General features: G+C 47.1%; 2 protein-coding genes across 12 annotated transcripts; one reads left to right on the forward strand and one right to left on the reverse strand.

The window, feature by feature from the left end:
* The first annotated feature begins 12,362 nt into the window (after positions 1 to 12,362).
* On the forward strand, positions 12,363 to 41,633 carry LOC309520504 (hepatocyte nuclear factor 6-like). Its single transcript, XM_082202383.1, has 3 exons — positions 12,363 to 12,427; positions 13,934 to 15,057; positions 41,220 to 41,633. Exons 2-3 carry the CDS (start codon positions 14,115 to 14,117, stop codon positions 41,525 to 41,527), a joined length of 1,251 nt encoding a protein of 416 aa, XP_082058509.1. The 5' UTR covers positions 12,363 to 12,427; positions 13,934 to 14,114; the 3' UTR covers positions 41,528 to 41,633.
* Positions 41,634 to 51,085: 9,452 nt separating this feature from the next.
* On the reverse strand, positions 51,086 to 70,686 carry GOLPH3L (golgi phosphoprotein 3 like). 11 transcript variants are annotated; one of them, XM_082203670.1, is made up of 6 exons: positions 64,225 to 64,974; positions 62,692 to 62,753; positions 61,995 to 62,193; positions 53,701 to 53,832; positions 53,470 to 53,584; positions 51,086 to 52,122 (listed from the first exon to the last, which is right to left on the reverse strand). In XM_082203670.1, exons 2-6 carry the CDS (start codon positions 62,712 to 62,714, stop codon positions 51,695 to 51,697), a joined length of 897 nt encoding a protein of 298 aa, XP_082059796.1. In that variant the 5' UTR covers positions 62,715 to 62,753; positions 64,225 to 64,974; the 3' UTR covers positions 51,086 to 51,694. The 11 variants fall into 11 exon arrangements, with proteins under 11 accessions (XP_082059796.1, XP_082059789.1, XP_082059791.1 ...); XM_082203663.1 differs by lacking the exons at positions 62,692 to 62,753; positions 64,225 to 64,974 and adding an exon at positions 70,466 to 70,686; XM_082203665.1 differs by lacking the exons at positions 62,692 to 62,753; positions 64,225 to 64,974 and adding an exon at positions 69,056 to 69,080.
* Between the last annotated feature and the right edge of the window lie 408 nt (positions 70,687 to 71,094).

A 71,094-nucleotide genomic window follows, 5' to 3' on the forward strand; every position in this document is an offset into this window, starting at 1 on the left:
GCTGGATTTATTTCGGAGTAAAAACATGCACGGGTGGATCGGGGGCCTCTCTCCGTAATAAAACCGAGGCTTTTATCGATCCCTGCTTTTATTGACTAGTCAGGATTGGAGGGTGTTCAAGTAACTGATGTGTTTAAACTGCCGTATATAATGCAGAGATAAGCAAATCTCGACCACGCGTCTTGTAAATAAAGCAGACCCGCGTGGACTCCCTTGGGAGGAATATTAAGATTGTAAGCGGCTAGAGGCAGAGACCTACTTGTATCTGATAGATAGAGCAGATCCTTTGAAATGAATGGACTCCAGCTAGTCACGTCCGCTCATTTTAATGTCTTGGGGTGTGTGTTTTTTTTGTCAACCACGTTCCAGAGTAGCACTTCTGAAATCAACCAAGTTACCTAAATCCATTTATTACAGTGGGTTTACTCTGAGTAGGACTAACATACCGTGAAAGCGAACGGGGAGCTATAGTAATGAATGAATCAGAAGAGTTATATCTGGGTCCCTAAAATCGGGACCTCGAAATAACCTTAAAATATCTTTTTTAAAAAGAAATTCCAAAAACTAGATAGGTTCAAAAGCAGAACGCTTATGAACAATTAACTCTCTTTAAAGGGCGGGGGGCTTCTAAAAATTAAAATAAATAGATTTTGGACTCTACAGCTGGGGTCAAAAATAGCCCCGGAAATCTGATTTAGAATGACTGCGTTGTGTCCACTCTGTGCGTCTCGTAAATTCAACAGGTGAGCATCCCCGCCCAGAAGGGGAATGAGGGCAGCTGCCACCTGTTGGATTTCTGCCTGCTAAGCAGATGGGAAAGGCACGGGAATCCGCTGCTGCCATGAAATAATAATAATAATAATAATAATAATAATAATAATAATAATAATAATAATAATACCTCTAATAGCAAGATGGTGATCCTATTCCCCGTTGCCTCGTGAGTAGGAGCTACCGTCCAGGCGATGGGAGTGCGCTTGAAAAATAGGGTTCTCCCCCTGAATATGACGCCTGGACTGCCTTCAAGGTTGCCAACTGACCAGGGCAAAACGCCCTGGCCGGCTCTTGTGTTCCTTTATAACTGGCAGCTCGGCCTGTAGCAAGGAAGCCTCTCCACAGGGAGGAAAGTCCGACACGAACTGCTGCGGATCGAGGCCCTGCGAAAAGGGCATGGGAGCGGAGAGGCCTGCGAGAAGGGGGGAAATTGGCAACCGCGGCTCCAACGCCGTTTCCGGGCCCCTCCAGCTGCGAGCCTAAAGCAGGATTACTCTGGAGTAAACTCCACCGACTCTCCCCCACCTCCAGTGTCTTATGAATCTGAGACTGTTTAGGGACTGATCCAGCAAGGACCTTTGGGGGGAATTTTCATTGCCATTTATTTTTTTTAATAGGGCATAGTTCCTCGGCAAGTTATTGGCAGGGGAAAGTCGTGGGTTCAAATCCTCCTTTCGTGGCCTCGATCAACTCTGAAATACAACAACAGCGTGTAAGGATGGTTGTATATACATGCACACAAACACTTTAAGCCTGTAAACACCCATTAAGCCCGTCTGAATAACCGTGTGTGGCTTTTCCCCAGTCTTGGTCGCTTCTATTAATGTAAGAATAGTAATAAGAATAAGAATCACGACACCCATTCCTGGCCATTAACAGACATGGCTGACCATTCACTTCCATGAATAAACTCCCTCGGATACAATCCCATTAGAACAAAGCTATGGCTTTAAATTCAGTATCCCCCCATCCAGGTGCGACAGAATCCTCTGCAGGGGACCCTCATTACTCAGAAGTAACCCTACTGAATTCAGTGGAAGGGAGGCAAAGGGGCCTGGGATCTGAGCCCTAAGAGGGCAATTCTTTAGCTCGCCTACTCAGGAGTAAAAAGATCCATTGCGGTCCAAAGGGAGGCTTACTCCCAAGGTAAGAGCGCAGATCAGGACCGCAGCCTTTTTAAAAAGCAGGCTCCCGATCCTGGGCGTGGAGCCACCGGATGGCGCGGCTTCCTCTCGAGTAAGCCCGTATTGACCGGCTGTTTTTGTGTAAGCTGATGGATCCTGAATTTGGAGGGGAGGCGTATTAGTGAGGAGTTGCTTTTTAATCGACCTGGTGCTTATAAACTTGTATCTCTCTATACCTTGAAAATGTAAACTGTTTTTTTTCTTTATTTTCTTTTTTTGGAGTGGGGGGGGCGGGCGGAGAGGAAGATCTCCATTAAATAGATTTTGCATACATTTAGAGAGCGAGAGAGAGAGAGACCGCAGTTCTCCTATAAAAAGAGCACTTAGGGACGAAAATTGCCAGCGTGGGCAGATTTTTCTTGGGGAGAAATATCACCGATGTTCTCCTCTGATACCTCCTGCATTAATCATATTTTCTTCTTCTTTTCATCCCAAAGTTCAAACACAGATATATAGATATAGATTCTGAGAGACTTGGATTTCTTGATTGGAAAAGAAAAAAGAAAAAACACCAAGAATTATATATATATAGAAAACAACCTCCACCCCAGCTCATTCTGCCCAGATTATTTACAATGTTTTGTGATTCGAGACCAAACGATTGGTGCAAAAGAATTTCGTGGCAAATTCAAACTATCGTGGAATAAAAAAATAAATGCGTCTGTCTGACACGCTCACATTTCTAATGATCTCTTCATTTCTTAAAATATATATTCTGTTAAACAGAGCCTCCGAAGACGTCTGGGACATCGATGTGGGGTGTGTGTTTATATATGAGATATTTTAAATATAGCAATTCGCCCATTAGTCGAGGGCGGGTATATTTTATTTATTTTGAAACCTCACTCCTCTTCCGATTAGTTGGGGGGGGGGGGAGAAATATGGTGTCCGCCTGGAGTCTGAGGGGGAAGAGAAATTTTAAATAGCAGGAGGTTTTATTGTCCTTAAAAACAATCAGTGCCGCCCCCCCCCAATCTGGTCCAGTGAAATTTAGGATGGATAAATAATTCTCCCCCTTTATAAGTCACTTGATTTGCACGTCAGGTGTTTTTTTTTTAAGCCTCTCAGTAAATTTGACTTGCATTTCATTAAAAACAGGCAAGTGATTTGTCTGAAGCCCTGGTAAGGAGGAGAAGGGGGAAAAGACTAAATTGATATAATGCAATTTTCCTGCTGTTAAAAGGGTCTCCTATTGCATTATAGGCGTCTTCATTTCCGCAGAGTGAACGATGGGGCTGTATATATATTTCTTGCTCAGTTTTTCTTGAAACGAGAGGCGGGGATCAAACAGTATATGCGTGTGTGTGTATCTATACAGTATGTGTGTGTGTGTATATGTATATATATTTTAAGGAATCAAGAGTATTTGGTGTCTCCTAATGACTGGGAAATGTATTGAAATCTATGCAGCGAACAGTGTCCCTCTGCCAAATAGCAGATTGATCAATAAAAGACAATTAATCAACCAAATGGTGTTTTAAACTCTATCCAAGGGAGTTTAAAAAAAAATTCAAATTGATGTGACAACTCCATTTAAAGAGTTATGTAGGAGCCGCCTCGGATTCCCTGGGAGGGCTTTCAGAGTTGCAAAGCGTCTGCTGTTGTTTCATAATTAGGTTAAATTGGAATATGAACTATATGCCCACATTTTCTTCTGTCCTCTTATCCATTGATTGCTGAATTTGCATCCACTTATAATAGGAGAACTGCGTTGTCTTCTCTTAAAACACACACACACAGAGATCTCTGGAGAAGCTCAGGCATCTAAAATCAAATCTGTAAAATCTATGCCTTTTTAAAGCCATATTTATAACAATAGTTTTCTTTTAGATGGGGGGGGGCATATCAATTTCTTATCATGCGCTCCAGGAAACGCAGTTTTCATTCTCTCTCTCTCTCTCTCTCTCTCTCTCTCTCTCTCTCTCACACACACACACACACAGAGTCAGAGAAAGAATAAGAATAAGAGGCCACTGATATTTCTGTGCAAAAACAACAACAACAAACACCTATATTTTAAAATCCTTTCCCAGTCTAGACCTAAGATTTAGGGGGGAAGCATGGAAGTGTACCCGGTAATTTTGTTGTTTGGGGACTTTTTTTAAAAAAATATAATCGTGCATTTTCCCCCTCACTGAATTCCAGAAGAGGAGATTTTGGTATAATCTGGGATGGAGCCATCCCCGTGCCGTTTGGTCCTAGCTGAAGTCTTTCTCAATCTTGCTGGAAAAGTATTGTTGCATGCTATAAAACTGTAACCGCAGCGCATTATTCTGGAATGTGCTGCTACTTACAAGAAAATCTCCTATCCAAACACAATTCGAGTAGAATAAAGGTCTGGGAAGACAGATTGCTGAAGTTAAACGACAAAAACAAACAAATTATAATAATATTTTGGAGAAAGAGACTCGCACTCAGTATCTCTGCGACGAAGATTTCTAAGGACTTTATAACCCGAGCAAATCCGGTCCCTTTCAGCACCGAATGAGCTGGACAGCTCCTTAGAAACGCCTCTTCCTTCCTCCACAAAAGACACGGAAACCGCTCAAATATCGTACGTATTATGGGAATATCTTTTGTTAGGCCAACCAACATATCCTAGCTTTGCATGCAAGTTTGTGAGTTCGGCAGAGCGCTTCATCAAGTCAGGAGGAAAACAACGCAGACAGTGCTTGAACTAGACGAAAAGGCCCTGCCATAATAGTTTGCCTTCCACAGTGAGTCCACAATACTTAGGATTGAATTGGCCCTTCCCTAACCCCTTACTTCCACCGGTTTGATTAAAATAAAAAAAATTAATGGTGGGGATCCTGCTACTGACATCAGTCACTGCTGGGTGGAGAATTGTTTTAGAGCCGAGAGAAACCTCTGGGATTCTGCACGGAGCCATGGTCAAGAGAAAGGGTTGGGCATGCAAGGCTAGATTGCTACAGGTCTCTGCATCCATAGAGCTTACAGTTTAAGTGTTAGGACATAACACTTAAGGGGAGAGGGCCTGGGACCCGGGGGTCATGTCCCCAAAATCTGTTTATAAACTGTAGGCAGCGCATAACATTTGGACTTCCAGATGAGTAGAATCACAGAACTGTAGAGTTGGAAGGGACCCAAAGGCTTGTGTAGTCCATCCCACGGCAGTAATAATAATAATAATAATAATAATAATAATTTATTATTTGTACTCCACCCATCTGGCTGGGCTACCCCAGCCCCTCTGGGCGGCTTCCAACACAATATTAAAAGACAGTAATGCATCAAACATTAAAAGCTTCCATAAACAGGGCTGCCTTCATATGTCTTCTAAAAGTCTGATAGTTGTTCTCTTTGACATCTGGTGGGAGGGCATTCCACAGGGCGGGCGCCACCACCGAGAAGGCCCTCTGCCTGGTTCCCGGTAACCTCACTTCTCGCAGGGAGGGAACCGCCAGAAGTCCCTCGGCGCTGGACCTCAGTGTCCGGGCTGAACGATGGGGGTGGAGACGCTCCTTCAGGTATACTGGACCAAGGCCATTTAGGGCTTTCAAGGTCAGCACCAGCACTTTGCACAACAATGCACTGACATGATGTGTTTTTAAAGTCCTGCACCACAAGTGTGCACGGCAACATAATCCGTCAGCTGCTAAAGCGCTTAGCCTGAAAGAAAAGTAGAGAGTTCAGGGCATCAAAGATCACTGGCATGATCTACTAAGCCCCTCTGAAATCACCAGAAGGGTGGGGGTATATATAATAGAGTTGGAAGGGATCCTCCAAAGGTCCTCTAGTCCAACCCCCTGCAATGCAGAAATTTCAACTTTTAAAGCATCCATGACAGATGGCCACCCATCTGCCTTTAAAAAGCAAATAACCTGTACAACACACTCATTTGTTAATAAATAAACCACAGGCACAATGCAGACCTACCCATAAAGCAGGTGTGGCGATTTAGGATGAACAATTGTGGCTTGAATAAATTTACATGGCTGGTCTGAGGCTTAGGCAGGATTCAAATCACAATTGTTTATTTGGTGCTTGCAGCCGGAGTCATGGATTTGCAGTGGGTTGCATCCATCTCTTAAAACGAGGAAAGATGTCACAAGGTATGGGGACCAATGAGCACGGACGCTTAAGCAAGCAAGACAGTTGTCATGTTATGCTGTGTCGCACCTGCTCATGTTGCTAGCCCTCAATTTACTCACCTAGATCATAGGCACCATGATCTCAAGAAAGCTGGAATGAAGAATCAGCATACCTGTTGCATCCATCTATCTATCTAGCTTTTATTTTATTTATTTCATGAAATCATTTCATATTTCATTATTTCATACACTGCTTGATTGTAAACACAGCCACCCACCCCTCAGAGCAGTTTATAAAAATATAAAGCAATGGAATTGAGGAAACAAAAAACACAGTTATACTTTGAAACATACAGAAGTTAAAATACTAAAACAGATTAAAATTGCCTCAACTTTCTAAGCATCTGGGTAAGCTTGTCTAAACAGGAATGTTTTTTTAGCAGGCACCTGTATGCAGGAGGGAGGAAATCAGATAAATGTCGCGCAGGGGGTGGATATCCCCCCCCAGGATCAAATTAGCAGAATTTAGCAGGGAAAGTCCCCCCCCAACCCAAATAACCAGCCCTCTTCATAAAAGTTAGAGAGGGGTTGTTCCTGTTGCATTTGAAACCTGATGTGATTATTTCTTAAAGCACCTATGTCGACATCATCCCTTAAAAAAAATAAAATCTCATTATTGTTTTGGTATAATTTGTTTCAGTCTTTTATTGTATTAAGCTGCCCCGAGAATATTTATCCTAAAGGGGGCATTGCTTTAATAAAATAAAGGATCTCAGGGCAGCTCATTGGTCGAACTCAAATGTGCTGCAGCCCTGAAGATACTTCTCTCTGTGTGTGTAATGATAGAATCACAGAATGCTAGAATTGGAAGGGGTCCTAGGGGTCATCTAGTCCAACCCCCTGCTTTGCAGGATCCTCAACTAGATCATTCATGGCAGATGTTCCTCCAAACTCTGCTTAAAAACCTCCAAGGAAGGAGAGTCCACCCCCCACCCCCCAACAATGCTGCTAATATACACTAGGGGGGTAGTAATGAAATAGCTAAGAAATCTAAAAACTGGTGGACTGTATACGATGCCAAGGTCCATTGAAATCAATCAACACAACTAACTTAGACCCAGTCATTTCAGTGGGCCGAAACTGAGTTTCCTACTTGTTGGTGGTCTCCTCTCTCGGCAGAGGCGAGGCATCAGCAAAACATTCTGTAAGCGATCAAAATTGCATGTCCAAAACAAGTTGTGTTTAGGGAAGCTTTTAATGTTTGGTGCATTACTGTATTTTAATATTTTGTCGGAAGCCGCCCAGAGTGGCTGGGGAAGCCCAGCCAGATGGGCGGGGTATAAATAATAAATTATTATTATTATTATTATTAATTTCCCAATTCCCAGAGCAGTCAGAGGGGGCACTGTGAGGATGTCCAATCTGACCCCGATGCAGACTTGGACAACCCACATACCAACCCCTTACAGTTGGAAGCCATGCACCCCCGCACTATGGGGTGCCCCATAGCAGAGCGGAAGGGCTCGTGGAGGGAATCTATCGCCCTCGACTATCACAGAGGGTAGGTCTCCTGTATACAGGAGTGCTCAGCCTCCAAGGAGCCACTGCTAAGGACAAAGCAACAGAGGGGAAGACTGAAACTTTTGTGGCCTGGACTTGCTGCCATTTCAGAAGCACCTGACCGAACCAGATGGACCTTTAGTCTGGTCCAGCAAAGGCGTTCTCAAATCTAGACCATGACATAGGTGAAATAGTTTGGGAGCCACAGCTCTCCTGGGGCTTTGATTACTGTATTTTTCGCTCTATAAGACGCACCAGACCATAAGACGCAACTAGTTTTTGGAGGAGGAAAAACAAGGAAAAAAAATATTTTGAATCTCAGAAGCCAGAACAACAAGAGGGATCGTTGCGCAGCGAAAGCAGCGATCCTTCTTGCTGCTCTGGCTTCTGGGATAGCTGCGCAGCCTGCATTCGCTCCATAAGATGCACACACATTCCCCCTTTCTTTTTAGGAGGGAAAAAGGGAGTCTTATAGAGCAAAAAAACGGTATTTTTTTTAGTTGCAGACGCCATGCCATTGATCCTGGAAAAACAAATGAGCCGTACAAAAATTGCAAGACGTTTTGAGCGATGTTAAGACATTGTTTGTGCAAACCCGTTTGGAATGAAGAGCGATTCCTGCGGTGGGCACACCCCCAAACCCCACAGCTGTCAACTTTTCCCTTTTCTTGTGAGGAATCCTATTCGGAATAAGGGAATTTCCCTTTTTAAAAAAGGGAAACGTTGAAAGCTATGCCTAACCCACATATTTCAGCCCTGAGATTAAGAAAAAGTCTCTTGAGTAGACGCTTATGATCCTACCCATCTAGAGTTCTGTGTCATCAGAAAGCTTGCAGACTGCTCCCTCCCATGGAAAGGTAGAGGTTTTTAAAATGGAGTTGTTTATTATTATTATTATTATTATTATTATTATTAGAAAGCTGGTCTCAGATTTTAGCTGTTTGAGCAGAGGACATCTTCTGCTTTAAGCAGGAGGTTCCCACTGGACTAGAGGATAGCTCTAGTGGATCTGTTCACAGAATCATAGCATTGAAAGGGACCCCGAGGGTCATCTAGTCCAACCCGCTTCAGTGTAGGAATCTCAGCTCCAGCATCCCTGACCGATGGCCATCCAACCTCTCTTTAAAGACCTCCATGGAGGGAGAGTCCAGTACCTCTCACGGGAATCTTTTCCGCAGGCAAACATCTCTTACTGCCCGAAAGTTCTTCCTAATGTTTAGTCGGACTCTCTTGTAATTTGAATCCATTGGTTCAGGATTCGGCCTGTTGGGATCGGCTCTTGAAAGTGTTGCTGCTCCTCTGGCGTGTGTGTCTTCTAAATCACCCTGAGGATGTTTTTGGAGGGCAGAGGCTTTGAGATATATATTGATAGAGGAGGGTGTGTACATTTAAAAGCCGCCAAGATGAGCCACAGCTTTGCATGTTTCTAAGAGTGCACTGGGCACGTCTTCCTGTTTGGCAATCCGCCCAACCCAGGCTTCCAAAATGTGGGGATGTGGTCTTGTTCACTGCTACTTTATGGCTTATTATATATTTTTTAAAAGCCTGGGTTTTTAATCTCCTTTTTATATTTTTTTTTTTTTTAAATCATAATTGCAAAATGAACAGAATATTAACTCCCTAAGCTTACCTGCTTTGTGGAGAAGGTAGCACAGATGTTTCAAAAATAGTACCATTTTTAAAAAGTTTCTCCCCCACTGCCCACACCCAGCCTAGGGGTCTGAGCTCCTAGCACTGGAGAAAGGCCTGCAGGCTTGATTGTTGCTGAGGAAACAGCAGGGTTTTGTTTGTTTTTTTGTAAACAGATGCAGGCCTGCCTATGATTCGGCTTAGTCTAGTGACTCGCCTAGGAGGAGCAGAATCCTGCCCTAGGAGAATAGCCCCGTGTGTCATTGCAGAACTGTTTATTTCTTTAAACGGCACCTTAATATGCGCTAACCCGCAATTAAATCCGCATAAAGAAACAGGAAGGTGGAAAAATATCAAGTAACCCCCAGGACGCTTTGAATATTGCACCGACTGTGTCGATATTATCAGTCCATTTTTAAATATAGGATGCACAGATTAATAGAGCTACTGTTCTCTTTGATGACAGATTTGGATGGAGAGCAAGTTGCATATATGCGTACATTCATTCATTTTTAAAAAATGGAAATCACATGTGCACCCAGTTTCAAAATGTGGCTATTAACAAAATGCGCTCGGGAACCATGCTTATAAAAGTCATCTGTAAATTTGGGATTAGCTGTAGCCTTTAACTGACGTGAGATGTTATCCACAGCCAGGATTTCCCAGATCTTAGGCGGAGGATTTTAATCCCCGGTGCCCCACATTTTGTTACAGTTTGAGCCCTCTATGAAAAGAGAGTCAATCAGCCCTTTCTAATTAGTAATATTCCTTCCTTGTGCATTAAAACCACCAAGACCATCATGGAATTTAAGACCAATAAATACTCTGCCTCCCACTTAGTCCTACACAGAGTAGACCCACCAGAATTAATTGATGTAAATCAGGCGTGCACATGAATTTCAATGAGTCTACTCTGGGGACCACTGCCATTTGGTCATAACCTGCTGTAAGTTTCTTAATACAAGCAAACCTCACTCCCACTAAGTATGAATATCAACGTATGAGCTTGTCTGGATACATTAATCTGCATTTTCTTTCTTCAATTCTGATGTATTTCTGTTCTGTTATTCTATTAGAAATCACACTGATATATATATATAGATATATGGATATAGATATATTACAAATCTAACAAAAAAACCTACCCCTATAATATCTATTATCTATAAGCTATCTACAGTATATATGTTATCGGGTGGGCTGTATGAATACAGTCAATAAATTCTATAATTGATCCCAGAATGCCCAGCCAATTTAAAACAGCATCTTAAAACACACACACACACACACACTGCCCGGTGTTCAGAATGCCTTCTGCATTTTGTGTTCCTGTCATTCGACTACAGAAAGTCACTTGGTTTGGACATGCTTCCATCCAGCTGCTCACTCTTTCCTCATGACCAATATCCGCATAAACAGATAAGAAGAAGGCCCGTGTTTTGTTCGTTTCATGGGTGGAAAAGGACTATGGAAAGATTTTGCCACAGGGAGGAAAAAAAATTGAATAAATTCTTCTGTGCGCTTGTGAAAGGGGAGATCAAGAGCACTCAGCCAACGCCGATTTATAATAACAGTGATCTGAATTCCTACGTAGCTTAGTATAGCCGGGAAAGTGAAGCTCTGTATAATATCCAGAGGAGGGATATATTTAAGGAAAACCTCGTTTTTATTTTGTTTACTGATTGTTCCCAAAGACACCCCAAATGCAACATAAAGGAGATGTTAAAGAGAGGTATTTTCTTTGCTCTCGCAGAATTTGGCAAGCCGTCAGTTCAGGACAGACAGACAGACAGACAGACAGGGAAATAGATCTGTCACCTGCTGTGCAGGGTTCGTTGTTGCAATATGAGACGATGGTGACAGGGTTAAATAGGGGGATGAACACAAATGCACAAAAGTGGAACATCCAGGCTCAGGGACAGTCTACCTCCAACGACGAGATCCCAGAAGCAAGCAGACAATGGGGCGGTGGTTTGTTTCCTGGTGGCCTTACCAATAATTATCCGGCTGTCCACCATTGGCAACAGGAAGCCGGGCCTTTGCTTTGATCTGGCCAGGCCTCTTCCTGGGTTTCTGAGGGCTGGTTTTAGATGGTGAACCCCGGGTGCTAGTTTTAAAAGTCACCAGGCCAGGGGAGGGAGCCGAGTCCCTGGAGAAAGGCCCTTCCCGAAGTTCACCTAGTCGAAATGGACAGGCGCCAAACTCAGACCAAGATGGGCACCTGATATCTCTCTCCGCACATCATGCAAATCTATCGGGATGCAATGTTTTTCCTTTTAAATGGCAGAGGATTTTGACCCTAAGCCGCCTGCAAAACGGCAGGGTCAATAGTGGCACTGATGAGCACCAGCGAACATCTCTTTCCTCCCCTTTTCCCTTCCACAGCAGCCTCAGTTTTCAATCTCTTTCTTTTTCTCTTTTTCATTCTCTCTCTCTCTTTTCCTTTCTGGGTCCAGGGCTGACTGGGTTAAATCAGGTTGGCTCCTGATTGCGATCTGTCAGTTTTTTAGGCTGGTGACGTGGGGAGAGAGCAGGCAGGCAGAGGGTTTGGGTTGTGGAATCGATACCAGTGGCTTTGGGCTGAAAAGCAGCAAGCAGGGCAGAGCTCTCTGGAGGAAGACAGAGGGATGAGAGAGAGAGAGAGAGAACGAGACAAAGGAAGAGGTTAGTTGAAGCTGGACTGATTCTAAAACAAACTGAAAATTAAATGGACACCGGCCTTAAAAAAAACAACAAACAAAAAAACAGATTTCCACGCATCTGATGAGGGATTTTCCTGGACATCCTCAGCAATTCCTGCAGCCAGTCAGTTTGACAGATCTGAAGAGAGTGGGACTTTAAAAAAAAGAAGAAGAAAAGGAGGGGGGGGGACTAAGAGGAGTGTGAAATGCAGATGGGTTTTTAATTTCTGACCAAAAGAGGGAGTTCGAATCTCTTTGCGTTCAGGAAGTGCCTTTCCCCCCTCTTTTATTTTTATTATATTTTTTAAGCACCAGCAAAAGGTGGAGGAAGAGAGGGAGGGGGGAGGCAAGCAGCTCTGGGGGGGAGGAAATGCCTTTGAAGAAGCAGAATTGGTCAAGATGCTTTTTCTTTCTTTGAAAAACGCTCAGGTTTGAAAATAATTTCTCTTTTTCTTCTCCTCTTTCACTCTTGCTCTGCTTCCCCCCCGATCTTCTTACAGCCCTGCGTGCTTCCAAAATGCTCAGAAAATACAACGCTCGACACTAGGTAAGGCACATAAATTATGACCCCTGTTATTAATTAATTGTTATTATTAATTATAAAAATTAGGAGGGGAGGGCCGTTCAGACTTTTGCACAGGGATGGAGAAGATGGGTGTGTGATTTCTTTGCTACAATTCGTAATCTGCCTCTTGATCTCAAAATCTGCCTTGAACTGGACGGGGCAGAGTGGGCAGGTCTCCCTCGCTTTGTGTGCAGGAAGTGGGGAGTGCCAAGACCACTTTACTTGTGGGGCAAGGAGCTTGTGGGGTCCTCTACATTCGGAAGCCGTGAGCATCTCTGAACAGTCTCTCCCCCACCCACCCCAATTTCTGATGAGGGTCTACCTGTTTCGAGAGTGCAAAAAGGGGGGAACAAATGAGCTTTGAAGTTTGACCGGTGCATCCTTAATTTGGCATCCTTGATGAATGCATTTTCTTCTTTAAAAATCGGCTGCATTCTCCCATGTGTCCCCCATCAGCCACTTCCCAGCACATAGCGAAATTGCAGAATTCGTGCCCACAAAATGTAGTGGCGGCGGCCACTGGCTTGCATGGCTTTCCAAGAGGACCAGGCAAACTCATAGAGGAGGCAGCTATCCATGGCTACCACTCGCCCCAATGGCTGTGTCCTCCTGTTGGAGGAAGGATGCCTCTGAATGCCAGTGTTGGGGGTCGCAGGTGGGGAGAGATGCTGTAGCCCTCAGATCCTGCAGCAGGTGGGCTCCCCATTGAGGAACCTGGTTGACCAAGGTGAAGATGGGATGAGGGACTCGGTGGGCTTCCTTCGACTTGATCCAGGAAGGCTCCCACGGGGAAGACGGCCCTGGGATGAATCAGACCAGCAGTTCACCTGTCTCACGATTGCCTCTCAATGCCCGATGATGGTAGTGTTGCTGTTGTCCTTGGGTCTTGATTGTGGGCATCTGCCCAGCCCCAGTGAGACCGTGATGCTGGAGTAGATGATCCAGCCACAGGACTCTACCAATATCCCAATGAAACCTCCAGATCTAAAAGCAGTCTATCCACATTCCTAGGTCCTATGGGGCATTCGTCCACTGATAGGCTGGGCGAGATGGGCTTTGCTTTGGCCCCGATCCAGCAGGCAGGCTCTTCCAGTTTTCTTATGGCACCTCCAGGTCCAGAGGCAGTCTAGCTGGATCAGGCATAGGCAACCTCGGCCCACCAGATGTTTGGGGACTACAATTCCCATCATCCCTGACCGCTAGGGATCATGGGAGTTGCAGTCCCAAAACATCTGGTGGGTCGAGGTTGCCTATGCCTGAGCTAGATTCTTTGGGGCTTTTGGCTACTGAAATAAGAGGGAGCTGGACCTTGCAGCTTCATTTAACAGGGCTTTCCTTATGCTCTTATGGAACCTCCAGGTCCAGAGGCAGTCTATCTAGATTCCTCAAAGGCCCACCTAGTCTAGACGCTGAGCTAGGTGAGCCTTTGAGCCTGATCCAGGAGCCAGGATCTTTTGTATGTTTTGATGCTCTTCTGTCCCACTGAAGGTTCTCAAGGACGGTAAGAAACACCACCTTGGTCTTCTCCAACCAACCAACCAACCAACCAACAACCACCTTCCAGAGCCCGTAGCTCCCATCCTCCCAGAGCCCCGGTGAGCTGGAGATTTCAGACCCGGTTCGTCCAACGGATGGGAAGGTGATGGCCTAGGGCCAGGGCTCTTGCACCATGAACGTCCAGCTGAGCTTGGAGAACGGCGGGGACATGTCCATCCAGGAGCAGGAGCTGATGCACAGTGACAGCCGGGCCCTGCACTCGGCCCTGCAGAGGCCGTCGCTGGTGGCCTCCGTCCTGGAGGGCAGCGAGTACCACCGGGCGGAGCACGCCCTGGCCACCACCTTGCACCCGGGGCTGGGCTTTGGCGGGGAGTCGCCCTCCGCCGGGGCGGGGAACAGCTACACCACCCTGACGCCCTTGCAGCCCCTGCACGAGAAGTTCCACCATCACCACCACCACCACCAGTGCCTCCCCATGGGGAACGTCATCGGCAGCTTCACCCTCATGCGGGAGGACCGGGGCCTGGGCGCCGGGGGGAACTTCTACAGCCCCTACCCCAAGGACATTGGCATGGGGCAGAGCCTGTCCTCCCTGCCCAGCCCGCAGCTGGGACCCATGCACAACTATGCAGGCCACTCCTCCGCCCCGCTGGGCAACGAGAAGATGGTGTTGGGCAACGGCTTCGAGGCCCACTCAGCCGCCATGTTTGGCAGGATGGAGCAGCACTTCTCCCGGGAGATGTCCCCCTCGCAGAACTCCACCATGGCCTCTCCCAGTGCCATGGGACAAACCCCCTACGGACACCCCCGGGCGGAGATGAACGCCCGGCCCAACCCGCCCATCGCCACCCAGACCACCGTCCTCTCCAGCCAACTGGAGGAGATCAACACCAAGGAGGTGGCTCAGAGGATCATCGCAGAGCTCAAGCGCTACAGCATCCCCCAAGCCATCTTCGCCGAGAGGGTCCTCTGCCGGTCGCAGGGCACCCTCTCGGACCTCCTGAGGAACCCCAAGCCCTGGAGCAAGCTCAAGTCCGGGAGGGAGACCTTCAAGAGGATGTGGAGGTGGCTGCAGGAGCCCGAGTTCCAGAGGATGGCAGCTTTAAGGTTAGAAGGTAAGATAATTTTTGACCCCCACCCTCCCCCAGATGCAAGCAAGGGAAGCAGGCAAGGCTGGAACAATACAAGGAAGCGAGGAGGGGCTGTTTCCACCCCCCTCAAGGTCCTCGGTAGACGTGGCAGCCCTATAGATCAGGGCTTCGCAACCTTTTCGGGGCCACAGACTCATCCTCTGTTTCTGCTACCCCAACAAAAGCGCTATTCAGAACAGCGGTTTGCATGACCCACAAAGGAAGATAGTAGCCCAATAAAATTCATTGACTCACCAAATTGTAGAGTTGGGAGCATAGGAGCCCATTCCTAGGGGGCCAAAGTCCCTTCCGCTCGCCCCCCAATAAAATATTTGAGGGGGCCAGCCCCCCCAAGTTGCTTTGCCATTCAAATGGTGTCTCATTCATAATCTTGTGGTGGGTTATGTGGGTTGGGGCTTACCTAGCCCCCCCATTTTTTTATTCAATTTGGCACCCCTGAGGGACCCTGAGGGTCATCCAGTCCAACCCCCTGCAGTGCAGGAATCTCAGCTAAAGCATCCATGACGGACAGCCATCCAGCCTCTGCTGAAATACCTCCAAGGAAGCAACGCCCACCATCTCCCGAGGGAGTTCAAAAGAGGAACAATTGATTGCACATTTATTCGAAACCCAAGCAAAACTATTTGGTTTAATTAAGTGAGCAGAACGAATGAACTGGATCCAGCGCTATCGGCTTTCCAAAGTCTGTTGGGCGTTGGCCCCCCCTGCACCCACTGCCGCCCCCTTGCGCCTTAGCTCTCCACTAGGGAATTCCACCCCCCATTCCTCCGGTGGCACCACGCACTTGGGAACCGCTGCTATCAGAGCCAGACCGCCCATTAGGTGGGGTGGAGCAGCGTCCGCTTCTGCCGGCAGCAGAAACCACCCCCTGGCTGAGTTTCACCCCATTGGTGGAGAAGACATGGCCATAGCCTTGCTCAGTGCTCTTCCCTGGCTGAATTTGGCCACGGGGTTGCGTTCCAGCGTGCGGTGGAAGCCGTGGGGTGCGGTGGTGGCAGTTGGGGGGCAGGCAGGAGACGGCACATTCCCATCTTGCCTCAGGTGGCGAAATGGGATGGGCTGCCCCCCAACTGCTCTATGTGGGCCCTTGCTTGCGAGTAGGCCTGGCTGCTGAGACAGGAGACCTGCCAAGGGTCTCGTCGAAGGAGGAACATCTTGTCCAGCCCCGGGGTTGGGGAAGAAAGGAAGGGCTTCTTCCTCACACAGCCCGCAGTTAAACTGTGGAACGCACCCCCACAGGAGGCAGCTATGGCCACCTACCTTTGAATGAGGATTAGACAAATTCAGGGAGGAGGATTGGACTATTGGTGGCTACAAGCCACAGCAGATGTGTACTCCCTCCAGCGACCGAGGCAGATTTAGGGGGTTGTGACTGGTCTGCCCTCACTGGGCGCTGAGCCGAGAGGCCACCGCGACAAAGACTTTGAATGGAAGTCGAGAGGCAGGGACAGTGGCGTAGCGTGGGTTGTCAGCACCCGGGGCAAGGCAAGTAATTTGCATCCCCTCTGCCCTAGGGGCAGAGAGCTGCGAGTGCGAGCGCCCCCCAGATGTTGCGCCCAGTGCGGCTGGCCCCCCCTGCACCCCCACGCTACGCCACTGGGCAGGGATGCGCACTGAATTTTGGTGTTGCACAGGGCACCGCTGGAATTTGAAAGCCCCTCTGTAGAAGACCCGTTGCTGCGAATTGCAAGCGCTCCGGTTGTGCTTTTGGGCTTCCAGTTGGAACATCAGGGTGCTGGGCTAGACAGGACCCCTTTGGCCTCATCCGGCAGCAGAGGCTCTCCCGATTCTTTAATTTTCCCCCAAAGATCTTTATTGAAACTTAACGTATACACATAATAACCAAAATTCCCAATGATTCCCTCATATAAAATATAATATCTAAATTACAACAGCTGCATAATTATACACTTAATTATAAAACCCACCTCCCACCTTCTACTTCCCTCCACAGCAATTCGACTTCTTTATATTTCTTTCTACCTTTCCCCCTTGCATCCTGTAATAAATTATTTTTGCTAAATTCTTATTTTTCCTTCTTGATTTGTTTTGTTATTGCTTACATCTCTTACTCTAAGCCTATTAACATATCGTTTTTAGAACAATATTTTGACATATAATCTTCGAAATACTTCCACTCCATTCTTAACTTTTGATTTGATTGATATCTTATAATTGAAGTTAATTTTGCCAGTTCTATATGCTCACTTAATTTACAAATCCACTCCTCCTTTGTTGGTGTGTCCTGAGATAGGGTAGTGATTGCTACTAAATGGAAATCACAGCCAAGCTCTCCTTATGGAACCTCCAGCTCCAGAGGCAGTCTAGCTAGATTTGTATGTTATCAGGGGCGTTGGCCATTGAGGGAAGAGGGTGCTGGAACAAAAGGGCCTCATTGGCCGGATCCAGCAGGTCTCTCCTGATGTCCTTACACTGGGCCTCTTCTGAGAGACAGGACTGGGCTTGGAAGAAGGCTGCCATCCCAACCTGGGTTGCTGGGGGCATTCAGAAATCCTGCACCCAGCCTTCCAGGCCACAGGCTGGGATGGGTTGCCAGGGTGAAAAGATGGGGTCAGAGTTTTTTGGCGCCAGCCTGAATATTCAAGCCACCAGGTTCGTCAGGCCCCTGGGATATCCAAAAGCTCCAGACCAGGTGTGGGGGAACATCTGGCCTTCCAGATGTTACTGAACTACAACTCCCATCTGCCCCAGCAAGCATGGCCAATGGTCAAGGAGAATGGCTAAGCGCCATTCCCCAGCCACAGGCAAGGATACTGCCATGGGCAAGCCCAGTGGAAGCCCACGATGGTGGCAAGGAGATTGAACCCTGCGCTCCCTCCTCGGCCGGTTCTTTCGAGGCTGACCACAAGACCGGGCTTCGTTGGGGCCTCTGTGTGGGTATTTGGGTGCTGGGCTGCTGCTCAGCGCCATTCCCTCCCCCCCATCCCTTGCAAACTGTCATTCACTCGCATGATCACAGAGAGGCCGGTGGAGATGGCTGAGTGTGGAAATAAACCCTCACAGTTGTTGTGTATATATATATATATATATATATATATATATATATATATATATACACACACACACACACACACACACACACACACACACACACACAAAGAGAGGGGCATGAGGGAGGAAAGAGCCATAAGGTCACCATTATGGCGACTTCTTGAAAACTGTTAAGTCCTGAATATCAGAGCGCTGAATGAATAATCACCCTCTCGGATCCATTATTGTTGGGTAATATGAATCTCGGCTATTGATTAGGCTTTTTGCAATAGAGTCGGATCCAATATCTGTAAGAGTGGTTTGCTGGGGTTGGGGGGTTGGGGTAAGATTGTCCAATAAATAGGGAAATCTGTCCACAGATTCTTTGTGGTTCTATTTCTGCTTTCCTTGTATTGTTCCGAGCCTCCCTCCAATATTTCCCCATGGCCTCTACTGGATGTTACTGCAAGCGTGCAATTGCCCCCTCCAAAAAATTCCCTTGCCACTAAACACACGCTGCTCTGTTCTTCTTTCGTGCCTCTAGCTCTCATGATTCAAGGGCAAACTGAGATGGATAATCTATTTAGAATAATATCCACACACACCCAGCGTATCTAAATTATGGGTGTTGCTGGGTTTAGTAGGATGTTGTTTTTATATATACATATATGTAACAAAGAAAGAAAATTGGAGAAAGGTGTTAAAAGGAGATTTCGTTTTACAATTCAGTTGCAGGGCTTGGGTAGCGATCCTAACCCTACTTACCTGGGAGTAATCCCCATTGAATTCAGTAGGATTCACTTCTAAGAAGACAAAGTTAAGGTTTTGCCATAAGGCTGTGATCCTGCTCACACATCTTTTCTGGGAATAAGTCCTGTGTAGCAGAAGTGACAGTGGTGGTGGTGGGGAGCTTACCTTTGAGTAGACTTGCCCAGGATTGAAAGTAAAGCATTAAAAACTACCCAGGATGTGTGGGGTAGTGTAATTTCTTCTAAGTAAACAGTTGGATGCACAAGGTGTTGAATATGATAACACTGTAGGGCTGGAAGGGGGTTTCCCTACGGTCCTCTAGCTCAACCCCTTGCGATGCTGATTGTGTTGATTGTGGAATCCCCCGCAAGCTGCACTTGCCCAATTTAAAATTTGAAAGTTAATGTTGTCATTAACGCCACCAGATACACAAGCATATGCATTCGCACACCCATTACTTTTGCACTGCAAAATTCAGAAAAGTGCGAATTTTGAAGGATGGCTGTGTTTCAATTCGCACCTGGGTTTGGAAAATATGAGTTAGGTAGGATCGCCTACAGTGCAGACGGAATCAGATTTCTCTCCCCTGTCCCTGTCCTTTAAAGGGGGAAGCTAAAGTGTGGGGGGCTTTTTAGCCGAGACCAAAAAAATGGTGATGAAGCGCAGGCAGGATAGAATTTTAAAACTGTATGTAGTGTAGAAAAGGCAGGAGGCAGGGCAGAGAATTCTAGAGCTCTGGGTTGTTTCGTTGGCTTTAATTGGGATTAAAAAATAATCATGACTGCAGGTCTGTCCATAGAATCATAGAATAGAATCATAGAATCATAGAGTTGGAAGAGACCACAAGGGCCATCGAGTCCAACCCCCTGCCAAGCAGGAAACACCATCAGAGCACTCCTGACATATGGTTGTCAAGCCTCTGCTTAAAGACCTCCAAAGCAGGAGACTCCACCACACTCCTGGGCAGCAAATTCCACTGTCAAACAGCTCTTACTGTCCACAACTCAGCTGAACTGCCATGTGCAGGCACAGTCTACCCTCAAATAACCTCTATCCTTCCCCCCCCCCATGGAGGAGGGGCTGTTGCCTTCAGGGCCAACTTGTAAGCGTACGACAAGTATCTGACTGGCCTGTGCTGGGAAGAAAGATGATGGACTTGATGGCACTTCTGTTTCATTCAGGAGGGTTCTTGCTAGGTTCTTGAGACAAACCTGGGTCCTCCTTTGTGGTTCAAAAAACAAGGCAAAAACATTTTTACAGGTACAGGCTGCTCCCCAGTTACGTGGAGGTTACATTCCCAGGCACCGCACATTTGAGTGAAATCGTGTATATTGGGAGCACCATCGAAAAAACTGCAGACGCTCTCTAAACCTCTGGAAACTCTTGGGAAACCCTTTAAAAAACCCAGCAGACTCTCCCCAAACTTCCTTTCCAGACTCCTTACCAGACTCCCTCTAAACCTTCTTTCTCCAACTCTCCATAGGCCTCAAAGGTGCTTATAAAGGCTCTTGGGATTGCTAGACACTGTTTTCACGCCATTTTTGCATTGGGGGGGGGGGCATGGGCGTTTCTGCCTCTTTAAGTGCCACTTCCAGTTTTGCACGTGACTCGAATGCGCACGAATGGGGATTTTCCTGTACCTGTAGAAATGTAGCAGACAAGGGTGCCCCTTGGGACTGGTAGGGCAGAAAGCAGGGAGCCAGGCAGTAGGGGGCGCCAGAGCCAATGGCCAGGTGGAATCAACTCACCCTAGTTCTTGCCATCCTCCTCTTACCTGCTGAGTTCTCCAAGAGGCAGCACAGAGACCAAGGTGAGCAGGAAGATAGCTGGGGGGGGGGGCTGACTGAGGTTGGTGGGGCAGCACCCCACGTGCCCAAATGGACCCCCCTCTAACAGTAGCAGGGGTTAATGAATGCCAAAGAGGCATTTGCTGATCTGGAACAGCGCACACCACCATTGGATGGGGACTTGAACCACATAGTTGCCTTGTGGCTTGGTTCCTTATAGCATGGCCTGCCCATTCCTGGATCCCGCCACACCCCTCACCGTTTTATCCTCACACGATGACCCTGAGAGGTAGGCTAGACCAAGAGATAGTGGCTGCCCCCAAGGTCACACGCAGCGAGAGGCGAGTGGGGATTTGAACTCGGGTCCCCAAAGTCCTGGCGCAACACACAGGCACTCCCACGCTACCACCAAAAGACACACAGCAGAGCTGTTGCCCCTTTCCCATTCCTTGTAATAGAATCCTAAGGTGGGAAGGGACCCCCAAAGCTCATCTAGTCTAGCCCCCCCGCAATGCCAAAACACAGCTAAATAATCCCTGGAGGATGGCCAACAGACCTCTGCTCAAAAACCTCCGGAGAAGGAGAGTCCAGCATCTTCCAAGGGAGTCGGTTCCACAGCCAAATAGCTCTTACCATCAGAGAGTTTAGTCAAAATTTCATTTCTTGTAATTTAAATACAGTGGACGCTCGGGTTGTGAACGTGATCTGTGCGGGATGCACGTTCACAACCCGCAGCATTCACAACCCGTGTCTGCGCACTCACAGGTTGCGATTCGGTGCTTCTGCGCACGCGCAAAGCGCAATTTAGCACTTCTGCGCATGCATGGACACTGAAACCCAGAAATAACCCGTTCCAGTACTTCCGGGTTTCAGCGGTCTGCAACCCGAAAAAACGCAACCTGAAGCGGCTGTAACCCAAGGTATGACTGCACACCACTTCAGGTCCTCACCTCTTGAGCAGGAGAAAACAAGCTTTCTCCATCTTCCATGCGACAGCTCTTTAGATATCTGGAGATGGTTATCAAATCACCTCTCAGTCTCCCCTTTTCCAGGCTAAACAAACCCTGCTCCTTCAACCATTCCTCATCAGGCTTGCTTTCCAGGCCCTTAATCTTCTTGGTCTCCCTCTCTGCACACATTCCAGGCCGTCCTTATTTAAAAAATTGTGGTGCTCAGAACAGGACACAGTATTCCAGGTGGGGTTTGACCTTGGGTATTCAGAGCTCTTTTCCTGCAAATCCAGAACCAGAACTGGGTCTGCCCAGCGCGCCAGATGAGCTCATGTCCGAGGAGAGGGAAGAGAGACATCCCCACCCCCCGTGGAAAGGATAGACCAAAGGAATCAATGTCTCTATACTTAGATATGCTGAGACACAGTTATTCTAATAATATTTCCCGCGTGGCGGCATGCCCTGTCAAAAGATGACCATAAACCCAGGCTTCACTCTGCTGACCATCACAAATGATATATAATGGCCAAGCATTGCCTTGATGGGAAATTAAAAAGGCGTCCTTTCCTTTCCTTTCCAAGATCACTTAGCTCGCCTTTAACCGATCCTGAATGTTGGCAGATCGAGGACAGATAAGAGGAAAGGCCTCTTCGTACATCACACAGTTGAACTGTGGATCTCTCCCCCACAAGAGGCAGCAATGGTCCCCAATTTGGATGCCTTTAAAAGAGGACGAGACAAATTCTCGAAGGAGAGTAGGGCTAGTGGTGGCTGTTGTTGTTTAGAGCACTAGAACAACAGGATTCTGGAATAGATGGGCTCCCATTGCCCTGATCCAGCAAGCTTTTCTTATGTTGTTGTTGTTGTTGTTTAGTCGTGTCCGCCTCTTTGTGACCCCCTGGACCAGAGCACGCCAGGCCCTCCTGTCTTCCACTGCCTCCTGCAATTTGGTCAAACTCATGCTGGTAGCTTTGAGAACACTGTCCCACCATCTCGTCCTCCGTCGTCCCCTTCTCCTTGCACCCTCCATCTTTCCCAACATCAGGGTCTTTTCCAGGGAGTCTTCTCTTCTCATGAGGTGGCCAAAGTCTTGGAGCCTCAGCTTCGGGATCTGTCCTTCCAGTGAGCACTCAGGGCTGATTTCCTTCAGAATGGAGAGGTTTGCTCTTCTTGCAGTCCATGGGACTCTCAAGAGTCTCCTCCAGCACCAGAATTCAAAAGCATCCATTCTTCAGCGATCAGCCTTCTTTATGGTCCAGCTCTCACTTCCATACATCACGACTGGGAAAACCAGAGCTTGAACTATACGGACTGCTATGGCGGCTACTGGTCACAATGGCTGTTCTCTGTTGCTGCGGTCAGAGGAAGCGGTGTTTCTGAACTGTTGGAAATGGGGGGGGTAGAATGTCTCGCTTACCCACAATATTCAGAGAAGTGCAAATGTCAAAGGATAGTTGTGTTGGCGAATTGTTTCATAAGGTAGGTTTTCATCCCCTGCCAAGGCAGGAAACTCTCCATGAAGGAGAATCCCACACTGTCCATGTCAAACAGCTCCTAGCTTCAATAAGTTCTTCTCGTGTATGTTGAAATCATTCTTCCAGGAAGCGGACCCCTCTGGGTCCAGCCCTCTGGGTCCCAAATTCTACCCTTCTTAATGCCGAGCTGAAATCGTTCTCCGCTGGGTCTCACCTTCTGAAACAACAGTGGGGATTGTTTTGTTCCATCATCTCCTTACTTATTTATAAGGCTATTTATAAACCACCAACTCATAAAAAAAGGCAAGCATGGCAGTGTAGAATAAAACCATTACAGAAACATCGTAAAATGAAGAAAATCATAAATACGAAGAAAATCACTGAATGATAATAATAATAAAAAATCTCTAGAAACCCCATTAGGATGAAAGATGCTGATGGGCTCTGTGCTGAGTGTGAGATTAGAATCTGAATTTTCCCAAGTTCTAGTCTGATACTCTGACCACTACACTGCACTGCCGTAAAGATAAGCTAGAGACTCGGGGGCAGTTCTTGTGTGAAATTTCAGGAGCCAGAGCAAAGAGAGTCTGCGGCAAGTGCCAGGCTGAGAGCTTTACAAAAATTGTTCTTATTAGAAAGGTTTTTTTATAGTCCTTAACAGCTTCCTGTTTATTATGACATAAGCTTTTCTGAGGTGCATGAAGTATGTGTATAGTACACACACACATATATACACACACACAAATACATACCATAAAATAAAATCAGTTTAATCTGTGGAAAGCTTACATATTCACAGTGGCCAGATATTCCAGCAGACATTGGTGACAGAACAGAATTTTCCCGCTTATATATCTGTGGTTGTTGATTTTTAAACGAACATCCTGTGTTATCTTGCCAAAACAACAACCCTGGGCAGCTAAAAATGCAAAAGAAATAAATAATATTTTAAAGCAAAAATTCAAAACAACCAAATGCATCAGGGGGGAAAACAAATGCGATGAAACTCAGCAAGAATTCCAAACAGTAACTAGTACAACTTCAAAAGGTTCCCTAACAGCACCAAGAAGACCACCAGCTACTCTCAAATAAACCCCAGTTTTAAGTCAGAGAAGTTTGGCTTTGATGGTGTGAATAAACAGATAGAATTAAACTCGCTGGCAGGTTATAGCTCTGCCAACAGAACTCCATTCTAAATCATAGTTGTGGCGCCCCCTGCAGGGCCCCTGAGGCTCTGCGCCCAGTGCGACCGAACAGGTTGTTCTCCCCTAAATCTGCTTCTGTCCTTGGGGTCCCCTCCAGATCGACAATTCTACAGTTCTATAAATCAAAAACATTTTCAGTGGGCGACAAAATGGTCAGCACCGTAGGTACCTGTCTGATTTAAGTGGGAAGGGGATATTCCCAATTACTGGTGCCATTTTGTTAAAAGCTGACATAGTCTATGCAACAACCTTTCAAATACTTGGCTATCATGTAACTTTGCTCGGCTAGACATATTGAATTCCCTCCAACACGGATGCTGAAAATAATCAGACAAGGTTCCTATATTATCCTGTTAGAGATAGCAGTGTTATTCCTGGGCACAGACTGCGGTTTCTGGTTCAACCAAGGTGTGAACAGTGTTTGGCTCACACCACATGCCCTTAACCACCAGCCTCTTGTAAACTCCAACTGCTCGCTTGAAAGCATGTTAGAAAACCGAACGGCTGATGTTTATCCATAGCTTAATCCTGAATTGCAAAGGCTGGATAATTCTTCAAAAAAGCCAGCTTTCTAATGGCCACACAGTGCCCTAGTCCTGGAGACTGCCATATGTGATTTAGACATAAGATGGCTTTTCAGAGCATGTGCAGAGTGCAGATCCTTACCACTGGTGCCCAATCACGGCACAACCTCCAACTTTGCATAGATTTTTTTTTGGGGGGGGGAGGGAAATAAGAAAAAAATAACCCTCCTCACTGTGGATCACTGCTTAAAGTCTCTCTCTCATCTTCCCAGCACAGATTAGGAATTACCGTATTTTTTGCTCTATAAGACTCACTTTTGTCCTCCTAAAAAGTAAGGGGAAATGTCTGTGCATCTTATGGAGCGAATGCAGGCTGCGCAGCTATCCCAGAAGGCAGAACAGCAAGAGGGATTGCTGCTTTCACTGCACAGCAATCCCTCTTGCTGTTCTTGCTTCTGAAATTCAGAATTTTTTTTCTCTTGTTTTCCTCCTCCAAAAACTAGGTGCGTCTTGTGGTCTGGTTCGTCTTATAGAGTGAAAAATACGGTAACTTTGCACAGTTGATGTACAATGCCTAATGTGGGCAGATTTCAAAGCTGGAAGAGTTTGTGCTTTTGATATTACACACACACACAAAGGCTCAAAAATCTGTTAAAACTGACAGCACAAAAACATACCTTTCCTGCCATTGGGTGTGCCGTGACAAGGCCTCACAATTTCTGTGTGGCACCGTAGTGCTCATCCGTTTATTCGCCTCCATCCCCCTAACCAAGAAAACCAGCTTCAAAGGACCCAGAGGTGAGTCTGAAACCTGATTGACAAGTCTCGTTCATTAAAAAAATCCTCAGAATCTTAAGAAGCAAAACGGGGACAGCAAATGTCCGTGGTAAACCACAACACACCGTCCAGCTTTATTCCTCACCCACACCCAATTTATCCGGCATATTTTTGGCATTTCTGTCCTGGGGGTGCTTAATTTATCCGGGTGACAACCCTACAAGGTTAGGCTGAGGCAGAGTGCCTACTAGAAAGGACCCCTGGGCTATGGAACTCACTGCCACAGGACGGCAACTGACCCAGATGGCTTTTAAAAAAGGATTAGACGAATTTGTAAAGTCAGAGGCAGCGATGCTCCTGAGGACCAGTTTCTGGAAGCCGCAAGAGAGTAGAGAGCTGCTCTTGGGCCCCAATCCTGCTTGTACCTGGTCGGCCGCTGTGAGAACAGGATGGCCCACAGGTCTGATCCAGCAAGCTGGGCTTTTCTTCTGCTCATATGAGAGTGACCGGCTCACGAGCACCCAAGGCCAAATGAAAATTTGAACTCTGCTCTCCCCAGACCCAAGCTGGCCCTCTAACCGCTGCAACCGTGCTTCCAGCCAGCCTGTCTCTTTCCAAACACTGGCTGCATTTAGACAACAAACACAGCAGCTTTTCATTCCTACTCGATGGTAGTGCATCTCCCCTCAGCAACCAGATTTTTAAACACCAGGCCGCCTTTTCCCGCCCCCTCTCTCGATGGCATCCTTCGGTGACCCTCCCTGGCACCCTGGGTGTCTCCACCACGCTCCGTTCCCCCTGCGCGAGTGCCATTTCCCTGGCAGAGCAAGGGGCCTTGTCACCTGCGCCGGCAGAGAGCGACCGCTGGCTTGTTAGGAGCTAATGAAGCTGTCACAGGGTGATGGATCCATCAGAAGGACGGTCACGCGCTGGGATGTCCAAGGGGGCCCAGGCGAGCCAGCAGACGCCTTGTGTCTCTTCCCCGTAGCTGCAGGAAGTTCCAAGGCAGCGTTTGGAAGTGGGCTTTCCTGGGAGGGAGGGAGGGAGGGAGGGAGGGAGGGAGGGAGGGAGGGAGGATCAGCAGCAAAGCTGCGTGAGGAACGATCCCGTCCCGGTGCCTCCCGTTGATTTGGGGAAGAGATCATTTACCCCTCCTTTAAAAACCAGCACTGCCTCTGTGCTGCGCAAGGTGCGACTTACAAACGAGTCCCACCACTAGGTCTTACTCTCAGGCAGGGATGGTGGGGAGAGAGAGATTGGCTTGCGCTTCCCGAAAACAATGCACGAACCAAAACCCATCGGTGCTTTGAAATTTGCGCTTCTCTGAATTTTGCAAGGCAGCCCTCCTGCCCCATAATAGAGTCATGCGTGTGCCGTAAGATGCCATATATTAGGGGAACATAGAGAATTATTTGCTTGCGAAAAGGGAGGGGAATTGGGAGAAATTTGTACTAAAACACTTTTTTAGCAGGTTTTTTTTCCCATTTGTTTATTGCAAACTGATGTGAAAACGCAGAAAACTGAAACGGGTTGAGTAAGAAAAATTAAAAATTACCAATTTGTCCGTTCCCACCTCAGGCCAGGACTGTTTTTTAGGACTGGCTGGATGATAATGCCAGTGGTATAAAGAGGTAAAAGAACATGCTTTTTAATTTTACAAATGGGAGTTTGTAATGGGAGGGCAAGTGTCAAGGAAGCAATGAGAACATTTGTGTAGAAAAGTGATTTTAAGCATGCACACACACATACTGCAAGCAAAACACACAATTTTAACTATTTTTATTTTAAGAATGGTCAACGAATTTACTTAAATTTTAGTCCATTTATTGCCCTCCGTTTAACCACGAGACTGACTCAGTTTTAAAAGAAAGTTTAAAACCTGCGCATTCTCCCCCAAACCTCAGGATTGGTGGCTGACGTATTTCTATTTTATTTTTAATCACAGCTCTCCCCATGGCTTTCTAAAAACAAAACACACACACAGCTTAACACTTCCTTTGTTAAAAGCAGAGAGTTTGAACGAAGGAGGCATCTTAAAAGTACAATTTGCTTTTTTTTAATAAAAAAAGAAAAAGCCACCCATTGCTTTTTTAGAAGAGAAAGGCTCCCTTTAACGATTTTTAAGACGTCCCCCTTTGTAGCGACACCACCGGCCTCAAAATCATTGCCCTGAAATTAAAAGCAGGTGTGCTCTTAACACTTGGCCCGCCTTTTCACAAAAACCAGCCGAGAACGGTTCTGGGCAGGCTTCCTTAGAATTAAACTCCAATAAACCCAGTTGGGGCTTACTCCTGAGTAAACAGGCACAGGCACAGCTGTCTTTAAGCTTTAATCAATCCATTTAACCGTGCCAAGTTCTCAGGATGTCGTCGATAGATTATCAGAGGGGGCAGCGGGGATGTCTTTTAAATGGAGTGGCAGTCAGTGTTGGATTGGGCCCCATCCTAATGAGCAATGGGGGGGTAGGACCATTTGGATTCTGCACATCCGGTTCAGTTGGGCCAGGCCTGCTGTGACATGATGGCGCGCTTGAACATATTAGCGCAAGCAAGCGTGAATGTCAAGATTCGGGGATGTTTTCCTGATGGGTCGGCCATGTTGTCGAGAGCCCAACTGCACGGCGATTGGCTATTAATATCATGGTGGCCGCAGAAGCATTTCCCATTGTCCAGGGTGTTTGTGTGTGTGCAAAAAGCTCGGTTAAAAAGTCTGGGCAATCTCCTGTCCCCCCCTCCACGCAGAATCGAGCAGCTGTTTGCGTGGGGCGGGGCGGTAGGGGAAGGCAAACCGTTCTATCCTGCGCGCCCCCTGCCCTCGACCTACTGAGGGACTTCATATAAGGGGAAGTCATTGATTTTATTTTCTGCGGCAGACACAGTCACAAGCTAGCAAGCGGTGTGCTCCCCCAGAATCCTCTCTGTTCCGTTCCCCAGGGTGTTTTGTTCTGCAAAACAAAACATTGATTTTTTCCCCCGTTTTGATTGGCCCAAAATTGCCCCTTCTTGGTTTTAAGCCTGTGCCCAAAATGTGCATGTTTTTGTTTGGAGGAAGGGGGGGGGAGAAGAGAGAGAGATTAAATTTCTGGATTTTCCCACCTCCAGTTTGACCCAATTGTTGTTGGGATGCACAGACAGATCTGTGGCTCTCCTGAAGTTGTTGGACAATTTCCACCCAGGGCAAATGAGACTTGGAGTTAATGGATACAGGAGAAATTTGGTTCAGATTTTAAAGCAAATCTCCCTAAATCACACTGACGTGTGTGTTGAAACATAGCGATCCTTTGATGGTCACACCTCTCTGAATTTTGCGATGTGGTTCTGCAACCAAATAATGTGTAGGAGAACGCATACGTTGTGGGGGAAAGTGTGTTTCAAAATGCATATATATTTGTGAAAAGAGCATGCAAAAAAATGCATCACCTAGGGGAAAATCACTTGCAAAACATAGCTGTCAACATTTCCCTTTTTAAAAGGGAAATTCCCTTATTCCGAATAGGATTCCTCGCAAGAAAAAGGGAAAAGTTGACAGCCATGCTTGCAAAAGCATCTGTATTTGGCAAAAATGGCATACAAAAACGGGCTCGTTAGGAGAAATGAAAACACTGGTGAATTTTTGTAAGGACCTTTTCAAAGAAATCTGCAAAAAGTTGCAGAAATGGAGAGCTGAACTTTAAAAGGGACAAAGGACAAATGAATAGAAACTGAAATTAACAGACTCTTGCCTCGCTGCTTGTAGTCCAACAACAGGGGAGGGGGCACAGAGTTTTCCATCTCTGTTGTAAATCTCTCTCAAGAATATTTTATAACACCCCCCCCCCAAAAAAAAGTGCATGGTTCTGACATTTAGAGGACTGGACACTCTGTTCCATCTGCTTGGAGAAAGTTTAAGTAAGTGATACAAACCGCATTCAATGGGGAAAGCATAAAAATAAAAATAAAAAATAGGAAGAATAATCTGAGCTTGATGGGCAGGTGGCTGATCACTTGGCAGCCACAAAGGGGATTGTTGGCTATTTTTAAATTTCTAACAGAATCAGCATGATGGGCATGGGGAGAGAAATTCAACTCTGTTCTCATTAAAAGCCAATTCTATCAAAGCTGCACTTTTGCAAACAATGTACAGACCAGAACATAGCCGCCTGTCAAAATTCACACCTATCCAAATTCTCCAGCGCTGCTCTCCAAACAAAAGTGCATTTATTAGGGCAAAGTGGGCATACAAATAAGGGTATTAGTGAAAAGAACATGGATATATTCATTATATTGGGGGAAGATGGAAAAATGCATGCATTAGTCAAAACTTCACGCGTTCGTTAGAAAGAATTTGCACACAAATGCTGGTGAATTCTCGCGAGGATTAAAAATAAAGAAATCTGCAAATTGCTGCAAAATATGGAGAGCTGAATTTAATATTGGGGGGAAATGAGAAAGTGGGAGAACCGAAATGGACAATCTTCATGCGGCGTCACACAAATTGTCGCATGAGCAGATGGGGTCCAAGTGTGCCTTGCTGCAAGATTCAGGCCCCATCCTCACGATCTGTTTAGAGCAGAATCACGCCACTTTGCAGTCATGGCTTCACTCCCTCAAAGAAACCTGGGAGCTGTAGTTTAAGGGTGCCAAGAGTTGTGAAACCACCCTGTCCTCCTCACAGAGCTACAGTTCCCAAAGTTGTTTAAAGATCAACCCCTCTTCCCAGGGAACTCTGGGAACTGTAGCTCTGTGTGTGAGGGGAAATAGGTCTCCTAACAGCTCTCCACACCCTCAGCAAACTACAGTTCCCAGGATTCTTTGGGGGGGGAGCCGTGACTGTTTTAAGTGGGATGACGCTGCTTTGAGTTTAAAATGCAGATGGCGCCTTGTTCATGAAGGATGCAGCTTTTAGTTGCGGTGCCAAAAGGAGTCTCTCCATCCAGACACAGGCATCACCTCCAAAAAAGCAGAGCCCAAATAATCAGAGATCCGAGTCTCCAGCATGCCTGGCCTGTCAGATTCCGGACAACCCTGCTGGTCCGTTTCCCACACCGACATCGGGCGCAAGCCCTGCTCCAGATCCACTGGCGGCGCAAGCTTATGTGGAGTTGCCATTGAGAGGTTCTCTGGTCCTGCTTCCCCCTAACCCAGCGGTTCTCAACCTGTAGGTCCCCAGATGTTGTTGGACTACAACTCCCATCACCCCTAGCTAGCAAGGCCAGAGCTCAGGGATGATGGGAGTTGTAGTCCAACAACATCTGGGGACCCACAGGTTGAGAAACGCTGCGGCCTAACCTGTGCGCTTGCTTCTGCGCCCCTGGATCTTTTCTGTCTAGCCCATCCATCGGCAGACGGTTCAAAAAAGGCAAACATTTCACTCACTACTACTCAGGGGAGACGTTTTTCTCCCTCTCTCGTAACTCTGGGAACCAGGGGGACAGCCAATGAAGCTGAACAGGACAGAGGAAAGAAATAAATTGTTCGTGCAATGTGTCGTTGAACTGTGGAAATCACTTAAAAGAGGACTGGGCACGTTCACGGATGAGTAATGTGGATTATTGGGGACACGGGTGGCGCTGTGGGTTAAACCACAGAGCCTAGGACTTGCCGGTCAGAAGGTTGGCGGTTAGAATCCCCGCAGCGGGGTGAGGTCCCGTTGCTCGGTCCCTGCTCCTGCCAACCTAGCAGTTCAAAAGCATGTCAAAGTGCAAGTAGATAAATAGGTACCACTCTGGCGGGAAGGTAAACGGCGTTTCCGTGCGCTGCTCTAGTTCGCCAGAAGCGGCTTAGTCATGCTGGCCACATGACCCGGAAGCTGTACGCTGGCTCCCTCAGCCAATTAAACGAGATGAGCGCCGCAACCCCAGAGTCGGCTACGGCTGGACCTAATGGTCAAGGGTCCCTTTACCTTAATGTGGATTATAACTAGCTTTGATGGTTCTGCTCTGCCTCCATAGCTGCTTCTGAATGCCAGTAGCTGGAAACCACAGGAAGGGAGAATAGCTCTTGTGTTCGGGCCCTATTTGTGGGGTCCCCCTTTGGGGCCCCTGCTTGGCCACCGCGAGAACAGGACGCTGGACTTGACAGGCCACGGGCTTGATCTATTATGTTCTGTATAAACCTTTTCCTCCCTCAGTGGCTTTGCTAGGTAAAGGTAAAGACCCCTGACCATTAGGTCCAGTCGTGGCCGACTCTTGGGTTGCTGCGCTCATCTTGCTTTATTGGCCGAGGGAGCCAGCGTACAGCTTCCGGGTCATGTGGCCAGCAGGACTAAGCTGCTTCTGGCGAACCAGAGCAGCGCACGGAAACGCCATTTACCTTCCCGCCGGAGCGGTACCTATTTATCTACTTGCACATTTGACGTGCTTTTGAACTGCTAGGTGGGCAGGAGCAGGGACCGAGCAACGGGAGCTCACGCCGTCGCAGGGATTCAAACCGCCGACCTTCTGATCGGCAAGTCCTAGGCTCTGTGGTTTAACCCACAGCGCCACCCGCAACCCAAGTGGCTTTGCTAGCTCTCCCCTAAAATAATAGGCAGCCTCCCCGACTCCGTGTTTCCCAAAGGGCGAGGGGATGGGGTCCCCGCCTCCCTTTTCCTCAGCGCGGGCGTTCCGTCGTTCCCTCCCAGCAAGGGTTAATGCAAAACTGGCTGGTCTTTGCAGCTGGCGTAGCTTGGATCTGATCAATATTTTCTATCAGCGTGCAGGCAGTGCAGAGGCAGGGGGCGGAGGTGGGGGGGGGAGCTGAGCAGAGCCCACTCAGGGAAGATGTGGAGAGGGAAGGAGGAAGACGGGAGAGTGAAGGGAGCTTGTCACGTTTCACGGCCGCAAGGCAGATACGCCATACAGATTAGGGCTTCTTCAAAAAATGAAATGAAATGAAAAGCCTCGCCGCTTCGTGCTAAAAGACATTTATTATTATTATTATTATTATTATTATTATTATTATTATTATTATTAAATCTAATTTCATTTCTTCCCTCCTCTCTCTCTGGTGCCTCTGATCTGGGACTGTCCCATCTCTGCCATTTTTGTTTTGTTTATAATTGATCTGATTTGAAATATTTGCCTGCCGACTGTAAGGGGTAGAAGAGGGTCTTGTGGGACAACATATGATTCGGATATAATACGGAGGTGTAAACTTGTGACTGGGTCGTAGCCAATGCTCTTCAGAGGAGATCTGCTGAAATTCGTCCGCGTGAACTTAGTTTCGTAAATTTCGGCAGGTCTGCTCTAAGCAGAACTTAATTTGATATCTGTTATCCACGTTTTATTATCCAGCTTTTCTTAATTCCGTCCATCTACCTCTGGCCTGGGACCTGTCACAGCTGCAATTTGATTTGCATTTGTCCCATTTAAAATGTTTTGTGGACACTTTTGTAAGGAGGTGGGTGAGGCAGCGAGGGGGATCCCAATTGCGTTGTACACTTAACATATAATAAAATGTGTAGAAAGCAGGAAAAAGTAAACCACAAACACACACACCCTCCAAAAAAACACCAGTGCAAGACCATCAGGCAGACAAGCAAAGCTGTAAATGAATTAAGACTATTTTTTAAAAAAAGTTAATCGTATGGTGTTTTTTGCTCCCATTGCTAGTGAGTTTTCTTTTTATTTGGTTCATTATTTGGAGCACAATTAAAAAAATAAAAGACCCAAACAGCTTTTTTAAAAAAATAAATGAGGGGGGAAATGTAACATGGTATATAAAAAAAATAGACATAATTAAGGACGACAGCAAAGGAAGATAAGGAGGTGCTATATACCAGGTCAGATCCTTGGTCCAACTAACTCAGTATTGTCAACACTGGCCGGCAGCACAAAGTGGCTGCTAGACTGAGCAACGGCCCTCCCTTGAAAAGCAAAGCAAGTTTCTAGTCCTCAAGTGCTGCCTCAAACAGGAACATAGAAAGCTAACTGCTTTATGCCGCGTTAGACCCCTGGTCAATCTAGCTCAGTACTGTTTATATATACGATATACAGTATCTTTATTGTCATTGTCCCATGCAGAACAATGAAATTGAAAAACTACATAAGACATTCAAAAACCCCTAAAAACTCTGAAACCCCATTTTAAAATACACTATACTATAGAGACCCCTTAAGCTGCGTTTAGAACCAGAATTGCATTTGGGTAGAAACTGTTTCTCAGGCGGCTAGTCCTGGCCTTTATAACCCTGTATCTTCTTCCAGAAGGCAGAAGCTGAAAGAGATCATTTCCGGGGTGCGCACTATCCTGCGCGATCTCTGCAGCTTTCTTATGGTACCTGGAAGCATAGATTTGATCCAAGGTGGGAAGAGTGCACCCAGTTATTCTCTCCGCTGTCTTTACAACCCTGGACAGCATCGTAGATGGGCTCTCTGGGATTTCAGGCTGCTCCTGACACCAAGGAGCAGGTTTCCATCCATGTTTGGATACAACTGGACGCCATTTTGAATCAAGATGGCAGACAGACGCTTTCCAAGCTGCCCTGATTCTTACCACCGACTGCAAAACTGCCCTGGTTTGGCTCATTTCTTGGGATTCCCAAGCAATGCCAGGCACTTTCCCTTAGTAAAGACATACAGGATACAATTGGATATTGAAAAACAGATTAACGGTGTGCTAGACGCTGTACAAAAATCTAACTTCCGGCCTTTGGGCGAGCCACCAAGTGAAATGGTTTTGCTTTCCTTGCGCGGCCCTTTTAGATGTAAACATTGACACTGGGATAAAGTTGGGACAGAAATCTGTGCTATCAGACACACACATTTCCTACCCACCCGAAAGCCCTCCTGCCGAAGCCATCGGCCTCAAGCCATCCTGAAAAGTTCCCCTGCAGATGGTTAATTAAAATAAAAGACTCATTTAGAAATAAGAAAACCTGCAAGGTTTTAATACAGGGCCGTAAAATCTCAGCCCATTAAATGTTAATGGAGACCCTTTGCCAGGTTGCTTAATAATGTCTTAGCTTTGCAAAATTACATCTTGTTTTAATATTATGATGGACCTGGGTGGCTGCTAGCTCTGCCGTCTCATTCCCTTCCCTATCCTCTTTTCCTTTTCGTGTGTGCATCACCTCCATTTTATGTCCATTTCTGGCAGCTGTCAAAAGAAGCCACGGGGGGAATGCAGGCAAGAGATTGCCAACTGATCAGAAGAATAAGGATCTGGACGCCCTTGTGCTTTTCACAGAATTTGGCAGGGCGAAACTTTTCACGGCAGAGAGATAAGTTGGCAGTGCTTGGTTGACAAGGGGCAAAGAGGCGGCTTACCCCCCCCCCCCAGCAATTTATATATTTTTTTACATAGTTGCATTGCTGGAGAGCATGTTGTTGTTGAGTCTTTTAGTCATGTCCGCCTCTTTGTGACCCCCTGGACCAGAGCATGCCAGTCCCTCCTGTCTTCCACTGCCTCCTGCAGTTTGGTCAAACTCATGCTGGTAGCTTCGAGAACACTGTCCCACCATCTCGACCTCTGTCGTCCCTTCTCCTTGTGCCCTCCATCTTTCCCAACATCAGGGTCTTTTCCAGGGAGTCTTCTCTTCTCCTGAGGTGGCCAAAGTATTGGAGCCTCAGCTTCAGGATCTGTCCTTCCAGTGAGCACTCAGGGCTGATTTCCTTCAGAATGGAGAGGTTGGATCTTCTTGCAGTCCATGGGACTCTCAAGAGTCTCCTCCAACACCAGAATTCAAAAGCATCAATTCTTCGGCGATCAGCCTTCTTTATGGTCCAGCTCTCACTTCCAGAAATCACTACTGGGAAAGCTGGAGAGCATAGCCTGCCACAATCTGGAAGTTGTTAGTGTATGGGCTTTATGGATGTTAACAGACCCACTAACTCTCCAAGGGGCCGGTAAATAATTGGCAACCATATTTGCATAAAGCTACAGGTTAAAGGAGGGTCTCATTCCATGGAATCAAGCGCAACAAGGGACAGTGTTTTCTTACAAGAAGAATGCCATACTGTTCTTCAGCATTGGGACCCCACCCCCAATGTCATTGGACTACAACTCCCATCATCCATGGCCAATGTGATGAGTTTTGTAGTCCACCGTCTGGGGACCCAGACTGCGTCAGACACTTTATACCACCAACGGCGGTAATGGGGATGAGAGGAGATGCTTAGCCTTCACAAGCTCAAGGGATGGAGTTTAAGCCTCTCCTCCATATACCCACCAGCCTCTACCATTAGGGGGCGCCACTGCCTTTTGCCCCTCAATGTCCTCAAATTCCTCCTTTCATCCTCCAAGCTTCCCAGGTTGGCCCCCTTCTTAACTCAAGGTAAGAATGGTGGAGAAATTCAATTCAGGTCACAGCGAAAAGCAGATCTGCCTCATTCTTGCTTGGTGAAACATGTGCTGGCCCCGGGGTTAACCCGGGTAACGTGGCCCAGGTCCGGTCCCGAATCCAAGGGTTCTGCGAGGAGTCAGTCCGACAGGGCCAAGGCAGGAAACCAGGCAGGAAACCAGGCAAGGTCAGGCACAGGATCACAGGCAGGTTCTGGAAAACAGCAATGTTGTTCCCGCAACCTGGGGCAGGGTCTGACAGCCTTTTATCTCTGTCGGGGTAACGGCCAGTCCTGATCCCCCGGGAACTCACCTCCCTGTCTCGCCTGAAGGCGAGCACTCCTCCTGCGAGTATCCAGGTCTCTCCTTCTCTCAGACCTCAGTCTCTGCAGCTCAGGAGACGTTGGTGGGTGACTAGACCCAGAGGCCGCCTCAGCCTCTCCTGACCCAACCGGTAGTGGAGCAGCTGTAAGTGATGGCCCAGCTGGAGGCAACGAGGGAATCCCCACGTCGGGAGCCAGGGCAGGATCAGGCCCCTGACTTGGCCCAGCTGGTGCTTGTTGCAGGGGAACCTGTGCAGAATGGGGCTCTTCAGAATCAGGCCCCAGACTTGGTTCAGCTGCCGCCTGAGGCAAAGGATCCGGTGTGGACTGAGACTCCTCTGGCTCCGAGTCTGAGTCCCAGGACATCACACAACGATACCAAAAATCCAAACACAGCCATCCTCCAAAATTATCTCTGAATGATATCGTGCCCTCCTCCAGCTGAGTGATAGGTTCAGGAATGCCCATGCTAGGGTATGTGTGCCCCCCAAAAAAGATATTAGGGAAAATGACATCCACAAATGCGTTGTGTTAGACAAAATTGCTTGCGCAGGTATGTCAATAATAATAAAATAATAATAATAATAATAATAATAATAATAATAATAATAATAATAATACTACATTTCATTTATACCCCACCCTCCCCAGCCAAGACCGGGCTCAGGGCGGCTAACACCAGGTATAAAAACAATGGATTAAAATACAACTTAAAAACAAGATTAAAACACGAGATTAAAATGCAGCCTCATTTCAGTAGAAACTCAAATCATAAACTTTCTGGGGATGAAAACAAACATCAGGCAAAATTGCATACAAATATGTGTCTAGCAAGAGAAATTCGCACTGATGGAATGAATTTTCACGAGGACTTAACTTGTTTCCTCCATCGCAAACTCATATGGAAATGTGGAGATCTGCACTTGAATTGAGACACTGAAATTGAAAAATTCGCGCCTCCTACCAGTGCCTTCAAAGGAGGCTTCAGTGATGGCTTTAAAAGAGGGTGGGACCAGTTCATGGAGGGAGGAAGAGCTTTTAGCCAAGATGGCTCTGCCCTGTCTCCACAGTCGGAGGCAGAAATGGTTCTGAATACCAGAACCGTAGGAGAAGAGAGAGCTCTTGCGTTCGGATCCTGTTGCCGGTTTCCCTTTGGGGCAACTGGGTGTCCAGCATAACAACAGGAGGCTGAACTAAACAGGATCCATCCCCTTGGGTCTGCTCCAGCATCCAGGCTTTTCTGACATTCTTATGGAACCTCCAGGTCCAGAGGGAGTCTACCCCGATTTCTAGGTTCTTTCCCCCCCCCCAAAGATTTTTTATTCATTTTATAACACAACAACACAAACAGAAAAAACAAACAATACAAACAAATTCTTGTCTTATTCTTATTTTTTCTAAACATTGTTAGGTGGGCTTCCCCAAGTCTCCCCTATCTGATTTTCATTTTACCTCATCTTTAGCAGTTTACATATATCATAATTTTTAACCATTTTTTAAATCACGCTTACTTTTACCATAAAAATCTTCAAATTTTATCACTTACAAATAATGCTATTTTAAAATACACTAACCCTACAGCCTATATCCACTTCCAAAGCTATTCAAAGATTTAAATATTAACATATTTTATCAGATATTCTTCCAATCTTCTTCCACCGTCTCTTCTCTCTGGTCTCGGAGTCTCCCGGTTCCATCTAGTCCGTCATCTTAATCTGCCATTCTTCGATAGTTGGTAAATCTTGTTTCTTCCAATTCTTCGCTAGTAATATTCTTGCAGCTGTTGTGGCATACAGAAAAAATGGAACATCCTTTTTGGGGATTTCACCACTAGATTTCTAGGTTCTTTGGGACATTTATGGTCACTTTGAGAACAAGATTTTGGACTGGATGGAGAGCTCTCTTTATGTTCTTCAGCAATTGCATTGTTCTCAGAAGGTCGGCGGTTCGAATCCCCGCCACGGGGTGAGCTCCTGTTGCTCAGTCCCTGCTCCTGCCAACCTAGCAGTTCGAAAGCACATCAAAGTGCAAGTAGATAAATAGGTACCGCTCCGGTGGGAGGTAAACGGCGTTTCCGTGCGCTGCTCTGTTTCGCCAGAAGCGGCTTCGTCATGCTGGCCACATGACCCGGAAGCTGTACGCCGGCTCCCTCGGCCAGTAAAGCGAGATGAGCACTGCAACCCCAGAGTCGGCCACGACTGGACCTAACAGTCAGGGGTCCCTTTACCTTTACCTTTACCTGTTAAGGGTACCCCGCCAAAACATCGCCTGCCAGGTGGACATGTGAGAAAGTGAAACAGTTTTGGGACCAGATTTATAACAAATTGAAAAAGACATTTAAATACACTCTCCCCCCCAAAAGCCAGAAGATTTCTTGCTAGGCTTGATAGGAGAGGAAATAGAAAAAGCAGATCAAAGGTTATTTATTAGCCGAAAAATGGAAAGTACCAGAATTACCAACAATAGAAGTGTGGCAGACAAAGGTGGTTGATTATGCGGAACTAGCAAAACTGACCTGTAGGATCCGAAATCAGGAGGAAGCAAAATTCCAAAAAGATTGGAGTAAATTTATGGAGTACATAAATAAGAACTGTAGAAATCTGAAGACTCTGGCAGGACTGAAATAAATCTTACAATGTAGATAGGATTGGATACGATAAGAAACTGTGGAAAAGTAACTGACCTAAGAAAACCTGTTGAAGGGAGGGAGGAAAGTCAGTGCTCAGCAGAGTGTGGGGAAAGAATGTGGGTAAATGACGGTTGAATTTTACTGTATTTTGTTTGTTTGTATTAAACGAAACACCAATAAAAAGCATTAAAAAAACACACACCTCAGGCAGCAAAAAACAAAAACAAAATGTCACCTGCCATATTGGCAGAGATTCGCCGTCTGCGAAGATCACCTCACTTTGCACTCAGAAAGTTGTTGTTTAGTTGTTTAGCCGTGTCCGCCTCTTCGTGACCCCCTGGACCAGAGCATGCCAGGCACTCCTGTCTTCCACTGCCTCCCGCAGTTTGGTCAAACTCATGTTGGTCTCTTCGAGGACACTGTCCAACCATCTCGTCCTCTGTCATCCCCTTCTCCTTGTGCCCTCCATCTTTCCCAACATCAGGGTCTTTTCCAGGGAGTCTTCTCTTCTCCTGAGGTGGCCAAAGTCTTGGAGCCTCAGCTTCAGGATCTGTCCTTCCAGTGAGCACTCAGGGCTGATTTCCTTCAGAATGGAGAGGTTGGATCTTCTTGCAGTCCATGGGACTCTCCAGAGTCTCCTCCAGCACCAGAATTCAAAAGCATCCATTCTTCGGCGATCAGCCTTCTTTATGGTCCAGCTCAGAATAAACCACCCCAACTGCATAAATGCGTACACCCTTAGGGTGATTTCTTTGGGGTGAGAGGCGGGAGAGGAGAGGAAGTTTCCTCACCCCGCTTGACCATTCCGGAAGCTTCTGGCACAGAAGAAACCCAGGAAGTCCCACATTACTGGGAGGCACACTCAGGACAGAAACAGAGCATGGTTTTCTTGGAGGGGGGAAGCTATACGGAAAGGAGCCGAGGGTTTTATTTGAGCGAGGGATGGAGACGGAAGACTTCAGTCACCAGAACTATTGATTTGGCATTAAATTCCCTCCTTTCTCCCCTCCTCCTCCAATCCATGCAATTAAACAGAGGCATTAAAAACAACGGAGCCACGTTCTTTTGAGGTCATCATCCCCTTTAATAGCAAAACTTTAAAAGCGTTGGCCCCTTTGGAAAAGCTGGTTTAAAGAGGGACGCAGTCATAAGGTGCCGTACACAGAACCAAATCCGTCTAGCTCGGTTTTTAAGGGAACAGCCTGAAAAGGCATCTGTAGGCACGGTTTGGGCACACATCTGTTTGAAACCCCCGAGAGCCACAGGCAGGCCATGTAAGCAATACGGGGCTAAATGGCTCCAACATCTGACTCAGTATAAGACAGCTTCCGATATCACTATTCCTCAGCATTTTCCTCAGAACCATGAGGACTAGAGACTTGGTTTATTTTTAAGGGGACGGCTCTAGCTCAGGAACAGAGAGCCTGCTTTGCATACAGAAGAGTTTAATCCCTGAAAAGGGGTGTCCAGGAAGGGGGTTTGGGGAGACTCCCTGTCTACAACGCTGCCGATCAGTGCAGACAGTATTCAGCCAGATCAGGAAGGTCCAACTTTGCATACCAATGGCATAATCCAATAGTCTGATCTGCCAGTCCACTCTGGTAGGGACCTTGTCGTCTTTCCAACTCTGGGCAAGCAAAATCCTTGCAGCTGTTGTGGCATACATGAACAGTCTTTTCTGTTCCTTCGGTATCTCTGCACCTACAATTCCTAACAAAAAGGCTTATTTTAAACTCCCCCCCCAATTCATTATATATTTCCCAGAATTCCTTTATTCCTTTACAATTCCACCACATGTGGTAAAGATAAGGGACCCCTGACCATAAGGTCCAGTCGTGGCCGACTCTGGGGTTGCAGTGCTCATCTCGCTTTCCTGGCCGAGGGAGCCAGCATACAGCTTCCAGGTCATGTGACCAGCATGACTAAGCCACTTCTGGCGAACCAGAGCAGCGCATGGGAACGCCGTTTACCTTCCTGCCAGAGCGGTACCTATTTATCTACTTGCACTTGATGTGCTTTCGAACTGCTAGGTTGGCAGGAGCAGGGACCGAACAACGGGAGCTCATTATATATTCCCCAGAATTCCTTTATTTCTTTACAATTCCACCACAAGTGGTAAAAGGTGCCACCCAAATCTTTTAAGTGCTTAGGGCCTCTGAAGGTCTTGATCCAGCCCTGCGTGAGGCTCTGGCATGCTCCCCGAGCCCCTCCACCTCCTTCCCAAAACTGGGAAAGCACTAACCGGGCTTTGGGAAGGAGCTGGGAGGACTCTAGGACCCTGCCAGAGCCATCACACCATCTTCCCAAAGGCCAGCACCTCACTTACCTGCTTTGGGGGAAGGGCTGCAGGGGTGGGGGAGGCCAAAAAAGGCCTCGGGGGCCACATTGAGTGAGAGGACCCAATGATCTGGCCCTACGGTGCGTCACGAACGCCTTCTCATTTTCTCTTTTCTTCTCCGTTTTGCTGCCCCCCCCAGCCTGCAAAAGGAAAGAGCAAGATCAAGGCAAAGCCGACCGAAACCACGTCCCTAAGCGCCACCGCCTGGTCTTCACGGACATCCAGCGCCGCACGCTCCACGCCATCTTTCACGAGAACCAGCGCCCTTCCAAAGACCTTCAGATCACCATCGCCCAACAGCTGGGCCTGGAGCTCTCCACCGTCAGCAATTTCTTCATGAACGCCCGGAGGCGCAGCCTGGACAAGTGGATGGAGGAGGGCCGCTCCCCGTCCTCGGGGGGCCACGCCACCAACCCCTCCTCGGCCGTCACCTGCACCAAAGCGTAACGGGCCTCCTTTTGGCACCTTCCGGCGTCCCCCAACCCCGACCCTCCGTTACACCAAAGATGGCAGGATGGCGTTTGGCCAGGAGACAAAATGGCGGAAGGGCGCTTGGCCAATGTGCTAAGTGGGAGGGGGGAAAACCAGGATGGGGGCGGTGTGGGGGGTTGTAATACGACTTTACGGTTTCATTCCTCTCTGGATCTGACCTCGCGGCAGAAACTAGCCGGATCCTAAACGAGAGCAAACCTTTTTGCGACCTAAAAGGAGGGTTACGGCGAAAACCCGGACGGCGGAAAGTGAGGAAGGTGTCTCCCGGGCAAAGGACGGCGTCTACGGTCAAGGCTATTCCAAAGACTTTCTGCGTATGTTTCCCCCGCTGAGACCTTGTTCTGTCTTGTTCCTATTGAGGAGGCAGTGCCATCTGGTGGCGAGAGGGGGAAAAGAAGTGTGTTTGGGTATGGGGGAGAAACTAGGTTATTTTCCATCTTTCTCTTTCAGCGGGAAAGCGGCAAGGCTTAAAAAGATGGGAGCATCCTTGGTTGCCACCACCCTGGAAAAGCAAGCCAGGAAACTAATCTAATATGTTGCAAATCTGGAGGAGGAGTAGAAATACCACGTACCAAATCCCAGGCTAACCAAGAGGGGTTGAATTGAAAGCCTCCCTCTTAATGCAAGGGGAGAGAACCAATGTTTTCGGTCGAGGGCCACATTGCCTCTGGGGTGATCTCTCGGGGGCCGCATGCTTGCGAGGGCGGGGCTGCTGCCAGGAGTGGGCGGAGCCAGCATCCAAGATGGGCGGGGCACTTCAAGGCACAGAAAATGAGGTGCTCTCCCTCCCAGTTTTGTCAGGTTGGTGATAAAGGCCATCCATTGACCAGGGAAACCTAGGGTTGCCATATATAATAATAATAAATAATAATTTATTATTTATACCCCGCCCATCTGGCTGGGTTTCCCCAGCCACTCAAGGCAGCTTCCAACAAAACACTAAAATACAGTAACCTATTGAAACATTAAAAGCTTCCCAAAACAGGGCTGCCTTCAGATGTCTTCTAAAAGTTTGGTAGATATTTTTCTCTTTGGCATCTGGTGGGAGGGCGTTCCACAGGGCGGGTGCCACCACCGAGAAGGCCCTCTGCCTGGTTCCCTGTAACCTCACTTCTCACAGGGAGGGAACCACCAGAAGGCCCTCGGAGCGGGACCTCAGTGTCCAGAATTTCCTGGACATAGCCAGAAACAATGTCCGGATGGAAATCGCTGTAATGTCCTCTATTTTGAGATTTTGCAAATCTCAAAAAAGCAAAAACCCTCAACAACTTTTGTGTCCGGGTTTCCACTTTTTGAAATAGGGCAACCCTACCCTGCCTACACCTGTGGGTGCCTTTGAAGAGCAGCTCAATCTGCCAGCCAAATACGTCAAGGTGTGGAAATTAGCATAGCTGCTACTAATGTGGGCAAACTGGGGCAGGAGGGGGTGGTAAAAATGGAGAGCCTTACCAATGATCCACTTTGATACAGGCGCCGCTGAAGCTTTTCTGATTCAAAGTGAAATATGCTCAGAGTCGAGAGTGGATTTCACGCTCTTTATTCAGCTCATAGTGGTGAGGAGGAATGAACGTTCCCCCTAAGTATCTGCTTTATATACATTATTTAAACAATGGGCCGCACGTGATTATCCTGTAGGCGAATCAGGTTGTGGATTCACTTCCATCTGCAGCTGGATTGGGTGGCTCCTGAAGACCAATCATACTGCTGCATTGTTCTAGGACCAATCAGACTGCTGCATTCTGAATCCTATTGTTCTAGGACCAATCAGACTGCTGCATTCTGAATCCTATCGTTCTAGGACCAATCAGACTGCTGCATTTTGGATCCTATTGTTCTAGGACCAATCAGACTGCTGCATTCTGAATCCTATTGTTCTAGGACCAATCAGACTGCTGCATTTTGGATCCTATTGTTCTAGGACCAATCAGACTGCTGCATTCTGAATCCTATTGTTCTAGGACCAATCAGACTGCTGCATTCTGAATCTTATTGTTCTAGGACCAATCAGACTGCTGCATTCTGAATCCTATTGTTCTAGGACCAATCAGACTGCTGCATTTTGGATCCTATTCAACTCAGTACATAACACAAAGCATGTTCAAAGTGCTCGTTCCCAGATGGCGTGTTGAGAGAGAACAGCCTTGGAGGCGTCTGATGCCCACCTCTAGCATCCCTGGGCGAGTCAGGGGTCTGGCTTTTGCCTCTTTGGGCCAGCAGGGGGCAAGCCAATACCTGCAGTTTGTAACTTACACAGAAAGGGTGTCCTCCCTTCTTCAGGTGATTTTGAAAGTAAACTCGTGGGCCGGCAAGCTGAGGACTGCCAGCGATTCTTCTTCCTGCATTGCAACTTCCTGCATTCTGGCGTATAAGACGACTTTTTAACCCCGGGAAATCCTCTAAAAAGTCAGAGGTCGTCTTATACGCCGGGTATGGGTTCGCTGGGCAGCAGCAATGGGTGATGGGCTCCACTCCACGCTGGGAAGAAGCCACCCAGCGAAGCCCGCTTAGCATCACTGGGCAGCTTCCTCCCGGCGCGGAGCCCGCCGCCCACTGCCGCTGCCCAGCGAAGCTGCAGTGTATAAGACTGGAGCTGCCAATTTGGGGGGTCGTCTTATATGCCCAGTCGCCTAATACACCGGAATCTACGGTGGTTGAAATTGATTATTTGTGTTTGTAGCACCAGACCCACCTCCCGCCGCAAACCAGAACGTCTGGTTCTTCTCTGTTTTGACTTGGGCCTTGTTTAAAACCTCAGGGGGCTTCCGTCGCTGGTCAGGTGGCCAGACCTCCAGGGCTGACCTGAAGTTTCCAGGTGTGCCTGCCCCACTGCAGGAGAGGGAAGTTTTGTTCCATTATTTTATGCATAAGAGCTGTTCTCTCTCACAACACGCCTCGGCACAGTTTGAGAGCGATTTCCCCAAGTTCTTCCAGAAGCTGAGACCCAAGACCCACCTGCCTTTATCTTAAGGCAGGGTGGGAAACCTCAGGCCCTCCAGGCCTCTCTATGCGGCCCTCAAAGGCCTCTCCAGGCCACCCCTGCTCCCTAGAGAGGACTGGGAGAGGGTGTGCAGAAACTAGCCAGCTGTACAAAGCCATTTACATCCGTTGTTCCCCCCACTTTTGCTTCTGGACACTATTGGCAAGCGGCCCCTGGAAGGTCGACAAGAGTAGAATGTGGCCCCTCAGGTGGAAAAAGGCCTCCCATCCGTCTTAAAGATTCCTCAAATAATGTCGGGGATGCATTCGCAACCCTTCTTGTGGGCCACACCAAATGAAACTTATTTTAGCTTTGGAAGCCCTCCTAGGTGAAATTGCCACAACCGGCTTTTGCTTTTCTCTGATTGGCTGCTGACATGACAACATATCCCCAGGTGGGTGGGTGCAAGGATAGCTCCTCCCCTTCCTGCCAGAACATCGCGCCACTGGTCACTGCCTCCTCCTCCCCGTTTCCCTATTGGGTGTTCCCACTGTCCGAAATTTGACAAAATTTGCTGGCGGGGGGCGGGGGGAACGAAAAGAAACTTCTACCTCACTTTGTCTCTTGCACCGAAAACGATACCAAAGATGATTTTTGTTTGTTTGTTTCGTTTTGCAAAGGAAGTCTTTTGTGCGTCCGCGTGGGTGAGCATGTGTTTTGAGGATGCGTGGGTATGGTGGGCGCGAGTGTCGTGACATAGATATATTTCTATCTATTTTTTGCATGGCTTCTCTAAAAAGAAAAAAGGGGAAAAAACGTTACTCTGTTTCGTGTCAGAAACTCTCAGCTTGCACCGGGCAGAGAGGGAGACGGCCTTTCCTGCTGCGAGGGAACAACCACATCCCCCGATTTGCCACAACACAACCCGGACCCCCTTTCCCCGCTACCACGATCCGTGCAGGTGCTGTCGAGAAGAAATAAATGCACTTTAGTATTTATGCCACAGGGTTAGGAGCTGGAAGGGCCTTCTGAACAGATGCTGAGCCACAAAGTTTTCCTTTTTTGGAAAAAAAAAAGCAAGCCACAGCGACGTTTTGTCCACCCGTCCCTGTTCCAAAATTTAGCAGCTCTGTGACTTAGGAAGAAATAGGAAGAAACAGAGCGCAGCCCAGGTCATCCCATTGAAAGATGTTTATGCAATTGGCACACTTTCCGCTTTGTGCCAGTTTGGGGGTTTTATTGTGTGTGTAAGAACTTACTGGTTTTCCCGGTCCTGTCATGGGGCAGAGGCCTCAGTTGGCAATTGCAGGGGGTAAGGATGGAGGGGGGAGCAGCAGCAAGGCAATGGGGGACAGAGTTGCGTGTGTCCTCAGGTGTGATGGAGGAGGCCTGAGTCCAGGTGGCCCTTTTGACCCATCAGCTCAGGAACCAAAAAGGAAAAGTCTTGGGCTGGTCCTGCCTCCAGCTCCTAAGCCAGCTGCTCTCACAAAATCTACCAATTCAAGCAAGGCCACAGTCACGTCACATGTTGAAAGCACTATGGCGGCACTTGAAACAGCCACTGCTGCGCCCAGAGGATCCTGGGAGCTGTAGTTTTAAGCATACTGGTAGTTGCTAGGGAAACTCCCCCCCCCCCTTTCACCTCAGAGAGCTATAATTCCCTGAGTTCCCTGTGAAGAGGGATTGATCATTCAACGACACTGAGAATTGAGGCTCCGGGATTTCTCCTATCAGCTCTCCCGCACGCTTAAACTACAGTTCCCAAGATTCTTTGGGAGAAGCCATGACACTTTAAAACAGTATCGAGGGTGCTTTAAATGCATGTGAATGTAGCCTTTTGCTAACAAAGCACTCCAGTGGATACACAAACACCATATTGGTTTTAGGTTGTGGGTGGGCCAGTGGAATTTGGCGTGCAGACCTGCATTGACAGGTGACTGCAATAAAAACTACCTTTACGATGCGGCAGATAAGGGAGCGGATACAGGCAGGAGGAGATTTTCTTTGACGTCTCACCGATGATGCAAAGCTGCCCCCTCCCCTCCTACCACACGCCAGAATTATCTTCAAAACACAAAGCACACTGGGTGGCCAGGTGCGTTCTGGAGACAGTGCGATGCCTGTGGCGTTTTAGAAAACTTACAATTGCGCTTCGTGCACAACACCTTGAGTGCAGGAGACAGGGATGTGGCGCTGGCCTAGTCAGAGAAACCAAACATTGCCGCATCAAGGCAAGAGGTTGGGCGGCCATCCAGCAGGGATTCTTTAGCTGCGATTCCTGCAATTCAGGGGGTTGGGCTAGATGACCCTCAGGACCCCTTCCCAACTCCACAATTCCGATTCCCGCGATTCTTAAGAGACACAGCTCCGAGAGTCAGACTTTGAAATGGCAAAAGGACACTTTCTCGGAACCAGTTTTTTTCCCCCATCGTTTGACTGCTCCACTAGTTAATTCTCCTCTGCATCAAAGTTTCCTATAGCCTGACCCTGGTTCTGAGCTCTGGGACCTCAGAAGGTGCCTTCTGGCTTTGATAATCTCTTTTGATGTTTAAAAGCTCCCTGCTTCCAAAACAGCTGCAAACCAGGAGACCTTAATTATATATATTTTAAAAATCCAGACCCTGCACAATAATGTCTTCGTTTTAAAGAAGAAAAAAAGAGCCCCAACTTGGCAAAAAAAGAAAAAAGAAAAAAGGAAGTTTTGTTTAAAAAATGGCAACCCTGCAAATCGTTTTGCCATCTTTTCCAAATTTGGCAATTGCTCCTGTGCCTTTAATAACAGGCAGACAAAGCACCAGAGCAGCTTTTCCAGACAAGGAGAAATTTCACCTGCCTCAATTTCGGAGTTCCAGGCTTTCTTTCAGAAAGGCACAGAGAAGTTAGAAGTTTGTCTGAAGGAAGGAAAAAGATGGCAACCTAACAAACGCCGATACATTTCCCACAAGCCCTTTCTTCTTCTCCCCTCCCCTCCCCGCTCCCTGGCCGGTGTAAGCTGAGTGACGTGGTCATGTTTTTAATCAAAGCAGTGCATTACTATATATTAATAAATTGAATGTTTCTTCTTTGTTTGTCGACCGAGCTAACTTAAAAAGAGAGAAAACCAAAGTCGCTTTTTTGGCCTGTAAACGAGAAAATGAAAAGGAAAAAAAAAGGAAAAAGCTGTACATTTTATACCAAAGGTTTTTCTTTTCTTTTCCTTCTTCTTGGATACCTCATCCTGTACCTGTTTGTGGTGAAATGTTAATTCACAAAAAGTAAACGTCCTGAATTGAAATACAATGCAGTGCTTTACATTTAATGGGCAGAGGGGTAAAGTGTGTGTGTGTGTGTGTGTGTGTGTGTGTGTGTATGTTTCCTTGACAGAAGCATCTGCATTTTAAAAAATGCATCCTTATAAAATCTCAAAAAGAAAATTCCTTTAGAAAGGCAGTCAAACTGCTAGGTGGAATTTCCAACAGCAAATCTCCACCAACAAACTCACCTAATTTGCAATCCCCAAGCCTGAGCGGAGATGAAGTCCTACTGTATCTGAGGGTGCCACAAGTTCTCGAGTCCCACTGAAAGACTCAAAGCACAGCCATTTATTATATATATTTATGGCCTGTCGTTCACCATGCTGCCCCATGATACACTACAATTGCATCGTCTCTCACCTTCCATTGTTTCAAAGGAGCAGAAAGGTGAAAACCTCAACCCAACGTCAAAAAGTACAAGAAGCGATGGGGCCAGAGGGAAGGGCATTCCACAATCTGGGGAGCCACCACCGTAAAGACCCTCTCACGCCCTGCCACCCCACAAACTTCACAAAGCAGTGGAGGCCCTGCTGGCGACTCAACACCTGGGCAGGTGTCAGAGGAAGCATCTGTAACTGAACTCAGAAACATACAGGAAACCTGTGCTGGTCCTCAAGAACTGGTATAATACATGCCCAGCAAGCAATGTCATTGCACAGAGCAAGGGTAGCCAATGAGGTGCCTCCAGGTGATGCTAAACTACAACTCCCATCATCCCAGGGTACTGGCCGTGCTAGCTGGGGCTGATGGGAATTGGTGTCACCTCACTGGCTAATCTTGGCATGGAGTGTCCATTACACCTATCACAATATACCCAACCAAAATAGCAGCCTAGGCTTGGAACATTAATGGGTTATTTTGGCAACTCAACTAAAGCTTGGAGCAGCCTTCTTTACGTGATGGTCGGCCCTCTCTCTACACCAGCAGGGTGTGGGTAAGCACAGCTCCGTAGCAGAGCACATGCTTGGATTGCAGAAGGCTCCTAGGCATGGCCTATTAAAAAGGATCTCTGTTAGCTTGTTGTTGTTGTTTAGTCGTTTGGTCGTGTGCAACTCTTTGTGATCCCCTGGACCAGAGCACGCCTGGCACTCCTGTCCTCCACTGCCTCCCGCAGTTTGGTCAAACTCATGCTGGTAGCATTGAGAACACTGTCCCACCATCTCGTCCTCTATTGTCCCCTTGTGCCCTCCATCTTTCCCAACATCAGGGTCTTTTCCAGGGAGTCTTCTCTTCTCCTGAGGTGGCCAAAGTCTTGGAGCCTCAGCTTCAGGATCTGTCCTTCCAGTGAGCACTCAGGGCTGATTTCCTTCAGAATGGATACGTTTGATCTTCTTGCAGTCCATGGGACTCTCAAGAGTCTCCTCCAGCACCAGAATTCAAAAGCATCCATTCTTCGGCAATCAGCCTTCTTGATGGTCCAGCTCTCATTTCCATACATCACTACTGGGAAAACCAGAGCTTGAACTATAACGGACCTTTGTTGGCACTCTGTTAGCTAGATCAGGAAATAGCTCCTCTGTTCAAGAGCCACATCCCAGGCCATGGAAGATAGAACAATGGTTGGATTGGATTCTCTCTTCAGGCAGCTACTTTTGATTCATCCTAAGGAGAGCCTACAGGGTGAGGCCCGTGGCGCACCTAGGCCAGCATCCTGTTCTCACAGCGGCCAGCCAGACGCCCGTTGGGAACCTGTAAGCAGGACCCCAGCACAAGAGCACACTCTCCTTCTGCAGTTTCCAGTAACTGGGATTCGCAAGCAAAATTGCTTCCTCCAGTGGTGGAGGAAACTTTCCCCAGCTTTGGGGAAAAGGTCACAGCTCATTGGGTGCAGGACACACACTGCAGATGAAAGGATCTTGGGAAGGGTGTGCCCAAGACCCCAGAGACTTGTGGCAATTCAGAAAGGGCTCTGGGAAAGGCAGACCAACAGCTTCACTCCGCCTGGAGCAGCTTCGCACATTTAATTCCAACAAGTGGTTCAAGGCTCCTAAACCCACACTTCTGGGTACAGAGCTCTCCCCAAAGATCCTGCATTGCAGGGGGTTGGACTAAAGGACCCTTGGGATCCCTTTCCAACTCTATGATTCTCTGATCCCATAAAAGCACAGCAGGATCAGAACAAAAGTCCGTTTAGTCCAATACAATTCTTAACAGCTCTTAGCAACCTGAGATGCAGTATCAGCAATGCTGCACGTATCATGCTGTGTTGCCAAATCAGAGTACAGTGATACCTCAGGTTACACACGCTTCAGGTTACAGACTCCACTAACCCAGAAATAGTGCTTCAGGTTAAGAACTTTGCTTCAGGATGAGAACAGAAGTCTTGTTCAAGCGGCGCGGCGGCCCCATTAACTAAAGTGGTGCTTCAGGTTAAGAACAGTTTCAGGTTAAGAACGGACCTCCGGAACGAATTAAGTATTTAACCCGAGGTACCATTGTATGGAGTTCAGTTGGCTGGAATGTCTGGTTTCATTTAAAAAACAAAACCAAGCTTCTAGATCTTATGACCATGAAAACATGACCTATAGCGTATGGGCAACACCTAAAAGTCTCAGAAGCCAGGAAGATGGCGGAAGAAGATTTTTAGAGCATAGGTCATGGTTTGCCAGCATGGTGCCTCTCTAGGAGTTTTGAACTACAGCTCCCACCCAGCAAAGACAGCCGAGTCAGGGATTGCGGGAGATCCAAATATCTGAAGGGGGCCTGGCTTGGGGAAGGCTGGTTAAGGGAAGGGGCTCCATTATGTAACAATCAAAAGCAGAATAAAATTATATAAATCATGCACATCTGCCCAGTTTGCATAATCTGTGCAGGTCCCAAGAATTTAGCGGTTGGCTGTGGGTGAAGAAATTCAGGGCTTGATCCAGAATAAGATGAGCAGCACTGAAATGTTTGTGAAAAGTAAAATAATGATTTTAACGCAACCAAGGGGCAGCAATGCTTCTGAATGCCAACTGCTAGCGACCGCAGGAGGAAAAGTGCTCTTGCGCTTGGATCCTGCTACTGGGTTTCCCATTGGGGCACCTGGTCAGCCACTGTGAGAACAGGATGCCGGAACAGACGAGCCATTGGCCTGATCCAGCAGAGAACTTCTGATGTTCTTATGACTTTAAATTAAAATTTCATTGATTTCAATCAATGCAACTAAGTCTTGATCCAACACTTGGCTTTTCATTAGCCCAGAACACACAGAACGTCACCAGTTTATGGGCACTCTCTGCCTACTTTATAAACAAATTGCCACCGGGAAGGAAGTGGAACCCTAAGAATCAAAAGCGTGGGGAAAAAATAACACACAAGAGATTGCATAGAGATTTGTGCTGTAATGGTTTTTTTTCCAGCAGAACACAAGGAATAAACAGCACAAGGGGAAAACTGGGTCGAAAAAACGAGACAGGGCAAAACAGAGGTTGGGGTTGTAAGATTTAACACACAGAGAAAAAAACAGAACAAAACGAAACAAAAATCCCAAATGCACATTGTAATTTGTTCCTCCCTAAAACAGCAGAGGGGGGCGGAGAAAAGAGTTTGAAATAAACAAAAGAGGTGGGCTCACTCCACTTCTAGCAGACACAGACCTTCATTTTAAACTGGGGGGGGGGGGACAACGGAACGGGGGCGTGTTTTCAGGGGGAAGGAGAAAACGCCGCACAAACTTCTTTGCTCGTTCTCGCAACCTAACAAGTCCCCGAATCCGAGGAAGAGGAGATGGCGGTGAAGATATAGGCGTTCCTGTAACAGAATGTCGCCTGCCATGCCCAGCATCTGTGGTGGCGGCTACGGGCGCGGCAAGTCACCAATGCCCACCGCTAAGGAGCATGGGAAGATTCCACAGAACGGAAAAGGTTCAGTCCTAAAGAGGAAACGAGGGCCAAACCCACTCAGAACAGCCTCGCCCGACTCGGGAAGGTTTTAGGACTTGTTGAAGGCTGCCAACACAGCCCAGATCATCTCTGAGCCCCCCGCCTTGGCCGCTTCCACCTCAGGGTCTCTGTCCATGAGGTCCTTGGACCGGTTCATGGCCACGTCGTATTTCTCGTCGACTAGGCTGGTGAAGACGTTCTCCAGCACGTCAGAGGCGTGGGCCAGGACCAGCAGGGCTAAGGTCCGCCTGTCCATGCGGTGGGGGTCATTGACCCACCGGTCCAGGACGCTCTCTTGCAGCTTCTTCACCAAGCGCTGCTTCTCCGTGGTGTTGGTGACCGGGTGGGTGGTCATGTCGAAGAGGAGGAAGTTCTGCTTCTCGGTTGTCAGGATCCCCTTCTCCACAAGGTTCTTGGCGATGCGCTCCCGGACGTTGCGGAGCTGGTACTGCAGCTTGAAGGGGTTCCAGGTCTCACCTGCGGGAGGCGAGGAAGAGGGTCAGCAACAAGGTCAGGACCTTGAGGGCCCATCTAGCTCGGTGCGGTCTACTCTGGCTGGCAGTGGCCGGCTAGGTTTCGAGAGGGAGTGTCTCCCAGCTGCACCAAGAGAAGCCAGAGATTGAGCTGGGCCTTTCTGTGTGCAAAGCAGATGCTCAGTTACTGTGCTACGTATGTTACCTTAAAAATAAACAAAGATTCTAGTTCTCACTGTTTTAGCTCACTCTAGCTACAGATTGTTGTTTTTTAAAACAAACAAATTCATTTATTTAATTTTAGAGATTTTCATGGCCTTTGGTTTGGACTCAGTCAGACCCCTATGTTTCCCTCCCCTCATGGTCTTGATCTATCGGCTACTTTTAAAATGAGGCTGCATTTTAACCTGTATTTTAAATTGTTTTGTTTTTGTGCCCCCCCCCATTATGTTTTTACTGTGATTTTATTGGTGTTAGCCACCCTGAGCCCGGCTCTGGCCGGGGAGTGTGGGGTATAAATTTCTATTATTATTATAGGTATGGGAATGTCTTTCAACCTATGATTTGCTCAGGTTCTTATTACAATAATCTACAAAAGATGACCTATAATACAAACTTGGTTGAGAGGTGGTTGTACTTGAGCTACAGAACTTTGCACTAACCCCTTATGCTCATCCAATTTTGGCAGCAGGGGTGGGGGTGGTGGAACTTGTCTGGGAGCCGACTGTGGCCCCTGAGGCTTCTGTATTCCAGCCCTTGGGACTATCCCCAGACCAAACCCGTCACTTGCTTCACATCCTCCTCGAGTGCTTTTGCTTGGGATGTGTCCTTGAACTGCGACAGGGTCTCTTGCTCACCTGGAGGAAGAGACTGGAATGTAGCCTACAGTACCACCCACTTTAGCATCTCACTATTTGCACCTGGACCCTGGAAGGCAGCCTACAGGGAAAGTGGCTCTCAGCCTGCAAAAAAAGGTTCCCCACCTCCACGTTACTGGAGCGAGGGGGAAGAAGGGTTGTGAAGCTGGCTTGTTTCAAAAGGTAATACTTAGGGGATTAACCACAGTTTAGGGTTTGAACACAGGTCACTATGCTTTTTTCTTCAGAGCACTGTAGTAGCCCACAGGCATAATTTCAGTGTTCCTAATATTTTGCTTAAAGTTTTACTGGATTCCTATTTACCCGGGTATCATGTACTGACTTATTTTGTTTGTGATTTTACTGATATATATACAATGTCAACTGCTTAGAGATTCTGTTATAAGAGGCATGTAAGTTCTTAAAATGAGAAGGAATTTGTAGACCCAAAGGCTTAGCAGCCCTGCAGTGCTCAGAAACACTTCCGCCCTCACCTGTCAGCAACTCAATCCACGTCTGCACTGTCTCGGCAGGTTCGGTGGCTTTGAGGTGCCGCAGCGTCTCGTCTAGGAGGACGTCTCCCGTTGGGGCATCTGACTTTAGGAGGACCTAGAAGGCAGAAAGAAAGCGAGAGACAAAGACTTCTGCCAGGCTCCTAAAGGCGCATTGAAACAGGCCCTAACGAACAGCCTTAGGGAGGCCAGGGAACAGAAAAACCCTCTCACCTTCCGGTCCAGCAGTCGTTTTTTCCTCATAGTCTGTGGCTCCAGCTGTATCCTTCCCCTCATTGCCAGCTCAATGAGGATGCCGCCCCGGAGACCGGAGGAGATGCAGTCGTTCCAGAAAGATGTGTAGCCCTGAGGAGGAGATCATGAATGGACATCAGCAAAGACCCAGGAAGATAGATGCAAAAAACTGCAATGTCAGGCCATAAAGAGCTTGTGGTTTGGTGCAAGTCACAGATTTTAGAGGGGACCAAAGACAGGATTATTAGTCAAGGCTGTCATTAACTAATTTGAGTAGAGGTTTTTTGGGGGGGGGAAGGGTGGCAATGGTGATGCTTGTTTTATGCTGCTGTTTTTTCTCTTTCACGAAACAGATGGGATAAAAGTTTTGGGCTGTATCCAAAGTTAAACAACTCAGGGTAGACCCACCAAAAAGCATCAGATATAGCTAACTTAGGTCTTTTTCAAAGAGTATTCCAAGAGCATAAGAAGAGTGTGCTGGATCTGGCCAAGGGCTCATCTAGTTCAGCCTCCTGTTCTCACAGTGGCCAATCAGATACTCCAAAGGGAAACTAGCAAGCAGGACCTGAGTGCAAGAACACTGTCTTCCCTCCTACGGCTTCCAGCAACTGGTTTTCAGAAGCATCACTGCCTCCAGCACTGGAGGGAGAGTAAAGTCACTGTGGACAGTAGCCAATGATAGCCTTGTTCTCCTCCAGGAATCTATCTAATCCAGCGGTTCTCAACCTGTGGGTTCCCAGATGTTGTTGGACTACAACTCCCATCATCCCTGAGCTCTGGCCTTGCTAGCTAGGGATGATGGGAGTTGTAGTTCAACAATATCTGGGGACACACATGTTGAGAAACGCTGAATTCTAATCCTTTTTTAAAGCCATCTAAGTTGGTGGTTGTCACAGCTTCCTGTATAAGTGAGTTCCATGGTTTAACTATGCACTGTGAAAGGAAGAAGTCCTTCCGTTAATCTGCCCTGAATCCTCCAACATACAGCTTCATTGGATGTCCTTGACTTCTTAGTGTTACAAGAGAGGGAGGGGGGGAAATTCCATGTATAATTTTATACACTTCTATCACGCCACCTCTTTCTAAGCTAAAAAGTCTTTTGATCATCCAGGTGTGGGCTGGGGGAAGGGAGGACTTACACACACACACACACACACACACACACACACACAGCTCCAATCCAAACTTCTACCAGTTAGGGATTAACTTTTGATGAAGCTGTTCCAAGTTGAAGAACAACTCAAGTCTTCCTTTATAGAAAAAGGAGAGGAAGTGCTGAGCCAAAAGGAGCTGCAGCCTGCCAGATGGAAAGCAGCGCTTCCTGTGCAAACACCCAGCCCATTATTTCAACAGCTACACCGCTTGTTTCAGCCTAGGCAAAAAGCAAAAAAAAAAAGTGTGGCATTTTAAAAGCCTATCACTCCAATATGGTTAAGCTTACGCAAGACACCCTGCCTTCACAACCATTTAACAGCTAGAATCAGGCCTTTATTTACCTTTAAAAAAACAACCCTCCACTTCCTCATAGCAGAACATGATGGATAAGAGTGTAATTGCAAAGACCAAAGAAAGTCTCTTTTCCACCCATGACCTTTCTTGACGTTTCACAAGGATACAGACAGCAGCCTGAAGTTCAGGAGTTTTATTTCTTATGCAAACAAATTCTGTGACATCAGTGGCTGTGCTTTCGGCTGGATTTCAACAGTTCAAGGTATCACAAAGTAACCTCTTGGAGTGTCTTCTCAAAGAGGGAGGCTGTGTATGTTCAATGTCAGTGCAGAATTATTGACTGTGACAGGCTCAGCTTCCATTCTGGGGTCAGAGCAAGTTTCTAGTCCTCGTTGCCAAGGAGTCACGATGGATGCGGTTTTTTTAATGGAACTTGGTGCCTCAATTGTAAAGCTAAAATTCAGATTTCTAGTAACAAAACTAGGCAAATGCCACCCATACATGTCTTTGTACAAATTCAGCTGTCCCCTCAAGAGCTATTTATTTTTGTAGCTGTTTGGGGGCATAGTAAAAGTGGGACTATGGATATAATTGTCTCACCAATGTATTTTAGATTTTTAGATGCTACTGGCTGTCCTGGACTCTTTATAAGGGTGGGCTATAAGGAATAATGATGGGCTGCATCCAACTATTCAGAAAAGACCCAGTGAAATCAATGAAGCAAGCTAGTCATGTCCATTAATTTGAACGGTTCTACTCTGTGGTTGTGCAACACCACAAAAAACTCAATATCATGTTACTAAAGACCTGAAAGGTATGCCTCAATTAAAGATTTATTGTGGAAATCAAAAACCTTAAAAAAAAGGCTTTGGAATTTGAGATATTAATTCTGACACTGGCATTCTAAATTTCAAGAATGATAGTTCAAATTACAACTTTACAATCTGCATTCTTGCACCAGACCGGTTCAGAATAGGCCTGAAAAGCACAGAAATGAAATTGCACTCTACCCAATTCTATTTTACTTCAGCCATAAAACCTGTTAATTTTATTGGAGTGTACCTACAAGTATGCATGCTAAGGACCACAGACTGACAGCAAGCAGAGTGGACAAAGGATAATTCCAAAGTCTGTTGGGTTTTTTTTAAAGGCCCCCAGCCACACTGGTACTGGTGCTTCAACTCTTAGATGTAAAGTCAGTAAGTTAAACTCCCGGAATGATGCCTCGCCCCAGCAAAGGAAATGAAGTTGAAGAACCAGTCTGAGTCAAACCACTGAATGAGAAAAACAAACACGGATCAAGAGTTCCGGCCAGACCAGGGCTTTAAATCAAATGCAGAAGTGCCACTTCCAAATCACTCCAGCTCTTCTGGGGGTGCCTGAGCCTCAATTCTCTCTCCAGCTGCAGCTCCAAAGTGAATCACATTTAGGCTGTGTAGCCCCCATATGGCTCTGCCCCCCCCAAAAAGAATTGGGGGTACGGTAGTTTACCCCTGACTGAGCTACAATTCCCGTCATCATTAACAAACCACAGTTTCCAGGTTTCTTTGGGGGAAGTCATGCACTTTAAATGAATGCGTGTCTGCAGCCCAGTCAAAATGGAACAATGATTGCTTAACATGGGGGTAGCCAACAAGGGGCACTCTAGGTGATGCTGGACTACAACTCCCATCATCCCTGGCTGATGCAGCCGAAGGGGTGTGTGGCTCAGCAACAGCATTGGCGGACCCTGGCACAACACATTTCAGTTGTCCCACAGCTCGTGCAGGTGCAGTGAATAAGCACATCTTGCCTTAATCCTCTATCTTGGTGCCCAGACTACCTCAAAGGGTTGCTGAAAGTATAGGAAAGGGGGTAAACACTGCTCTGTGACCCTAGAAGGAAGATAAAACTTCTACTATGATGTCAGCCACACTCAGGGTCCACCTAGCGTACAACTTAGTTTATGTATTTACAGTGGTACCTCGGGTTAAATACTTAATTGGTTCCGGAGGTCTGTTCTTAACCTGAAATTGTTCTTAACCTGAAGCACCACTTTAGCTAATGGGGCCTCCTGCTGCCGCCGCACAGCCAGAGCACGATTTCTGTTCTCATCCTGAAGCAAAGTTCTTAACCTGAAGCACTATTTCTGGGTTAGTGGAGTCTGTAACCTGAAGCATATGTAACCCAAGGTACCACTGTATTTCAGATATTTATATACAACTTAACATTAAGAATCTCTAAGCAGTGTACATAATAAAAAATAGAATAAGAACAATTAAAATTCATCCTAAACGCTACTAAACCTCAAGATGCCTGCTGAAATAAGGAAGCTTTTGTTCGTGCCTGAAGTTCAGCAAGGAGGGTGCCTGTCAAATCTAAGGAGGCAGCTTTGGAGATCACCCAAAGCCCTTTTGACTGCAGCCACAAAACTATCTGTGTTCCTCCTTGAACCTGTTTGAGAGGACAATAAAGACAATTGCACTCCCTCAAGCATTTGGGATTTAGCCGGGAACATGATTTCAGCTGCTTTGCTTCCTGGTGGCGTGGCAGTAACAGGGGTGGGTAGGAAGCCTACCTGCCACAAATTTCTCCCTATGCACCCTTGCTAAGCCACAGTTTAGGCTCAGTGCTTTGTGAGAAATCAGACCATTAACACTTAAAACCATGGTTTGTTTCACTAACCACGGTGAAATGTTGTGTCAATATACCTACACTGAGAATTAAGGACTGGCCACAAACCAGCTGGTGAAATGGGCCTGGAGCAAACTTGCAAACCAGGTTAGGAATTAATTTGTACTAAACAAGCCACAGTTGTGTCAGCTCCCCTGGCTCCATGTCTGGATTAACCAAGATTAAAAGACATCCAACTGTGGCTAATGCTAACTATGCTTAAGTGTGATGGGTGCCCTGGGCTACTGTCCCTGCACTATTGCAAAAAAAAAAAAAAAGTGGGGGTTTGATGCTGTTAAATATGCTGTTGTAAGACAACCTGGGCCAGCTCCTAGGAACAGAGGAAGCTGCCTTATTCTGAGTCAGACTGTTGGTCCATCCAGCTAAATATTTCTACGTAGAGTAAAACAGCCCTCCAGGATTTCTTGCAGGAGTCCCTCCCAGCCCTACCTGGAAATGCCACCTGGGACCTTCTGCTTGAAGGCAGATCCTCTACCACTAAACTATGGGCCTTCCCCACAGCAGAAGTCAACCACCTACGATATAAATGCAGCATGAGCATGCAAATCAGTTCCTACAATTCATGCCCTGGGGGGAAAGAGTCGCAAGACAGGTGCAGCTGGAGTCTTGACGCCACAACTTCATTTAAAAGGGTTGCCTAAAGGACAAGGAGTCACTTACAGTATGCATCAGGGTACTATTGTAATCTAGGCTAGTGACAGACTAGCAAGCAAATGCAGCTCTCCCTGACAGAGCTTATTCCCTCCCCCTTCTTATATTGTACCCGATGTCTGCATGCCAAGACAGGGACTCCAAAGACAGGGGTGCATCTTTTTTAAAAAATCAGAACAATGTGACCATCCTTTTAAGCAGGACAAGGGAGGGGAAGTCAAATCACGTGCAGCCAAGGCACGAACCAGCAAGGTCTACATGGTGTCACAAGCAGCAGTGACAGCCACCAACTTGGATGGCTTTAAAAGAGGGTTAAAGAGATTCCTGGAGGAGAAGGCTATCAGCAGGCTACTGGCCACAATGGCTTTGATCTGAGCCAGGGTTGGAGGCAGCAGGCTTCTGAATACCAGTTGCTGGGAAATAATAATAATTTATTATTTCTATCCCGCCCATCTGGCTGGGTTTCCCCAGCCACTCTGGGCGGCTTCCAAGAAAAGATTAAAAATACATTAAAACATCAGTCATTAAAAACTTCCCTAAACAGGGCTGCCTTCAGATGTCTTCTGAATGTCATATAGTTGTTCATTTTTTTGACATCTGATGGGAGGGTGTTCCACAGGTAAACAGAAGTGGAAAGAGTTGCTGTTGCACTCAGGTCCTGCTTGCTGGCTTCTCTGTAGAACAGGATGCTGGACTAGATGGGGCATTGACCAGAACCAGCAGGTCTCTTTCAGTGTGCTTGTGGAACCTCCAGGTCCAAGGACAGTCTATCTAGATTCCTAGGTTCCTTGTGGTACTGGCCGCTGTGAGATCAGGACGCTGGACTAGATGGGCCCCCTCTGGCCTCATCCAGCTGCAGGGCTCATCTTAGTTTCTGGCAGGCTCTAAAAACCTAACATTTACTGGTTTCTCGCCAAACCGGCTTCTATTTATTGTGGACTCAGTCAAGACAAAGGTTCTCTCTCACTCACTACAAATGCCTCAGTACGATATAACAGAAGGTTGGCAACTGCATGGCAAGAGCTGCAATGGTCTAGCAGTTCTGAAGAGTAGTCCTGGGCAGCAGTGATCCTGTGATATGACTCCCAACTTCCACCCTCTTTTGAGGTGGGAGGTGTATGTCACTAGACCTGATCAGTGGCAAAAGCTTTGACATGTGTCTATAGAAAAGCTGTGCAAATGAGCAATTCCGAACCGGTTTACCTCAGTAATTACTAACCAAGGACTGCCCAGGTGCAGGTCTGACACACCTTTGGACAGAGGACTTTCTGCAAAAAAGGAAGAGCACTGAAACCAATGTATAAATGGTAAAGATACCAGTTGGATACCAGCTGGATCAGTCCGGAACTGGTTTTAAAATGCACTCCTCCTACTCCATCATGGACACTGCCCTCTAATAAATTTCTGCTAAAAGAAAGACAGAAAAGAGTCCGGGCAAAGTCACTTAGAACCTTTGCAGAAAATCACAGAATGGAAGGGATCCCAAAGGTCATCTATTCCAATCCCTTGTAATGCACGAATCACAGCTACGTTGTCAGAACTAGAATCTGTCCAACAAACTTGATTCTATCCGTTTACAGACACTGCTGAAACCAAGCTTCTCTGACTTGCAACGGGTACTAATTGAACGTAGCTGGTTGTCTCCTTGGTGCTGTTTGGCAACCTTCTGGAGTTTTATTAGTTACTGTTTTGAATTTCTGCTTTACAATGTTATTTATTTCACTTGTATTTTGACAGCAGCCCAGGGTTGTCGTTTTGGCAAGATAACACAGGATATTTATTTTAAAATCAACAACCACAAATACATAAATATGAAGAGATTCTCTTCTATCACCAATATCTACTGGAATCAATGGCCACTATGCTTACCCTGTAGATACGTAAACTTTTCAGATTGAACGGATCACATTTTATGGCCTTTTCACACACACTGCACATATATTTTGCTAACTTCATGCACCTCACAAAATCTTATGCCATAATAAATGGGGAGCCATTAAAGACTATCAAGAAACTCTCTTTTTCTGGTGGGATATAATGGAGCAGGGGATATAAGGATATCCAACATTCTGGGCCAGAACAAGGGGAGAGAATCTGGCAAATGTTTGCCAACGTGGATACAGACACTTATTATGCCCAGCCTTTTCAGTTCACAATAAGAGGCTCAAATAAACTGAATCCCGCCACTGGTAAATGCTGGCAATCTGACTCTTGCCACACATCACCACTGTCTTCGCTCTGGCTCCTCAAATTTCATACAAGAACTGCCCACATGTATGTCTCTGGCTTATCTTAACCACTACGGCAGTGCAGTGTAGTGGTCAGAGTATCAGACCAGAACTGGGAAGACGCAGATTCTAACACTACACTCAGCACAGGGCCCATCAGCATCTCTCATCCTAACCTACCTCCTAGGGTGCAGTGTGGGTAAAAACAGGAGGGAGCTAACTGAAAGAAAAGTCGGATATAAATGTAATAAATAAGAAACTGCCTTATACCAAATCAGGCCGCAGGTCCTGGATCCTGTGAGCGAAGCAGATGCTTTGCCTTCACAGCAGATCCTCTACCACTGCCCTGAACAATAAGGTTCTGGTCCTCATGGTTCTGAAGAAAGGGCTAATTTTAAAAAGGAAGCTGCCTTATCCAGGGTCAGGCTATTGGTTTGCCTACCTCAGCATTGTCTACACTGACTGGCAGCAGTTCTCCAAGGTTTCGGAAAGGAGGTCTCTCCCAGCCCTACCTGAAGATGCCAGGGATGGAAGCAGGGACCTTTCACATGCAAGCAGAAGCTGTACCACTAAACTACAACCCTTCTCCCATAAATAATCTCATGCAGAAGAGAAAGCGGTGCATACTGAAGACACAACTCTCCACCCTGACCTTTGACAGGCAGGCTGTCTTGCTTAATTTCTACTGTCCTGTTTTGAATAGCATGGTTTTATTTGTCTTTATAATTGCATACTATATTGCTGTAAACCACGCTGGGACCTTACGGTGAATGGGTGGGTAAGAAAACTTACAAATAAGATAAATAGTAGTAAAAACCTTCTCAGGACATACATGCTGGCTTGCTTTCCCCAGGGAATCTCAGATTTCTTCTCCTCTAGATCCCCAGCTGACTGTGCAGTTACGGAGTCACTGAGCTTACCTTCTGCCAGTCAATAGCAGTTAGGTGTGCTTGACTAGGACCTGGGAGATCAGGGTTCAAATTCTGACTCAGCCAGAAGGCTCACTGGGCGACCCTGGACTGCGACCTAGCCTTCCTTGCAGGGTGCTTGCAAGGGTAAAACGGGGTGCATCTGGCATCTTCACAATGCAGCTTTCGACAAATGCCGAAGATGCAGCTCTTTACCCTGGCATTTGACGCCTGAGATGTGCCTGATCTGCTCCTGCAACTGCAATCTGCTCTGTTTTTAATTCTGAATTTTAAATTGTTGTACCCCTCCTTGGGAGCTGCTGCTGATGGGCGGTTAATCAATGCATCAACAAGGTTTTTGTACCTCTTTATCCTTCAAGCCGAGGAGCAGCACCTCCTCCATGAGGGTGAGGCGGATGTCTTTGGAGTCTCCGGAGTCTTCCTCGCCCAAATTCTTGTCTGGTATGGAGTCCTCCTCACCCTCCAGCCGCTTGTCAACGTTTCGCCCGACATCTGCGCGCCGCCCCCGGTGAATTAACGTCGTCATGGTCTCTCTGTCGTGCCTAGGAACAGAGAGAGAAGAGGGGGGGAAGATATATATGTATCTCCTGCAAATAGTTCTTTGCGATGCTCCCGGTTTCTAGGGGAAGGGCCATAGTTTGGGGTCAGAGGAACTGCTCTGCCAACAGAAAACCAACATATCCAGGTAGGGCTAGAAAACACTCTCTCTCTGAAACCCCACACTGCCAGTCAGTGTAGACAATAATGAGCTGGATGGACTGATTGTCTGACTCGGTATAAGAAAGATTCCTATGCATTTAGGTATTCAGAACAAGGAGGGCTGGGATCTCACTGCATGGTTAGGAGAAGGGCGGCAGCTCAAAGCCAGAAGATTTGACTTGTGTGCAGAAGGTCCCAGGTTCAACCAGTGGAAAAGTACAGCTGACAGTGTCCACAACCTTGGAGAGTTGTGGCCAGTCTGTGCTAAAATGAGCTAAATTTAAAATTCAATATCAAAAGCTACTGAAAGCAAATAACAGACACAGGAATAGCGTTCATACAAAACCACCGTCTTGCAAAACATCCTCAGGCAAACCCCTCGTTTTTCAGCATTCCTAACTGTCTGCAGCAAAGATAACATAAGGATATGCAATTATTAAGTCTTTCAAGACAGGCAATATAAAATAAAAATAATCTAAAGCAGCAAAAAGCTGCCCTCCTAACCGACCCAATGTGGTGTAGTGGTTGGAGTCTTGGACTAGGGCCTGGGAGAGACCAGGGTTCAAATCTCCACTCGGCCATGAAGCTGCGTGTGACCTTTGGGGGACAGGTACTGTTTCTCAGCCTAACCTGCCTCAAAGGGTTGTTATGGGGATTCATGGAGGTGGAGGGAGGAGCCTTGAGCTCATTGGAGGAATAAGGTGGGACATAAATGCAATTAATAAATAAAATAAATGAACAACCATGCCTATTCAGAACATCTACTGAATTGAAGGGGGCTTATTCTCAGGTTAGTTGGGTTAGTGTTGCAAACTTTCTGGGAGAAGTATATACTGACGTCTACTGCTGAGTAAACATAGATAGCATAAGGTTGCACACATGCCTGATTTTTCTTTAAATTTCACCATAAAACTACTGCTTCGGCTTGGCACAAACTAGACACGAGGTGGGTAGGTAACACCACATCCTGTGCCTCCCACAGCTAAAGAAATGTAGCCTTTTCTGACCCACAAATTAAACTGAGTGGTGCACGTGTAACTTCACACTTTTAACACGTCATTTATTGCAAAAAAAATTGCATACCACTTAATCACAAAATCAAAATCCAATCAAAAACCCTGCTGGAATAATAATGCTAAAAAAATTATTCAGTTTTACTGCATTGAGGTATCGCCTTTCCCTTCAAGATGCTCAAGGTGGCCTACACAGCTCTCCCCACTCTTTGTGTTATTGTGACAACAAGCCTGTGAAGTAAGCCACACTGAGAGGTGGCGACTTTGCCCAGGATTGCCCAGGGAGCTTCACCGCTGTGTGCTAGGGACTTCCCCTAGGCCCTAGTCTAGGACTCAAACCTCTACTGTTTCAAACTGCAGCTAAACAGGTACAGATTATATTTAGCTGTCTGGTTATATTTCAGTATGCATTTATGAGAACCAATACTTAACTAATTAATTTTACGAGAACCAATACTTAACTAAATAATAATTTAAAAGGAACGGAAGCGTGGGACCGAAGAAGCAAGGAAGCGACTGGACCCTCTCTCTCGAACACGTTGCAAACAGGTCATTTTAAGAAGAGACGCAGCTATAAGATCACATTTTATACCCTCTTTAAAATAGGGTGTTAAGATTAAACTCAAAGCGGCTTGTAGCCTAAACAACGAAGCAAACACAGCAGCATAATCAAGATTTATCAAGTGCACCACCATAATCAGGATTACGGTTCCCCCTCTTAATTCCTAGATGTGGGGCAGAAACCCACTGCCTTCGCCCACCTCTTAAAATGTACACATTAAAACGAAGGGGGGGTTTCCTTTATGCACCCAAGGGTGCCAAGGCTTTAATCGCGCCTAGAAAGTCCTTTCCCAGACTCACCTGTAATAATGCCCTGTTCTCCCCTCTTCCACCTATTGCTCAAATTACTCGCTTGCTTCTTAATGGGAAAACTGGGGAATCCTAAGCTGAGCAAACTTTACTTCCTGGTTCATCGGCAAAAAGGAAGGGGGAGGAGGAGAAAGGGAAAGGAGGGGGGGAAATATACACCCCCTGCACATCAGCTTCCTGGTTTCCCTGGGAAACCTAGCCTGGTGTGTATGCAAAGGGCAAATGAAAAGACCTGCTGCAAAGGAATTCACCAATAGGCTCCTTGGGAAGGCGGGTTTTACGCCTCTCTTTGTTTCAACAGACAAACTTGCAAAAAAAGAGGGGGGGACACGATTAATTAAGTAAAAAAAGATGGGAGGAGCTAGTGGGATTGACAGCAGAGGGAAGCCAATGGAGAGGGGGAGAGCGCGGCTGGCTTTCCAAGGCCAAGGAACCAATGGTCTTTTTGCACACACATGCACAACATTGGTGTGCACCACGGGAAAGGAGGAGGTGTGTCCAAGAAAAGGTGTTAAGGCGCCTGCGCGGATGTTTGCATGCCGGGTTAGGGATTGCAAGATTTTTTGGGGGGTCCGGTTTTGCATCTAGGTCCTGCGCCAGATTACTCGGGAGTAAATCCCTCTCCCCGAATGCAAAGCAGGGCTTCTCCCTCCTTCCCTCTTTTTCCCTCTTCATCAAGTTTGCATGGGATGGAAGGTTTTGCAGGCTGCACCCAGTGCATGTTGCGTCCACTTTTCCTCTACCCTCCCCGCCCCTGTTTTCCTTTTGTATAATTATTATTATTATTATTATTATTATTATTATTATTATTATTATTATTATTATTTATACCCCACCCTCCCCAGCCAAGACCGGGCTCAAGGCGGCTAACAATCAATAATAAAAGCAAGTTGATTAAAATACAATTTAAAAAGATTAAAATACAACATTAAAGCATTAGGATGCAGCCTCTTCACAGGAGGAGAAAGGAAAAAGAAAGAGGGGGAGGGAATCAAACTGATTCCAAGCCAAAGGCCAGGCGGAACAACTCTTGTCTTACAGGCCCTGCGGAAAGAAATCAGATCCCGCAGTGCCCTGGTCTCAGGAGACAGAGCGTTCCACTGGGCCGGAGCCATCACTGAAAAGGCCCTGGCTCTGGTTGAGGCTAATCTGACTTCCTTAGGGCCCAGGACCTCTAGGGTGTTGCTATTTATGGACCTTAAGGTCCTCCGTGGGGCATACCGGGAGAGGCAGTCCTGTAGGTACGAGGGTCCTCGGCTGTGTATTGTGTCAGACCATTGGCCCGTCTAGCTCCATATGGTCTACACTGACTGGCAGCAGATTTCCAGAATTTAAGGAAGTTGTTTTCTCCTAGCCCTATGCGGAGAAGTGATTGGACCCAGGACCAGTGTCCCACTGACTTTTGGCCCTTAAAAAATAAAGTAAAAGTTCACTTCTGATGAAGGGCTGGTTTCGGGGTTTCAAATTTGGGGACATCCCCAGCCCACCTGGAGATGCTGGCGAATCAGCTACAGTTTATGCTTCCCTTATAAACCTTCCCTGTTTATATTCAGACATAAGTTTTGAAAACAAAGCCCCTGAAGGCGTTAAGGCGGGAGAGGGCGGATTTTCGGACTTGACAGATCTCTTTTTGTTTCCACCTGATCCTCAAGATCCAGCAGCTAAAGCCGCCTGTCAGGGATTCTTTTAGCCAGGATTCATGCATTGCAGGGGGTTGGACTGGATGACCCTTGGGGTGCCCTTCCGACTTCTGGGGTGCAAAATGGGAGAATGGATCTTGCAATCCCAGTTTAACCGCTTCTCTGCTTTATTTAAAGCCACCTAATTGGGGCAAGCGTGGGTGTCTCTTCCTTCTTGCCTTATTTATTCCATTGATAATAAAATTTATATCCTGCCTCTCGCCGCCACTCAGGTTCCGCGTGGGGCGGAACAATTTAAAGCACCCGTTTTAAAAAAGCTTTTGTTGAGCCATTTGGGGGTCAGCCAGCGACCCTTGCAGATCGACCCACGGGTGGCCATGAGATCTCGCAGTGGATCCTGATCCACTTTCTGCCGCAGGGATATATTTCCCCAAGAGAATATGCTTGTTCTGGGATGACAGCTGTGTCCCTAGGAAAGCATATTCCCCAGTGCCCACTTTAAAGACTGCAAACAAGAACAACGCAATTACTGTATATGTTAAATTAAGATTTCCTGATATTTTTGCCTCCTCGTTTGCTATTCTCATGCCCGGTCACCCTTCTTGGAGAACCCGCTGGCTCTCTGCTGCTTCAGGGATCCCCCTATCCCCTCATAACAGCCCCTGCAATGGAGTAATAAAATGGGAGGTCAAGCTCAACCAGTGGATTTCGTAGCTGGAATGGAGATTTGAACTCGGGTCTCCTTTTCTTTTTTAAAACGGATTTTGGTATTTTTATATTGCCTGTCAGGCCCAAAGTAGTTCAGAACGGAAAGTGTAAAAACATGTTGAAGCATAAAACAGTAGCCATCTAACAAGGCATAGATGAAACAGCGGCAGTTAAAACGACAAATTAGCGAGCCTTGTACTTTGTTTTTTTCTTTGTTTGTGTGTGTATATCGTATTTTTTAAGTATAAGACTAGGGTTTTTTAACCAAAAAATTAGGTTTAAAATTGGGCTCGTCTTATACATGGGTAGTGCTGAGGGGGTGTTTTCTTAATTTGGAGTCCCCAAAAATAGGGGGCGTCTTATACATGGGAGCATCGTATACACGGAAAAATATGATGTGTGTGTGTGTGTATATATATATATATATATATATATACACACACACACACACACACACACACAAACAGGCCATAATTTGCTCTTCCTTTTCCCTCTCCTCCATTAGAGCCTTTTGAATTTTAAAGCCTTCTGGTGAGGCTCTTTATACTGACATGAGCTTCTTTGAGAGGCAATAATCCCATTTTATTATTTTTACGCAGTACTGTATAGGAATTGTTTGTTATAAATGTAAGTCACTTTGAGGTCACCCATAACAGAAAACACTCAGTAAGTGGATACAGAAATGTGGCTGAATTTTTCTCCTCAGGAACTTCTGCTGGGCCTGAGAGCCTGTGGGTTTATATTGCCATGTCTGAGGAGGAGCGGACATGACAGTCCCTCTGAAACTGCTTTTTGATATGCTGACAGGGCAGCCTTCCTTCATTTTTGACTAGCGCCTGGGAGATCTGGGTTCAAATCCCCACCTGGCCATAAAGATAACTAGCTGACAGTGTTGTTGTGGAGGATAAAGAGGGGAGAGAGAGAGACAAAATGTCTGCCATTTTGAGTTCCTTGGAGGAAAGGCAGGATATAAATATATATAAATATATATTTATAAATATATAAATATAATAAATAAGATATTGTGTGGTGTCTAATTATCCAGATTTGATGTTCCTTTATCACTAATACTGCAGAACCATCATTTTCAAGAGAACCATTGTCACACAAGCCTGGCAAATCTGGAACTAGACTTGGCAGCCAAATAGTGCAAAACCATATTTCTTTCTTTCTTTATGCGAAGACCGTTATTTTCCTTTCCTTTCACGACCTGGACTTTGTTACTTAATCCATACGTGACTGCAATTCTTCTACGCCCCTGTTCTATGGTTTTGCTTTGGTTCACATCTGTTATTAGAAATATCCTCTCCAATTTATGTACGTCGTAAAATGAAATAAAATAATCTTTACAAAAGAAGAAGAAGAAGAAATCTATTCCTGAGAGGAATGGCCCCTAGTCTCAGGAGCTGCTTGCTCAGGTCAAGAGACAGGGAGCCATTGTCCCTTCTGTGTGTCAGACGCCAGCGCCTCAGCGCAGCCCCTTTGGCTTTGACAGTTTGATGGCTTATTAATTTATATACCGCTTAAAGCCAAAATAGGCTTCTTGCCACATTATGGCCTGATAAAAGAGAAAGAGGGGAACTGGCCACTTTCCTTCAGCCTGCCTGGGCTGTCACTGTGAGGAGAGGGAACGGCCGGTAACCCTGCTAAGGTTTATCTTTTAAAAGGCGGGAAAATAAGAAAGGCTTTCGGGGTCTTAATTGACAACCCCTTCCTTCACTGTCTTCTTGGTCGCTGCCGGAAGCCATCTTGACCAAGGCCGTTGGCACATTTGAGACGCATGTTTTTCAGGACCCACCCTATTCCTGTGACCTTAATTTGGCTGAACTGTTTTTAATTTCATAATTTTTAATTGTCGCAACCTGCCCTGGGACTTGCTGGGGAAGGGTGGGTAACAATTATAATAATTTTGTGGCCGCTGAGGAGATGACAAAGATGGCGCTGGCCCTCCAAATTGACCGCAGCTGTGCCGTACATATAAAGCGCTATTATACTAAATAATAATAATACTTTTTTATATCCTGCCCATCTGGCTGGGTTTCCCCAGCCACTCTTCCAACAGAAGATTAAAAATACATTAAAACATCAGTCATAAAAAACTACCCAAAACAGCGCTGCCTTCAGATGTCTTCTAAATGTCAGATAGTTGTTTATTTCTTTGATATCTGATGGGAGGATGTTCCACAGGGCGGGCGCCACTATCTTTGAAAGCCATGGCTTTCAGCAGCCAAATAACCCTGGGAATTGTAGTTTATTAAGGGTGCTGAGAGTTGTTAGGGAAACCCCCACCCCAATTCCCCTCACAGAACTGCAATTTTCAGAGTGGTTTAACAACTAGTCCCTTTTCCCAGGGAACTCTGGAAATGGTAGCTCTGTGAGGGGACCAGGGAGTCTGAGGAAAGGCTGAAGGAACATTCATCCCAGAGAAGACGCAGAGTCCATGGATAAATTGGCAATAGGATGCTTCAGGTTACCAGACAGGATGTCACAAAGATGAGGACCGAATCTCGTTTTCCGCTGCTGCAGAAAATGACATATAATGGGCTGAAGTTAGAGGAAGGGTTAACTGCAGTTGAACACTGGGAGAATTGTACGAACAGGAAGAAGAGTTTGAAAGTGGGGCCTGAGGGCCGCATTCAGGTCTGAGCAACCTTCTGGGGGCCACATGTTTGCAGATGGGCAAAACTGGGCAGAGTAATGAGTGCTAATTTTCTCAATTACCAGAGGCTAGTTTCTACAGGCAGTTTTCCAGGCAAGCAAAGGGCATTATCAAGAGGGCAGGTGCACATTCAGGATGAGCAAAAGCTTGCAAACGTGTGCATGAGGTGTGGGAATGGTGTGTGGCATAGCTGTCAACTTACAGATTTGAAAATAAGGGACCAGCAGCCTCGAAAATAAGGGATCAGCAGCCACAATAAGGGATTTTGCTTAGCTCATACAGAAATCCGCCACTGACGGAGCCATGCTGCTTTGGCTGCCCCTGACTGTGTTTTGCAGGGGGTTGGACTAGATGATCCTAAGGGTCTACAACTCCCACCAAAGAAGAGGGGCAGACAAAACTGATGAACGACGTCGAGATGGCAAAGCTTCCAGGCAGAATTAGAAACCAGGAAGAGGACCTCTTTAATAAAGAATGGGGAAAGTTTATAAGTTAGTGGAAAAGCTATTGTAAAGAGTTACCGTATTTTTCGCACCATAGGACGCACCGGACAATAGGACGCACTTTGTTTTAGAGGGGGGAGAACAAGAGAAAAAAATCTCCCCCTCTCTGCCCAGCGCCCCTTCAGTGAAGCAGCAGGAGGCGCTGCACAGAGAGGGGGATAACTTTCCCCCTCTTGTTTCCCCCCTCTAAAACAAGTCGCCTTCAGGCGGCTACCTTGGAAGCCTGGAGAGTGAGAGGGGTCGGTGTGCACTGACCCCTCTCACTCTCCAGGCTTCAGGTTCCTTTCGACCTGCTCTTTGGGGCTGGCGGGGGGAAGCCCACCACCAGCCCCAAAGAGCAGGTCAGGGAGCAGCGGAAAGGCGCAGCGGAGAGGCTCCTGCCATAGCCGCGCGTCACCTCTCCAGCAGGGTCGCAGGGGGCTGCTTTAGCCCCGCGCGTGCGCTCTCCCAGCTGGAGAGGTGACGCGGGGCTGTAGAGGTTCCTGCCATAGCCGCGCGTCACCTCTTCAGCCGGGAGAGGGTCGCGGGGCTACGGCGTCTTCGCTCCATAGTGCGCACACACATTTCCCCTTCATTTTTGAAGGGGAAAAAGTGTGTCCTATAGAGCGAAAAATACATTGGTAGGATTGACAGAAAACTTGTAGTAAAAATTTGAAGTATGGATGGACAAATGATTTATAAAAATAGAGTTATGAAAGGGATGCAGAGGGGGAAATCACTACATTAAGATGCTGCACTGGTCGGAGGGGATGCTAAGCAGCACGTCGGGGCTGCCGTCATCCTGGTGCGAGGAGTTCCATCGGCCCTTCCCCACCCGAGAGAGAGCGAGGGAGGGAGACTGTTGCCCACGCCGCCCGTGAGCCCAGCATGAGGCACTTGCGGCGGTGGCGCGGCTGCTGAAGCACCGCCCTTCTGCGTCCTTCCCCATCCCCTCCTCTTCCTCCTCCCTCAGGCCTCCTCCTCCACTGCCGCTGCCGCCTCCGGCTTCCCCTGGCAGCGCGGTGGAAGTCTCGCAAGAGGGGCTGCCTGCCCACCCGTCTCCTCACGACGCGCCCCTGAGGGGGAAAAGGGAGAGACGGAGACGCAGCGCTGTCATGCGCGGCGGAGGACCCCGAGCCACCGCTTCCCTCCCGAGCCGGGCGAACATGAAACCCGGGAAATTTAAGGGACATCATCAGTAACCTGGCCACAGTGATCCATGCGACGGTCACCTCCAGGCTTGACTACTGTAATTCGCTCTACGCGGGGCTGCCCTTGAAGCTCTTCCAGAAACTCCAGTGGGTGCAGCGGGGTCTCTGCCATGGGAGCATATTCACCCAGTGCTTTTCCAGCTGCACTGGCTCCCGGTGGA

Source organism: Podarcis vaucheri, assembly GCF_965113315.1.
Source record: "Podarcis vaucheri genome assembly, chromosome: 16".
Classification (NCBI taxonomy): domain Eukaryota; kingdom Metazoa; phylum Chordata; class Lepidosauria; order Squamata; family Lacertidae; genus Podarcis; species Podarcis vaucheri.

Bases quoted from the DNA above. Each gene is read 5' to 3' on its own strand.
- LOC309520504 (XM_082202383.1), top strand. From the start codon at position 14,115: ATGAACGTCCAGCTGAGCTTGGAGAACGGCGGGGACATGTCCATCCAG. The intron at 15,058-41,219 runs GTAAGATAATTT...TGCCCCCCCCAG, and splicing joins GGCAGCTTTAAGGTTAGAAG to CCTGCAAAAGGAAAGAGCAA.
- GOLPH3L (XM_082203663.1), bottom strand. From the start codon at position 70,671: ATGGGGAAGGACGCAGAAGGGCGGTGCTTCAGCAGCCGCGCCACCGCC. The intron at 53,585-53,700 runs GTGAGAGGGTTT...TCTGCCTTCTAG, and splicing joins AACGACTGCTGGACCGGAAG to GTCCTCCTAAAGTCAGATGC. The intron at 52,123-53,469 runs GTGAGGGCGGAA...CGCCTCCCGCAG, and splicing joins GTGGATTGAGTTGCTGACAG to GTGAGACCTGGAACCCCTTC.